The sequence below is a fragment of the Lethenteron reissneri genome, chromosome 2, assembly GCF_015708825.2.
Source record: "Lethenteron reissneri isolate LAM-NWPU_2019-01 chromosome 2, ASM1570882v1, whole genome shotgun sequence".
In the NCBI taxonomy this organism is placed as follows: Eukaryota; Metazoa; Chordata; class Hyperoartia; order Petromyzontiformes; family Petromyzontidae; genus Lethenteron; species Lethenteron reissneri.
Genome location: NC_083780.1, coordinates 7,698,979 through 7,771,067, shown reverse-complemented (window position 1 = coordinate 7,771,067; position 72,089 = coordinate 7,698,979). Strand labels below are relative to the sequence as shown.

At 47.6% G+C, this 72,089-nt stretch overlaps 1 protein-coding gene across 1 annotated transcript; it reads right to left on the bottom strand.

Annotated features, from left to right (window-relative positions):
* Window positions 1-44,027: 44,027 nt before the first annotated feature.
* On the bottom strand, window positions 44,028-70,394 carry CDC7 (cell division cycle 7). Its single transcript, XM_061551339.1, is given in 13 exon segments — window positions 44,028-48,331; window positions 51,181-51,267; window positions 54,176-54,325; window positions 55,226-55,308; window positions 58,078-58,180; window positions 58,183-58,234; window positions 60,232-60,457; window positions 61,132-61,274; window positions 62,228-62,321; window positions 63,714-63,852; window positions 64,782-64,862; window positions 67,372-67,485; window positions 70,316-70,394. Coding segments are annotated over 12 exon segments (1,536 nt in total). The 5' UTR covers window positions 67,430-67,485; window positions 70,316-70,394; the 3' UTR covers window positions 44,028-48,011.
* Window positions 70,395-72,089: the final 1,695 nt, after the last annotated feature.

Below are 72,089 nucleotides of genomic sequence, written 5' to 3'. Positions count from 1 at the left end.
GATGTTACCCGTAGGCTAACATTGGAATTGAACTAGGACCCGTATTCATAAAACATCTGGCAAATTCACCAGCATTGTTTGAAGCGTGCCGGGACTCTGCTGCATCAGACACTGAATGTCGACACCGGTGCAGAGTTCCCTTGGACTGTATTAAACCAACACTGTTGGGGAGAAAAAAATCACTCCCAGAAGGCCATGTGGTCGGTGAGATGTGTAAAAAAAAAATTTAAGTGGCGTTTCAGGTGTGGGAAGCACGAGCCAATTGTCCGTTGATTTACCTTCCTAGGAAAAACCTCCACAGCGACGCTAACCATGGTGTTCTAGTCATACGCATCTTCTCGCGACAACCAAACGTACGCTCCGGAGTCGCTTTGCGCAAATACCAAGAAACTTTCGTGACCGCAGGAATCCACATTCTTTGGTTCTTTCGGCAAAGTCACGTAGTGAGACATAAAATCAAATAATCTTCTTGGTTCTTTCGGTAAAGTCACGTAGAAGGGAAGTAATAAAATAATAAAAATAAAACATAATAAAATAATTCTCAACGCAAGCAGCCGTTGTGGCCGAAACGTCGTGAGAATTATTTTATTATGTTTTATTTTAATTATTTCATTACTTCCCTTCTACGTGACTTTACCGAAAGAACCAAGAAGATGAATCCCTGCAGTCACGAAAGCTTTAAATCGAAATAAAATCAAATAAATCACGACGTTTCGATTGCAACACAAGCGATCGTCATCATGTTAATCCATTCGTAGCAAAGTGCCAAAAAATATCTGCTGGCACTCGCCCTCATTCGTAAGCAAAGACAGAATCGCCGGACTGCCAGAGACACCGTGCCACCCCACACGTGAACGTGTCTGCAGGCTCGCAAAGAGGAGCTCGCACACCTGAACGTAGCCGCGTCAAGCAGCCGATACAACGGAGACCGCCTGCGCCCTCCGGCGAGGCTTTTGGGACGCACGAGGACGACGCGAGGGAACAAACCTCGACGGACGTGGATGTGGCAGCCACGCGCACAAAGACAAAGGTCCCCCATATAACCTTAACATACTGTTGGGGCAAGTGCTGTTAACGAGCACCTTTGAAGGCCGGCACGGCACACGAGGGGGGTGGGTGGTCAACACCACGCCCGGTCACCTTTGTCCCCATGTGGCGATGTTTGCACACCGCACTAAGTATTCATTTTGAGGCCGAGTCAACCTAGGGGAGGCCCAGGATAGGCTCGGATAATCGTCACTGGTGGTGTTGGCCGTGCGCGGGAATCGAACTCGGGTAGCCGGGTTTGTAGCGCAGCGCGCAAACCGCTGCACCACCGCACACATGTGTGCACAGACACATGCACAGACACGTGCACAGACACATGAACAGACACGTGCACAGACACATGAACAGACACGTGCACAGACACGTGCACAGACACATGCACAGACATGCACAGACACATGCACAGACACATGCACAGACACAAGCACAGACACATGCACAGACACATGCACAGACACAAGCACAGACACATGTACAGACACATGCACAGACACAAGCACAGACACAAGCACGCTCACAAAGCACAGACACAAGCACAGACACATGCACAGACACATGCACAGACACATGCACAGACACATGCACAGACACAAGCACAGAGACAAGCACGCTCACAAAGCACAGACACAAGCACAGACACATGCACAGACACATGCACAGACACATGCACAGACACAAGCACAGACACATGCACAGACACAAGGACAGACACAAGCACGCTCACAAAGCACAGACACAAGCACAGACACATGCAGAGACACATGCACAGACACATGCACAGACACATGCGTGCAGACACAAGCACGCTCACAAAGCAACACAATCCCCATTCACCGACGAAGAATCCGGTGGCGGACTTTGCCCGCTTCACATGGGCTTCAGTGTCACGCCCGCACGATAAGAATGTCCCAGTTCGCAGCCAATGGAGATGGCGTGTCTGTAAGCGTTTAGCGTGCGGACTAAAGCAATGAAGAACGTTAGGCTCCTCAGCCCTTTCCCGATGAGTAAAACCAGTGACCTCTCTCTCGGCCATACGTTTTGGGCACCCACGTTATATATATATTTTTTTTATCTGTTGGCATTTAAATACTGCACTTGATATAGTTCGAAGCGAGACAATGTGTGTGACCAGCCCTTCTAGAACACCACGAGAACGTACACGACTCTGTCATTCACAATGACCTGTGTGTGTGTTGGATACTGTGGGTATGCGACTCGGTGTCACGGCGCATGAACAAATTGCTCTTAGTTTTGCCGATAAAATGTTGGGACAGGGGCGGTCATGATGCACCCCGCCCCCCCACCGCTGCAATGCGAGGAATGCCCACGATTCAGCGAAGCGATTCGAGTCAAGAATCGGTGGCCTTTCGTCTTGTCTGTGAGTGTGTGTATTTACGTTGAACTTCCTTTCCCACCATACGTAGTCAACCGTGCTAATCGGAGGTGCGGGGGTGGGCGGGTAAGGACAATAAACTAAACACAAAAAGCAGTTCTAAAGAAGTTCGTTTTCAACGCAGATGACAGCTCCTAATATCGGGAAGGAAGAGCGTTCCAGACGGCCGCAGAAGCGCATCCAAAATTGCGAGACGCGGTGATCGCCGTCTTTGTCCGATGGCTTCAAGAGCCGCTGCTGCGAAGATGACCGGAGTTTCGCGTGATGATGGTGGTTTGTGCACTGCTGAAGGCCGCCCCACGCCGCGCCAGTCACGGGGTTGTTTGACCATACTTCACCACGCAGGCTATGGCAGGTGAGTGAAGGGGAAGCCCGGACCGGTTCACCTCTCACTCGCAACCGACGTGAGCCATGGCTGGGAATCGAACTCGGAACTCGTGTTCACAACCACCGTGCCGCCGCTCCACAAAGCTTCCTGCCTTATAAACTTAAACTACTTGGTGATGCTGCTGGTATTGGTGGTGCACACAAGCACGCGTGGCGAAAACAAAAACCAACTCGAAAACGTTCGTCAACAGCGGTGCCTTGAATCGAAGGGCCATTGCTCCGTGGGGGTGGCACGTGCCCCCCCCCCCCCCAATGATCCGATCGAAATCCCTAATTTCGATCAGATCATTGAGGTTCATTAGTAATAAATCGGCATTTTGCGACCCTCACTGCCACTGTGTAGCATATTATTCCGTGCCAGGGACTCTATGAGATGATAGGATAATAGTCTGAGTCAATAATTAGCAATAAGTAACGGCAAAGCGGTTATACGTGACTCACAGAATTGTGCGCAGTTGTGTCTACAGTCCACACGACTTCCCTGGAGGCATCAACACCTTCAGCGAGCGCGATGCCGATCACACAACGCGGTTCGAACTCGACCCTCGATCGACGGCTGAGCCATCGCCGCACACCCCTCGAAGAAAAAGCAAGGGACAAGTCCTTGCTTACTAACAACTCCTCTATCGTGTTTCATTGCTGGAGGGGTTGCCCCCACCCCTACCTGAAAATCCTGGCTCCGCCATTCCCTGCGACGTATTTTTTGTTCCTTTTCAGAATCAGAATCAATTTAATTACCACCGGAGGAATCCGATGAGCTAGAGAGCTCTTTTCTTGTCCACAGATGTCCAGTATTTCCCAGAAGGCCCGCGGTGCTCTCGACGACTGAATTTTCTGAGCGCTACTTAATTTGTTGCCGCTTCGAGCGGCTTAGGCGGAATCGTGGCTCATGGAATTTACAGCGATGACTAAACACACCGCCCAGCGCTCCGCCGTCTCGCTCGTCCGACGCGCGCGAGGTGGTGGGGGGGGGGGGCTCCGTGCGTCTCCAACCGCACGTTAACAATTCTAAGCCGTGCCTTACGGCTGACTTCTCCCCAGTCTCCAACCTTCAAGGATTCTGAGATAAAATGGGCGAGAATGGAGGGAAGGAGAGAAGGGGAGAGGGGGGGAAAAACCCAACGGCAGGCAATGAATCATGCTCCACGCATTTCATCCTCTTGTAGCGGACAACGGGGGGCGGAAGGGGGGTGGGCGCGTGGGAGGAGAGCGAGTGGGGGGGGAAGGCAAGAAAGGCAAGCGTCCGTAGCGAAGTCTACTTCATCATCGACATAAAAACACACGGCAGCATACAGGAGGAAATAAAGTGGCATTACTTCATTACAGAAACGTGTTTACAACGACGACGACTATTACTGCCGCTGCAGTGTTTAACACTGCCAATTGTTTACCCCCCATCCCCTCGCTGGGGAAAGATTCACTGAGCTGCGACTCTTTTTGTTATGTTTTTTTTCTTTCCCGGAGGGTCCTGCTCATTTGGGGACGTTTTAGCAAATGCCACTCGAGAGAAAGCTTGGCTTTGCGTGGTTGGCGGTCGAAATTAAAATAAAAACCTGGAGAAACCGAAGATAATCCACCACGCAAAACGACGGGGATGGAGGAGCGAGGGTTGACGATCCGCACCTCAGACTCGGCAGAGATCGATCCTGACATCTCCCAGCCTGAGATCTCCTAGCCTGAGATCTCCTGACATCTCCTAGCATGAAATCTCCTGACATCTCCCAGCCTGAGATCTCCTAGCCTGAGATCTCCTGACATCTCCTAGCATGAAATCTCCTGACATCTCCTAGCCTGAGATCTCCTAGCCTGAAATCTCGTGACATCTCCTAGCCTGAGATCATCTAGCCTGAGATCTCCTGACATCTCCTAGCCTGACATTCTTCTACCCCGACATCTCCTAGCCGCAACCGCAGCCGCCTTGCCAAGACAACAACCTTCCCTCGCTTCTCACCCACCCCAAGACCTCACCACTCTGGTGACTTGGATCACTGTTGAAAATAAGCATATTTTGGTCACTTGAGTTCTATGAAACTATAAACGATTTTCTTTCTACCAGCTAAGGCCGACTGAGCTATAGGAGCTCTTATTCAGAAGCGACCTACGCTGATCACAAACGACAGCTCAACCAAGTGGCTTATCATCGTGCGAGAATTTACAGCAGCGCAAATACTCTAAAGGCGTGGCGTTGATTCTTAACGTGGAGGGGAAAACCGGAGGACCCGGAGAAACGACCACGGGGAGAGAGAAAAAGACACGCAAACTCCAAATGCACAGCAGGCGTCAGCGTTGGGAACGAACCCACGACTTCCTGTATAGCAGGCGAGGTAGTAAACATCTCAACACCGTGGTGCCCCTGTTGCAAACATGGCTATCGTGGTCTGTTGAGTTCTCACTTGGTGAGAGAAAACACACTCACCCAAGTCCCCAGCTTGCACGACTCGTTGCAGCGGTTCTATTTTGTGGGGTGGTGGTGGTTGGGTGGTGGTTGGGAGGTGGCTGTTGAGTAGTGGTTGGGTGGTGGTTGGGTGGTGGTTGGGTGGTGGTTGGGTGGTGGTTGGGTGGTGGTTGGGTGGTGGTTGGGTGGTGGTTGGGTGGTGGTTGGGTGGTGGTTCTTGGGTGGTTGTAAAGGAACATTTTTGACTTTGGTTTGGTAAAACTTTAGAGAGTGGGCGTTCATATGGTAGTTGTAGAGCAAATATAAAAATGTCTACTTGACACAATATTTGAAAACAAAAATAATCACCCGTATCGATATCTCCACATTGGCGAAATTTGACAATGAACCGTGATACAAACCCTCCGATTATGATGTAACAACTGGATTATCTCCGCTTCAGGAAACCTGGCACAACAAATATAAAGGAAAAAAGAAAGCGGTGATCGTTTCATTTAACCGAGCGGAAAAGTAAACACTTTAATTTCTGTTTTTATATCTGCTCAGACAACAGTAAAAGTCACCGCCTCGCCGACAAACTCGCCACCACGCACCACTCTGCTGGGAATTCTTTAAAACGTCGCCGGGAAAACAACACGGGTAGATCGCGCGCGCTCAACCCGTGGGTGTCACCCACAAAGTAATACAAGAAAGTGATTTTGTAAAAAAAAATTGAAGTGAAGTGTGAACCGTTCCGAAACGCATACATTTCAGAGACACCTCTCGTCCGGTTTAGTCCCGATCACACCTCGCCCATTCCACCCACTGCGTAGCTTCCTCTGCGGACGGGGGCACACGTTTTGCACCCGCAGACACAACTCCCGAGGGCTCTGCCACATATCAAGGGCCATCTAGCAAGATTCTCTCCGCAAACTTGCGCCGGCGAAAAGCCAGAACGCAAAACCAGTTCCGTCTCATTCACGCGGCAAAGTTTCTTTTCTTTTGGCAATTTGCCTGCAGTCGTGGGTGGGGTGCCACTAAGCCACCTTGAGAATGAAAAACTAAGGCCAAGTTCAGGGCGAGGCCTGGGGCCTCCCGGCACCTCGCGGTGGGTGACATCGCCGCCTCAACGGATTTGGGGAATGCGCCACACGTGCGTACGTGCGTGTACGTGTTGCGTACGTTGAATTTCTTTCGCGCCGTACGTAGCCGACCGCGCTAAGCGGAACCCACGCGGCACGCCGGGGCGGCGGGGGGTCCCCACGCCAGCCGCCCCGCCCTGCCACCCGCGGCGCCGATGTGGAGTCCTGCGATTCCCTCCGCCAGAATCATCGCGGTTCACGAATCGCAGGGAGATTCTGCAAAACGCGGCTCACGAATCACAGAGAAATTCTGCAAAACGCGGCTCAGGAATTTCAGGGAGATTCTGCAAAACGCGGCTCAGGAAATGGCACGGATATTCTGCAAACTCTGTGGATCTGACCCCGAGGCTTGATCTAGCACAGGGGTCGGCAACCAAAGCAACGAGAGGAGCCATTATTTTTTGTTGTTTGAATTCGGTCGGCAAAAAAAAAAACAATCTTTCAAGAGACGCAATGGACGTGAGCGAATACGAGACGGCGGTCCGTAATAAACGGCATCACGAAACTGTCCTTAATGAGCCCGCGGGTTGCCGACCCGCTCGTTGCCCGAGCACCAAGCCCACGTTGTGACGCATTCCGGTGCACGTGAGGATCGAGACGCTGGCTCCCTGCAAGTGGAATGAAGGAAGGCCCCCCCCCCCCACACACCACACCCCCCCCCCACCGCCACCTCCCCTCTGTCAACAGCAGTCGGCGGAATGTGACCCGGATCAGTCGCACCGACACGACAGGGTGGACCGACAGCCAAAAGCACCCCGGTCATTGTGCCCCTTCACCCTCGGGTGGCATGCGCGTACCGCAAACCTTTGCATGTCCTCCACGTACGCGTGCCGAACTTGTTTCGCACCGCGCGGAGCCAACTGCGCACGGTCCGTGCCACGTCGCGTCTTCTGCCCCCGCTGCATTCGGCTGGCACAGCCGACCGCACGCAACAATTTTCGGCACCGAACTCTCCCGGGCAGGTGACGCGGGTAGCGCGTGGTGTGACGCGGGCAGCGTGTGGTGTGATGTGGGCAGCGTGTGGTGTGACGCGGGCAGCGTGTCACGCACGTCCTCCTGTTGCTCTCATCCAATACGGGGCCTTGTTTTGGCACGGCGGTCTTCAACCATCGGGCTCCGCGAGCGCCCGCGACCGCTGCCACCACCGCCGCGTACCCCAGAGGTCTATCAATACGCTCATCACTGTGATCACCAGGCTACCAATTACACGCATGCTCCCTCCTAGGTGGAAACTCTTGAACAGCAAAAAATGAAAGATTTCATTCTCTGTTTGGCGTTTTTTTTTTTGTTAAGACCAGTTCGCTCGCAGAAGACAATGGAATAAGTAATATATTTTTATTTTAACTTTTTTAAAACACGCTTTAATGAAATGTACTGGACTAGTAATGGAAGAACTCAACGACTCCAGGAAATGGCCCCGAGGCTTGCCATAACGTAAGGGGCCGTGGTGATTTACAGCCAACGTCAGTTGACCGTGGACAATTAAACCCAAGCCGAAACATAGCATATAAAAAATAATGCTTAAAAAATATATATTTTTAATTTTTAATGATAGAATATAGTATTGTCATCAGTATGACATAAGTATACCAAGTTTGCAGTCGATACCAAATTTGGGAAGTGGGTTAAAATTGAGTTACAAGATTTGAGGATACAACAGACAGAGTGAGTTAATAAAAAGCGTGTAAAATAAAATAAAAAAGGATGAGAGAGCCCTGGAATTACCGCAGAGTCAATTTGAGCGTCGCGAATTAAGAGCAAGCGCTCACGATCGCCAAAAGTGTGCCTTGGGCTCCGAGCCCCGTGAACTGAGGCTGAACAATTGTAATTATTACTGGAGAGTTGCATTATTTAAGGGCGCCAACTCACCGACTAAGCACACGCGTGGGCGTCGCGTGCAGATGTAGGCAAAGATCCCCCATATAGCCTTAACAGACTGTTGGGGCAAGTGCTGTTAGCGAGCACCTCCGAAGGCCGGCACGGCACACGAGGGGGTGGGTGGCGAACACCACGCCCGGCCGCCTTTGTCTCCCCAGTGGCGATGTTTACGCACCGCACCCGGTACTCATTTGAGGTTGAGTCGACTTAGGGGAAGGGCCAGGACCGGTTCAGGCAATCGTGACCGGTGGTTTGCCGTGAGAGGGAATCGAACTCAGGTCGCCGGGTTCGTGGAGCAGTTCGCTAACCGCTACCCCACCGCTCCCCACAATGCAGAAGCACGCGACATCCCACGCGACGTCACACGCGACGTCACACGCTACGTCCTGCGCGACGTCAACCGCCGATGCGTTTGGGCCGTGGCAGAGGCATGGGGGTCAGCGGATTGAGGGGGGCGGGGGGGGTCTCTGCGAGATGCCCGCAGGTCACCGGCTGTGACGGAGTTTCTCCAGGTCACAGGTCAAAGGTCACCTTGGTGGAGTCTCCCAGCGGCGCACTCCACCTCATGGACTCATTCCTCCGTTGCGATAACCTTGTTGTTGTTCTTGTTGTTTGCTCTGGTGCCGTTTCTTAATTTGTTTAGTCACTTTATATTTTTGCTTGGCAGTAGGCTTTTCATTTGCTCAGTGTGTGCGTGTGTGTGTGCGTGTGTGCGTGTGTGTATGTGTGTGTGTGTGTGCGTGTGCGTGTGTGCGTGTGTGTATGTGCGTGTGTGTGTGCGTGTGTGCGTGTGTGTGTGCGTGTGTGCGTGTGCGTGTGTGCATGTGCGTGTGTGCATGTGCGTGTGTGTGTGTGCGTGTGTATGTGTGTGTGTGCGTGGTGTATGTGCGTGTGTGTGTGGTGTGTGTATGTGCGTGGTGGTGTGTGCGTGTGTGTATGTGCGTGTGTGTGTATGTGCGTGTGTGTGTATGTGCGTGTGTGTGTGTGCGTGTGTTGTGTGCGTGTGTGTGTGCGTGTGTGTATGTGCGTGTGTGTATGTGCGTGTGTGTATGTGCGTGTGCGTGTGCGTATGTGCGTGTGTGTATGTGCGTGTGTGTATGTGCGTGTGTGTATGTGCGTGTGTGTGTATGTGCGTGTGCGTGTGCGTGTGTGTGTGTGCGTGTGTTGTGTGCGTGTGTGTATGTGCGTGTGTGTGTGTGCGTGTGTGTATGTGCGTGTGTGTGTGTGCGTGTGTGTATGTGCGTGTGTATGTGCGTGTGTGTATGTGCGTGTGCGCGTGGCTTTTTTGTGACGTGCGTAGCCAACGCGTGTACGTGGGATTTGGTCCTCATATATAATTAATGTACAGAATTGTGGGATGCTGTTGGCACGAATGACACTGCTATATAAAATATAAGTATTGTTATTGTATTACTATTATTATTATTTAGGGTCACTACATTGCGCGCTTTCAGATGCTGCTTCTGTGGCCGTCTGGAACGCTCTTCCTTCCGATATCAGGAAGCCACTGCGAGATGGCGCACTATGAAATCATCGAGGTTGTAAGCTCGCTTGAAATGTATGAACCGGCTCTGGACAATTCTCTCACCCTCACCGACACACACTGACCGGTGCGGTGAAGTATGGTCAAACCACCACTCGCAGTCCCCCCCCAATAACCCCCAATAACGGAGATGCCATGGGAAGGCTTTCATCCAGCAGTGGACAAACAAAGGCTTGTGAATTACCATTACTATTACTTATCAGTAATAATAATAATGATAAGGATCTATGTTCAACCAGGTGGAAGTACTGTAATGAGATTTTTGACCAATTAAATTAACTAGCAACAAGGATCTAGGATCGCGATTGAAGAGTATCTGGATTAGATCTAGAATGTCTTTCTCACCGCTTTTCGCGTTCAGTTTTTCGTCCTTCCCCCGCACGTACACGATTAGCACGGTTGGCTACGCACGGCGCAAAAGGAGTTCAGCGTCCGTGCGATACCCTGGACACATCTCTGCAAGTCCGATTTCTGTCAGGCTCACAAATACTTCAGCCGTGTTGTGATCAACGTACGGCGGCCGTGAGCGTGGAGTTGCGCATCCATAGCTCCCATCAGCGATGCTAAATGTGTTTTTTTTTTTGTTTACCAGCCAGTTAATTTCAGCATCTGCCCAGATCAGCTAATTATGGGGCAAAACGAGCTGCTGTCTTCCCAACGTGCCACGCAACATCCAATTATTTAGTTGATACCCCCCCACCCTCACCTCCATCCCAATCTGGCATTTTTTAATTCATCCCTCCCGCTAAAGCTCACCGCCATCGCCGCAATTCTCTCGACATCCTCAACTGAAAAAGCGGACGGCATCAATCGACGTGGCCCAAGTCCTCACGCGGGGCGAGCGCGATTTTGCACGGCGCAGCGACAGCGACGGTGACAACGGCGATAACAACGGGACTAGACAAATGAATCGCAGCATTTGTTTTGCGCCTTTCGCCCGAAGCGCCACGCTGACAGTGGCACATTGCGGACGCTCACAACAGCGACGCTCGAAGCTCGCGCCGGATTTACCTACAAGACTGCCGGCGCGCAACAAAACCGTCCCAAGTCATGTACAGCATCTATTATTTACCCTCTGCTGACAGGACCCCGTGGCTTTATTCAACACAGACCGTCACCGTCACCGCGCCGCCGACCCCCCCCAGAGGTCGCAAACGGGTTTTGATTCCTTACCCGTACCCGGCCGCACCAGGGTCGCAAACGGGTACCAGTACCCGTACCCGGCTGGGTACGGGTAGCCGGGTATCGGGTAGGGTACGGGTATCGGGTACCCGGTTCCCACCTCGGGGGGGCCGCCGCCTTGTCCAAAACGCGTCAACGCGACCCTCCCCAACGCGCGAGCTCGCGGCCGCTCGAGCGATCAGGATCGGGTCGTCTGCGGTCCGGGGGTTTGTCACACGTGGGCGACTCCGGCACCGTCGCACGCCCGCAGGTCAACCGGTGGCTCTGCACCGCCCAAAGGTCAACCGGTGGCTCTGCACCGCCGGCAGGTCAACCGGTGGCTCTGCACCGCCCAAAGGTCAACCGGTGGCTCTGCACCGCCCAAAGGTCAACCGGTGGCTCTGCACCGCCCAAAGGTCAACCGGTGGCTCTGCACCGCCCAAAGGTCAACCGGTGGCTCTGCACCGCCCAAAGGTCAACCGGTGGCTCTGCACCGCCCAAAGGTCAACCGGTGGCTCTGCACCGCCGGCGCCCGGGCGCTGCATGTTGCGCCGCCGTGTCCCTCTCTCGACCCTCGTCGAATCATACCCCAACTGTGTAAGCGCTGCCCAATTATTTAGTCGATACCCCTCCCCCCAACCCACCCTCGCCTCCATCCCAATCCGGCGTTTTTCAATTCGTCCCTCCCGCTAAAGCTCACCGCCATCGCCGCAATTCTCTCGACTTCCTCGACTGAGAAAGCGGACGGCATCAATTGACGTGGCCCAAGTCCTCACGCGTGGCGAGCGCAAATCACGCGGCGCAGTGACGGCGACAACGGCCATAACAACGTGAACAGACAAATGAATCGCACATCCGACCCTGGAGAGAGGGATGTTCGCAGTGGATGGGCCGCATCGCACTCTGGCGAGCGGTATTTGAACCGGGTCCCCTGGTTCTCTCCCCACACAACCCCCCCGACACCTTCAAACAATCGCCACGATGACCCGGCTTGTCGGGGCGGCCTTCACGTCAGCAGCGGATCGACAAAACGGGGGGCTGCGAGTTATTATTAGTCGTTGTACGCCCCGGCCACTGCAATCACGTGGTTCGCATTGACAGAGACGGAATGCCAACTGATATGTCTGTTCCCCCAGCGCCTATTTATACCCCGTATCGTTGCACCGACGCAATTATCTCTGACGAAAGCGGCATGCAGATTGCAATGTTGTTTGTAGATATTTCACGTCGGAGAAATGTCACCGCCGATGCCGCCCCCCCCCCCCCATCGCCGCCCCGCCCCGCCAGGCTGCAATGCGGCAGAACTCATTCCTGTCGGCCTTCCTCTTGTTCCCGAACCCTTCTCATTCGTAGGGTTGTCGAGCGAGGGTCCACAAATTCCCGACGCCGTTTAGATTCGCGGACGCCTCGGAGGGTCCACGGGCGGGAGCTGCCGTCGCGTTGTGCCGGAGGTCGCCAGGTGCAATTCCACGTTCCGGCACGGAAGTCGCGCGGCGGTGGGGTGAAGCGTGGGTAACGCTCGCCTCCGCTGGAGCATCCGGCCAGCGTCGCAGAGCGCACCAGATTCCCTCAAGGTCGCTCCAGTGGAGGCCCCACGATGACAAGGGCGAGCAATTTGCAGGGGCTGCAAACCGACCTTTGTGTCGTGCGCATCGGAGGCGGTGGCCCAGTGGTCGGGGCGCTGTGCCATGAACCTGGCCCAGAGGTTGCAAACGGGTTTTGATTCCCTACCCGTACCCGGCCGCACCAGAGTCACAAACGGCTACCCGTACCCGTACCCGGCCGGGTACGGGTACCCGTTCCCTAACCATACCCGTACCCGGCCGGGTACAAGTAGCCGGGTATCGGGTAGGGTACGGGTATCGGGTACCCGGTTGCGACCTCTGACCTGGCCACCACAGTTCGATGCCCGGCCACGGCTAACATCAGCGGCAAACGATATCCGAATCAGTAGAGGCCCACCCCACTTCGCCAACCCGCAACGTCCAGCGTGGCGACGAATGTGCAAACAACAACCCGTGACCGATGTCGAATTCCAGCAGTGGATTGTACAAAAGTCTGAGAATTATTAACGATTCACAATTTTTTTTTTTTACCAGGTAAGGCCCACTGAGCTGTTATAGCTCTTTTTCAGAAGCGAACCGGCCACAAGTGATAGCTCACCGAAGTGGCTTATCGTGTGGAAATTCATAGAAGCCAAATGCTCCAAACACCTGTTTCTAAATTTGGTGGCGAGATGTTAAGGTAGGTTCCCTCTCGACCCTGAGCTCTGTATATTTGGAGTTGGCATGATCTCACTGCGGTAGCGTGGATTTTTTCTCCGGGTCACGTAGAAGTGAAATAATTAAATAATAAAAAATTACATAATAGAATAAAATTCTCACGACGTTTCGGCCACAACGCAAGCAGCCGTCCTCAGGTGAAGAAACAGAGCTGTCGGGAAGACAGCGTCTTAATGAACACCGCCAAGCTTGGCAGCGCACTTGAAGCTGGGTGGGAGGAGGAGAGAGCCTTGACAAAGGAGTTTACATATCAACGTCGTGAGAATTAAATGTTCATCATCAGGTTTGAAATCCACAGCAAGAAAATGTTTTGCTTGTGTTGCAGTCGAAACGTCGTGAAAATTTTTATTGTTTTACATTTGTATTATTTTATTATTTCCCTTCTACGTGACTTTACCGAAAGAACCAAGAATATGAATCCCTGCAGTCACGAAAGCTTTAAATCGAAATAGTAGTAATAGTTGTGCTGTAAGCCATGACGAAGCTGCCGGAACAGCGTGGCAGTGCGAGACTTAAAACTATAACTGTGGGCCCCAGACTCTCCTGGAACTATCTCCCACGAGGTGTCAGGATCTCAGAGTCTGTGGCAATATTTCTAAAGCTCGTCTTAAATCTCATCTGTACACTTTAGAAACTTTTAAGCAACTGAGTAAGCGGCTTTAACCGTTTGTTAGTTTTTTTAGTTTCACGAGTTCTCGTCACGCCGATGATTGTCGCTGTGTTTTGTACGGCACTTTGAGATCCTTGACGAAATCTGCTTTATAAATATAATTATTATTTTTCGATTTAAAGCTTTCGTGACTGCAGGGATTCATCTTCTTGGTTCTTTGACAGACCTGCTCTCCACCTGAGGACGGCTGCTTGCGTTGTGGCCGAAACGTCGTGAGAATTATTTTATTATGTTTTATTTTTATTATTTTATTATTTCCATTCTACGTGACTTTACCGAAAGAACCAAGAAGAAGAATTATTATTATTATTAATGTGCACCCGCTCGACAACGTGGTTAGAAATTGTGTTTATAAAGCCAATTACAGTCATACCTCGGTATACGAGCGCTTTGGAATACGTAGAATTTGGTATACGTCGTGTTTTGACGGGAAAAAAATGTCTTGGGATACGACGTCTTGCTTGGGATACGACGCGCTTGCTAGAACTTGTGTGGGTGGGGATGAGTCGCCGCGTGCCCGCGTAGACCCCGTTCACGACTGAAAAAAAGCGCCGCTCCTCAGTCTGCCTGTAGAGTAGATCTCGTTCAGTGCACAAGCCTTGCTGGACAGGTTTTTTAGTAAAACTCAAACCTGGTGAGCCTGAATCAGGTCCAAGTCAAGAAAAAAAGACAGAAAAGAGAAAGAGAAAAAAAACCCTAGAATTTCAGCTTCGTGAAGTTTTAATGGAAGGGGAGTCTCCTTCCAAGAAATAGCATCTCCTCCCCCTCCCCTTCCTCACCACCATCCTCGTAGGCTATCAACTCCTCTCAGCAAGGTAAAGGGACGTTCAATTTTATTTTTATCTCAATTTATTTTTATTTATGTATGCATTTATTTTAATTTATGTATGCATTTTAGTCATAAGTAGTGTCTAAATTATTTTATACAGCCCCATTAATGTATAATATGCCGTATAAAATATAATTTCTAATACTCTGGAACGGATTCTTTCCTTTCCCTTTATTTATTACGGGAAAAATTCGTTTGGTGTTCGTCATTTTCGGTACAAGTCCTACCTCCTGGAACGAATTAACGACGTACACCGAGGTACCACTGTACCCGCTTCATCTGTGATCCTCCACCAACTACTGCTAAACGTGTAAGTTTAACGCGTACGTTGACGCGTAGGTTTGACTCGTGCGTTAGATGCGTGCGTTCGACGAGTATGTTCAACGCGTTCGTTGGACGTGTAAGTCCGACGCGCGTGTTGACGCGTACGTTCGACACGTGCGTTCACGCGTGCGTTCATGCGTGCGCTCGACGCGTACGTGGGACGCGTGCGTTCCTACGGCCGCGTGGTGTTCCGGCTCGAGCTGCGTGTCCAACGTTCCTTCTCCCGAAGCTTTCGCCGGGCACCGAGCGGCGGGGGACACGTTCACCGACGTCAGCCCGTGAGGAATCCCGCGTACGTCTGACGCGCACCTCCGATTGGCACGGCCGGCTCGGTACGGCGCGAAAGCGGTTCAACGTACGAACATCCCGCAGTCGTCGTGATACGTGGCAAAACGCTTGAGAGAAGACACACTCAACAAACAGCCCGACACCTGCGCTCCGCACGGCCGGCTACATACGGCGCGAAAGAGGTTCAACGTACGAACGTGCACACAGCCCAACGGGGGAAGCCACGCTTGGATCGCCTGCTTCATCGTCGCGGTGGTCGCGATGAAGGGAGCCATCGGTGCAACAACAAAATAGAAGGGCGGGGGGGTAAACACTCTCCCACCTCTCGAGTTACACGCTCTGTTTTCTGCCCCCCCCCCCCGCTCCTCCGTTCTTACGCAACGGCTCTGGTTAGAATTTTTCCCCACAAAGTCTGTGTGGCAACGAAACTTCCCCGCGCTCGTACGGCAGCGAAGCAACCGCACGCAAGAGCGCGGCGGGCACCCGCGTCACGCGAACGCTCGGGGCAGCGTGCGTACAGAGTTATCGGAGGGCACGCGGATTGATGCTCGCGCGCTCGCTCACACTCGAGTAGATGGGCAGAAGTGGTCCGCTCGAAATTGCATTTGCACGCGCGTACGCGTAATGCGCGCGCGCGCTAAAACGTACGGCGGCAACACAAACGTGCCGGCCTGAGTGGGCGCATCCGCGCGACAGCAGTGTGCGTGTGTTGTAGGTCACGTGGGCTCAAAAGGACAGCTAGCCTGGCACGAGCGCTGTGGTGGAGCGAATGGGGTCCATTGCTGTTGTTACAATTGAGTATTTGACGTAGCATGACGACGTATGCATGGGAGGGGCGTCGTTTGGCGTGCCGATGCAGTGCTCGGTGCAGACTTTGTCGGCTACTTTGATCTCCTTAAAATCCCGACACACAGACTCATGTCAAGAGGGCGTATCGGATGAGTGTTGCAAGGTCTGGGAAATATTCATCACGTGGAAATTCCCAGCAGCCAAAGACACGAAACGCGTGATGTCGATTCTAAATGTGGAGGGAAAAACGGCAGGGCCCGGAGATAAATCCACGCGACCACGGGGAGAGAGAGACACGCAAACTCCAAATGTACAGCAGCAGGCGTCAGGGTCGGGAACGAACCCACGACCTCCTGCCATACCGGGCGAGTTAGTTAACATCTCGCCATCGTGACGCAATAGCAGCATGGAAGTACAGTACGGAAATATATTTTGTATGCACTTACCACAATGTATCCTCCTGCCACATGACATCGAATTCCGAGCAAGAGTGGGTTGTTTCGAATTTGTTTACGTTATATAGTCATGGGCTCCCACGATCCAGGCTTCCACTGGAAGCCGCTACATTCATTACAATGGGTGGAGCAAAACATCTCTCGAAACGTGACCCTGCGTTGGGCTGACACCCACGACCTCCTGTATACCAGGAGAGGTAGTTAACATCTCCTAGCAACCGTGATGATGATGAGAGAGAGACACGCAAACTCCAAATATACAGCAGGCGTCGTCATGGTCGGGATCGCACCCACAACCTCCTGTATACCTGGCGAGGTAGTCAACATATCCTAGCCACCGTGATGATGATGAAAGAGAGACACGCAAACTCCAAATATACAGCAGCAGGCGTGATGGTCGGGATTGGACCCACAACCTCCTGTATACCTAGCGAGGTAGTTAACATCTCCTAGCCACCGTGGCAGCCCCCACACCTTCAGCTCCATACGCGGTTTCTGGGACGCGATTCCTTCTCTCGCACAGCTGCCCTCCGGAGCTACGGCACCTTCTGTCATCCGCCTCCTGGCACGACGCGCGGACCCTCGCTCAAATGACGACGCTCGTCAGCGTGCTGTGGAGGCCTCGGGGCTTCGTGCATATCAAATGCGACGACGACGGGTACAAGCAAGTTTCGCAGCCTCGTCTGCTGAGAAATGCACGCAGCTCCTTGCCTCTCTCTCTCTCTCTCTCACACGGCTGTCCTTTGTTTCTCGGGACAAGCTTACTTAATTGGTTGCGTCGGGTGGTGGAGGCTTTGAGGACACATGTGAAGTATTGGAATTGACGGCAGGAACTTCTTGACGGGTAACACACTTTTATTAAATCTTTACGTTCACAATACAACGTGTGGTCTCCTTTCTTCCGACTACACACTCCACTTAACTCGTGTAGACTCTATGGTTCTGACTACACCCAATACACTTGACTCGTGTAGACCCTATGCCTCTGGCTACACACAATACACTTGACTCGTGTAGACCCTATGCCTCTGGCTACACACAATACACTTGACTCGTGTAGACCCTATGCCTCTGGCTACACACAATACATTCGGCTCGTGTAGACTCTATGCCTCTGGCTACACACACTACACTCGCCTCTGGGTTACACAGAGTCCCGGTCCCGTTAGGACAGCGGGACTAGGTACCGCAGGGCTCTAGGTCTTCATCCCCGTCTTCATTCTTCGCTGGTTACATACTGCCCTTACGCCTGTGTGCATCCCCTTTTATAGCCCCTGCTCACGAGAGACGGAGCTGATCCGGACGTCGACGTGAGCATCGTTCCCTAGTGGACCAATCACGACGCACTCTCTCTACGATCCGTTTTCCCCAGCGCGTGTTAACACTCCTCTACCAATCACACCGCGCTGCCACCCGATCACTCCCTCTCAGCGCGTCACGGGCCCACAGCCAATCAGTACCCCGTAACCCACGACCCCGCGCTGACCCCTGATCCTCCACCGTCAGCGCGCGTCACCACCTACACAGCCAATCATTACGCGCTGGCATACGATCCCTAATCCCAGCGCGTATCACCTCTACATCACCCCCTCCCACATAGCTTGCAGCCGGCCCGGCTGTTAACCAACAACACAACCTAACGTCAACGCAGTAATAAAGAAACTCCACCTCCCAGTGTGCCCCGTAACGCAACAACAACAACACAACACAACACTTAAATATGAAGCAATATACAGCCCGACGAACAACACAATAAGAGCGAACACCCGAAAACGAACGCGCCACGTGTCTCTGTGACTAAACGCAGTGCCGAGGCGCTCCGTCTGCCACGACTCCTCACATGGTAGGTCACACAAAGTAGCGCGACCTAGCGCGAGTCCGTCTGGCCGGTCCGTCGTATGGGACGGGACGCTGGCATACGTCCGGTGGCTCCGGCAGCTCTAGACGGCGCGGATCGGGCCTGGAAGGACCGGCCCCGCCGCGAAGATCCGGCCGCCGGTGGTCGGCAGCTGTCAGTTCCGAGACACCTGGGAGCGGATCAGGCGGAGACATGTGAGGAGCAGGCAAAGACAATTCCCCCTTAGGGTCGTCGGTCACGTCACATGCTCGGCCCTCACGACACAAGGGGAGGCCATATGGAGGCGAGAACGGTTTCAGTTGGGAGGGGTGGACGTACCAACGGCGTTTTCCCCATTTTATCTGAACGCACTGGGGGCGTGCAACCCGCACGACCTCCACGGGTCCCCGCCATAGCTTCAACAATTTAGGCGACGTAGCCAAAGGTGCCTGAGGGCAATGCAGCCAGGCCCTGTCACCTGGTTCCCAGTTGTGCACGGACACCTTCCGTGCACGCAACCGCTCGTTTGCAATTTGGCGAGCCCGCGAATTAAGCCGTGCGGCCTCCCTTGCCTCTGTCAGCTTATGAATGTTAAATTTAATATGCTCTGCCAATTTCGAATTAGTCCGTGGTGCGGGCAGACCCAGCTGCGTTTCCATGGGCGGGTCGGCTTCCCGACCGTACATCAGATAAAACGGGGAAAATCCCGTAGCTGCATGGGGGGCCATTCTATACGCGGCGAGGACCCCAGGAACCTGCAGGTCCCAATCAACATGTGCCTCACACACCTGCTGGCACAGCATAGAAGTCAATGTCCTGTTGAGCCTCTCAACCATCCCGTCCGTCTGCGGGTGGTACGGGGAGGTACGCACCTTCTTAGTACCCAACAGGTCGCACACCTCTTGCAGTAATTTACTCGAAAAATTTTTCCCTTGGTCGGTCAGCAAGCGTTCGGGAGACCCCTTGTCCAGGACGTAGCCCTGGACAAAGGCGTCCGTCACAGCCGCTGCCGACTGGTTGGCGAGTGGCCACGCCATAGGCCACCGGGTAAAATAATCGACCCCCACCAACAGGTACTTATTACCCCTAGGCGTGACTGGAAAAGGCCCCAGAATATCGAGTGCAACGAGCTCGTTAGTGCGCGAGACCTGAATAGATTGCAGCGGTGGATTAGCTGCCACAGGCGGTGGTTTCCGTCTGGCGCACTCAACACAACCCTTCAGAATATTCACCACGTCACCCCCCATTCCCGGCCAATAATAGTCACGCTGAAGTAGGGCAAGCGTTTTGTTAACTCCCAAATGCAAGAGGCGTTCGTGTGCGGCCAAGACAACCTTCCCCCTCACAGCAGAAGGCACCACAATCGCGTGCCGCCGGGACAAACTGTCCCATCTCATTAACAGGCCCTGCTTAAGCACGTAGGAGCCAGTTCGTTCATGGTCCCCTTCGGAACCCCCCGTCTTGCGGCGCAATGCTAGCAGGGAGCTGTCCGCCATTTGGAGACGGCCCCACTCAATCAACGACAGTGAGAGCAGCGAGTCCTGACCCCCTGGGGTAGCGGGAACATCCCCAATTGGTGTGCCCGCGGTCGCAACCAACTCCTCCATACCTTCCGTAACTGGCGGCTTACAGCGCGCCGATCCCGACAAGCACGCACATTTGTGACAAGGCAACAACCGCGACAGGGCATCGGCATTTGTGTGTCGCGCGCACAGCGAATCGACCCCTTCGAGGTCCTCCTTCGGATTAACGTTTTGCGTGGGGCTCGGATCAGCCTGCGCAACCAGCCGCTCTTCCGCAGGGACCCGTGCCGCGTGAGCTAGCACGGTGCCCTGCTGAATGACGGCCGGCCGCGACCCAGCGTTTAAACCCATGACAAACGGATCCCTGTCAGCCCCAACCAAAGGGTGAGCCACCGACAAATCGAGACCTCCAACAGCCCTATTTGAAGGACCCAAAAGCGTGCCTTGATCCGAGGTCTCCCTCACCCATGGTTTCCGCAACCGGAGGGGAATTAACATTTGTGAACCCGGGGGCACGTGCACGGTCTGTGTTGCTAACGCTTGTATCGTAGCGCACGCCGTCCGAATTTCAGTAGGGTTCGTCAAAATTGAAATACGGCGACCCGATGGTAGTTCAATGCAACGCTGATCAATGAGAATTTTGATGGGCATTTTTGCCAAAAAATCAGTGCCCAATAGACAAGGAACCGCCAGGGAGGACGAAACGAAAACGGGTCCCGACAATTTGATATCACCAATGCAAATGGACGCCCTAATCTGACCGATAATGCCCAACGATCCCCCGTTAGCGGCGTAAAATGGCACATCCACCGGAAGAAGCGGACGACATTGTACAGGGAGAATGTTATAAATGAGGTCCGATATAATAGTCGCCGATGCCCCCGTGTCCACTAACACCCTGACCTCGACGCCATCAATAGATCCCGTAACGACGGATGAACCCGCTCTGGCAGCCACTATTCTGTGCCCCAACTCCGACCATTTAATGTCTCCCCGGACCCGGCCGAACCCCCCTCGCCGAACCGAATCCCCGAACCCTAACCGGCTCTCCTCCGCCGCAACGCGACGGACCATGCGTGTCGAGTATGCAGGCCGAGCATGTGAGGTGCCGCGACTCGCCGGGGTTTGTAGGGATGACTTGGGGCCTTGTTCGTCGTCCAGCCGAGGTCCCATGGCGCGCTGACGTGGGGCGCGGCAGCCGGACGCCACGTGGCCCCGGAGGCCGCAGTTATAACACGTGATGAGGGTCGTCGGAGATCTCGGTTGCTCCAGCTTGCGGGCCGATCGCAGAGGCGAACGACCCCCCGACTTCCAGTCCCCCAGTCGTCCCGCGATGAACGCCTCCTCTCGTGGGCTGACGACTTGGGGCACGGTGACTACCGGGCCCGGAGCTGAGGCCACGGCAGCGTTGCAGACGACCCCCTGTTTACGTTGGAGGACCTCGTGCGCTTGTATGCTCGTAGCGACCCGTAAGGAAGAAATATCGGTCTCGTCGGCCGTGTTGATGGGGACCCCCAGGTCATGCGCCAACTTGAGCAGTTGCTCCAAAACCATCGCATCTTGGCCCTCCTCGTCCATACGAGGGAACGCGGCGTCGGCGAGAGCAAGCAACGCCGTGCGGTAGGCGAGCACAGTCTCCGTGTCCGCCTTCCGTCTTGCATAAAAATGATGGCGGCACGCCGAGGGAGGACCATAGACCTTGGCCATGAGAGCCAGCGCGTCCTTGAGCGTGGAGCGGTCCGACCTGCGTGCGGACGTGAAGGCCGCGAGCGCGTTGTCGTCCAGCATGGCAGGCAGTGCCCGCAGTGCCGTAGCGTCGGACCAGGCGGACATCTCCTGATGCGCCAAAAACCTGCGCTGAAATTGGCTCCAATCCCCGCCTTCCGCCTTGAAGGCTGACAACGTGGGAAGGCGCTGTTGAAAGATGAAGTCGTCCTCCTCCTCGTGCTTCCTCTCCGCCGCCCCGTCGGTGTGTAAGATGGCGGCCCCAGTGGCGGGTGTCTGATGGCGGTCCGCAGCGCGCGTTGGTGACGTAAGCGGGCGCGCTTGGAGAACCGCTGCCACGTGGTGATGGCCGTTCCCGCCAAAAGTCGGCGCAGATGAAATGGCGGGAATCGCCAAATCGTTTTGGCGGGAATCTGCGGGGCGACCCTGTAGAACGTCCACCGCCGTCCCCGCTCCTCCCGACGAGCTGATCTCCGCCAGGATGGACGCGGCGGCGAGCAGCAGCTCCTTCAGGCAGGAGTGCGCCTCGCGGAGCACGGCGTCGGTCCCCCGTCGCTCATCCGGCGCCGTCGGCGGATCCTGCAGCGTGGGCAATTCCTCGTCCTCACCCCCCGATGCCAGCTGGCCCGAGTCGTCGAGGTTGTCCCCGCGGTCAATCCCGTGGGTCCGACGGGTCTTCCTTGTCTCCATGCTTGGAAGACCGTTTCACTTCTGACGCCAGTTGAAGTATTGGAATTGACGGCAGGAACTTCTTGACGGGTAACACACTTTTATTAAATCTTTACGTTCACAATACAACGTGTGGTCTCCTTTCTTCCGACTACACACTCCACTTAACTCGTGTAGACTCTATGGTTCTGACTACACCCAATACACTTGACTCGTGTAGACCCTATGCCTCTGGCTACACACAATACACTTGACTCGTGTAGACCCTATGCCTCTGGCTACACACAATACACTTGACTCGTGTAGACCCTATGCCTCTGGCTACACACAATACATTCGGCTCGTGTAGACTCTATGCCTCTGGCTACACACACTACACTCGCCTCTGGGTTACACAGAGTCCCGGTCCCGTTAGGACAGCGGGACTAGGTACCGCAGGGCCCTAGGTCTTCATCCCCGTCTTCATTCTTCGCTGGTTACATACTGCCCTTACGCCTGTGTGCATCCCCTTTTATAGCCCCTGCTCACGAGAGACGGAGCTGATCCGGACGTCGACGTGAGCATCGTTCCCTAGTGGACCAATCACGACGCACTCTCTCTACGATCCGTTTTCCCCAGCGCGTGTTAACACTCCTCTACCAATCACACCGCGCTGCCACCCGATCACTCCCTCTCAGCGCGTCACGGGCCCACAGCCAATCAGTACCCCGTAACCCACGACCCCGCGCTGACCCCTGATCCTCCACCGTCAGCGCGCGTCACCACCTACACAGCCAATCATTACGCGCTGGCATACGATCCCTAATCCCAGCGCGTATCACCTCTACACATGTATAGTAATAGGTTTTTACCCTTTCAACTGGTACAAAAACTGACACCTTTATACAAGGCATCATGTTTGCAATAACCATAACACAAGCAGTCAAAATGCAAACAAAAAGAAACAACTTTGATGATGATAATGATATGCACTGTCCTTGAAGTTGATTGGTCCACACCGGAGACAGCTTTTAATAGAGCCTAGTCTCCATTGGTGTTGGACCAGATGACGCCAAAAGGCGTACCAGTTGAAAGGGTAAAAACCTATTACTATATTTTGCCACTGGTAAAGGAGGTCTCATAGTGACACATGTATACTTACGCGATCTGTCCCGAAACAAAAAACTGCTTCATTACGGATGATATCGGTTGCAAAAGCCTACTATCGCCACCACTGCTACATGTTCAACGGAGAAATGAACAACGCTATTTCCTCGCCATGGTGTTGCTGACACCGGTGAAGGATTACAAAATTGAAGAACATTTCCGAGAACGAATATTTTTGTTTATGTAATGTGCACAAAGTTACTGGACCGCCGGCCTACTGCTTAAAAAGCCTCATTAGACTAACGATCGTTGACACAATTTTGTTTATAAATCAAGACGATGCCGGTGGAGCCATCGCCAGAATTACCGATTTGAACCGTTGCCCACGCATCTCACCCGTTGACGGAATCAGTCTCACAAGAAAGGTGACGCATTTTTTATTGTCTAAAGTCAGTGACAATTGAGCAATGATTAAATAGGAGGTGCGGAGCAGAAACCAATCAATACAACAATAACCGTTAGTTGGCTTCTCAAGAATTTGAGAACCATACAAAAAGCGTGGGGAAATTTTTAAAGGGTTAAAGAACAAAAAGGGGCGATATCGACCTCACGGGATTCCGTGCGAACACTTTAAAAGAGTCGGGAGCTGCCGATATGCGCGGACGAGATAGAGCTGGAGCGAGCGAATCCGCCGCGGGGAACAAATCTCCGCGGTGATAGCGGGGCCTCGGGCAGCGGCGATAGGAAGACCCCGACAGTGACGCAAAAGCGGCCGCAGTGAAACGGCCGCAGCTCTTTATGGCTACGCACGCACGCACGCACACACACACATGCACGCACGCAGAGAGACGCACACAGCCACCATTGGGCCCCAACCAAGGGTGGCACTAGTCGGGTTTTTTACAATCGGGTTTAATTGTCTTTTTATTCATAATCAACGTTTTTGGGTTTAGATCGCGTTATTTATAAATGTGTCGTAACCCTCCACCACCCGACACGCCCAATCAGTAAAAAAGTGTCACGTTGACAAAAGACAAATAGTTCACTGCTTTAGCCCACCGGTGTGTTGAAGCGTGAAACCACAACATTTACAATTTGATCATCTGAGATTGGGAGAAATCCGGTTTAATTGGTTCTAATTGCAGAACCGCACTTCTCAACGATGGGCTTCATCCATTCCAAGCTAAGGAACTCACTGGCGCCCACGATTGTGGAGGAGAAGCTCGTGTTCATCAAGACCAACCTGCCCGCCGCATTCTACGACTACCCCGTGCCCGACGGCCCCCCCGAGTACGATAGCAGCACCGACGAGGAAGCAGCCTAAGCCTTGGGTCAGAGTTTCGCCTTCATTAAACCAGGTTTTAATTCCCCGAAATCGAGTTTAATTGGATTAAAGAAAAACCCGATGCCTACCGCTGGAAAAATCGGGTTTTTTTCCACCCATGGCCCCAACGCCCTGCCTCTCAAAAGTGGTCGCGTGCACCGCCGATGGACTTTCTCCTCACCAAACAAGGCATTTGGGAATTTAAACAACACAAAAAAGATAAAGGTGCAGCCCTTCAATACTCTATGTGAGGAACGAAACAGGAGGAGGATTTCTCCACAAATCTGGCTGTCTGCCTGATGATGCCGGTTGTAATTACCGGCGAAACGTCGTACTCCGATTGTAAATGTTGCGGCTTGGCTCTCCAACACACCGGTTAGTGCTGTACGAGTGACGAATTGGCCACGTTCTGTTTACGTGACAAATCTTACTAGTTGGCTGTGTCGGGTGGTGGTGGGTTTAACGACGCGTTTACGTTCACGCGATCTCACCCAAAACAAACCTCTATCATGGCCTTCAATTGTCTGTTCGCCCCGTTGCTGGCAGACAGACGGCCCTCGCCTAGAGGGACATTTAAGAAAGGCCCTCAAGAAGGCGTTTGGTCTGCACCTCCATCTAGACGTCTTGGGACAACCAGAAATCTCTACATAGACAATGGAGGAGGAAATCCGATGAGCTACGAAGCGTTTTTTTTTTGCACAGTTCCCCAGTACCGGGTGGGTCAGAAATAAATTCAAGTCAGTAACAGAAGGACCCACGGCTTCGCCCCCTAACACGTACGACCTGCCGCTGATTGGGGCGAGCGCCGGGTCGAAGGTCGAATAACCGCGGCCCGCCGCTGTTTCGACCGTTCCCGTCTGGGGGGGGGTGGGGGGGCCGAACCGGCGAACGCGGGATCGAGAGCCCAGCGTGCCGCCAACCACCGCAACCTGCGGCAAAATCCACCGCAAGGCGCAATTCGGGGGCAAGGTGAGGCACCAGAATTGTGGGTGGCCGGCGGCGGGGAGGGCTATGAGGCGGGGAGGGTGAAGCCGGATGTACCGGCGTTTGAGGACAGCTCGTGGTCAGGTATTTGGATGGTGATGGCCTCAAATAGCCGGGTTAACCAAGGCGCAGGGCAGGCAAAGCTGTACCGAAAGACGGCTGGGTAATTGGAAAGCCGAAAGGGTGATGATGCCCCGAGATTGCAATGTACGCACGCGCGTTGAACTGCGTTCGCGCCATACGCGGCCAGACCGTGCAGATCGAGCCGCTTTGGCGTAGCAATAGACATCCGCAGCGGTACCAACGTACCAGCCCACAAATAAACCAAAAAATACTCTCAAGTTGAGTTCTGGCCGCTGCAGACACCGCTGCTGTCTTTAGGGAACGATGCGCGTGCCCATTTCCTCAAAGTCCCCGAAAGGTGAGCCACAAACGTCGCTCTTATCAATAAATAAATTCAAAACCACAAGACAAAGATCCCCCATATAGCCTGTAATAGACTGTCGGGCAAGTGCTGTTCGCGAGCACCTATGAAGGCCGGCACGGCACACGAGGGGGTGGGTGGCCAACACCACGTCCGGCCGTCTTTGCCTCTCTAGTGGCGGTTTACACATCGCACCAGGTACTCATTTGAGGCTGAGTCGACCTAGGGGAGGCCCAGGACCTGCTCAGATAATCGTCACACTGGTGTGGGCCGTGAGCGGGAATTGAACCCGGGTCGCCAGGTTCGTAGCGCAACGCGCTAACCACTACATTACCACTCCCCACTCAATAATAATTATCACTCTATATACACACACACACTCACATTTTTCCATCATCTTTCAAAAGCAGTATCGGTACCCAAGGGTATGATCTTCCACGAAGCTCATGGTCCACCCTAAACCACAACCGCTGAACAAACCATGGCAGTAGATGCGAATTACCAGATGCACAAATGTCAAATTAAAAACTCTACGGTAGTGGTGGTGCGATTGTGGCCATCCAGAAGACACCGTAGAGAACAACCTGTAACGACGCTATAATGCCCCGATCCACAAACACGAAGGAGACATCACATCGATGATGATGACGATGCACTCCGCTGGTTATCTGGGCTTGTCCACCTGAATGTGAAATTGTAGTTGCTGCTCTGCATCTACATCAGCCGCATGGAAGAAGAACATGGACTCAGCACTGCACCATAGACTCAGCACTGCCCATAGACTCAGCACTGAAGTCGATAGACTCAGCACTGCCCATAGACTCAGCACTGACGTCCATAGACTCAGCACTGCCCATAGACTCAGCACTGAAGTCGATAGACTCAGCACTGCCCATAGACTCAGCACTGCCCATAGACTCAGCACTGCCCACAGACTCAGCACTAAATCCAAAGACTCAACACTGCAGTCCATAGACTCAACACTGCCCATAGACAAACACGAAGTAGACATCGCAGCGATACACTCCGCTGCACCTGACGCGGTTATCTGAGGCAAGACCACCTTGAATGTGAAACTGTGGTCCGTTGCTCTGCATCCACGTCAGCGGCCGTGAGACGAGAAGAAGCAGCATCGGCAACCACAAGAAAGCCCGACAAGATTTACAATCCACTGAGCGTGGCATATAGCCACGCTCATGTTGACTGGCCGGGGTTCGAAGTATCCGACTGCAACAATTTCAACACCTTGACGGCAGCGCTACGTCCGCGTTAACAGGGCTGCCTGCTCGCCACCGTGAACTCCCCACGTACGGGGGCAAATCCATCTTGTAGATACATCGAACTCACGACCGTCCAGTTGCAGGCTGAGCGCTTCGCACGCGGCTCCACTCAAGCGTCGCATTGGCAGGAATCACGAAAGCCACACTCACTCACGGCCCGATGCACGAGCGTGTTTTCAGTCGTTTTAACACCGTTGCCACCTTACGCGTTCCTCAATCGCGTTGACGCAATCAACCATGCGAGATTGTTACCCCATTAAGCGAGATGTTAACGGACTCGCCTGGTATACGGGAAGTCGTGGGTTCAATCCCGACCCTGACGCCTGCTACTGTATATTTGGAGTTTGAATTGGTCTCCCCATCATCATCACGGTGGCTAGGCGATGTTAACTACCTCGCCTGGTATACAGGAAGTCGTAGGTTCGATTCCGACCCAGACGCCTGCTGCTGTATATTTGGAGTTTGAATTGGTCTCTCTATCATCACCACGGTGGCTAGATGTTAACTACCTCGCCTGGTATACAGGAGGTCGTAGGTTCAATCCCGACCCTGACGCCTGCTGCTGTATATTTGGAGTTTGAATTGGTCTCTCTATCATCGTCACGGTGGCTAGGAGATGTTAACTACCTCGCCTGGTATACAGGAGGTCGTAAGTTCGATCCCGACCCAGACGCCTGCTGCTGTATATTTTGAGTTTGCGTGTCTCTCTCTCTACCCGTGGTCACGTGGGATTTTTTTCGGGTCCTCCGGTTTTCATCCAACACATTTAGAATCAACGTCACGCGTTCAGAGCGCTTGGCTGCTATACGTTTCCACGTAATGATAGGCCACTTCACTGAGCAATCATTTGTGGCCAGGTCACTTCTGAAACAGAGAAATATAGAGCTCAGTGGGCGTTACCTGGTCAAATATTAAAAAAAAAAATTATGCTGCCCGTGGTGACGGATGACCGCGAAACACACACGGCGGAGGAAACACAATGGTGAAAACGGTCCCGGCAAGATGCACGCGCTCGAAATTCCTCGAAGAGACACGAAGCGAAACTCACGCGTGCGAGGACGAGCATGCGAACACGGCATCACGATAGCGTCACGCATCCACGCTCGCCTCGAAGCGGGCGTCAAACCCACTCGGCGATGGGCGCCCAATTTTTGCCTCCAAAAGTTACGGGCCCCTCGCAGCGGAACGACGGCTCAAAAGATGGTGCGCGATCCCGATGAATGAGGACCGATGAATGGGGCGCTTTATTCCGGTGCGCATGTGGCAGCAATATGGATTAGATCTGCACGGGGCTGCGGGGCTGTTCGGTTTATAGCGCAATCCCAGCCGTCGCGCCCGGGCAGTGGGCAAAAAGTGGCAGCTGACAACGATGGGTTTTCAGTTGCGACAGCGCAGACGACAATGACAGCCTTCAGGACAAGTCAGGCCCCGACTGTACCGCGCGGAGGCTCGGCCACTTTCACCGTCTGCGCCGAATTGCACAAGGCACCGAAGGGAGTGCTAATTTAATGCACGAGAATCGAACGCAAGGCAGACGGGTCAATGAACGCGCGCTTACAAACGCGCCCGAAACACACGAGGATGCCTTTACACACAGGCGACACTCTTTGCACGAGGTCAGTTGCAGTGGGTTTGTGCAATCCTTTGGTGGATGGTATCAACAATAACAAACAAAAAATCCCACAAATAAAAAACCTGATTCCTCCTTCAATTTATAACGTCCTTACCCATCCTAAAAGAAGCAGATGCTTCTAAAATGACGTACACCGCCACCCCCCTCTGCCAATATATCCTCCACCAACGTCACCAGACACCGCCCTGAAAACCTACCAAACGCCACTTACAACAATGGAGTGAATTATAAAACACAGAAAATAAATGCAACCCCCCCCCCCCCCCCCTATTATTCACACGGCGCTGTGGGGAGGGCTGCATCTCCATGCAGCCCTTTCTCCATCAGATGACATCCATGCATCATTGTCCAGGGCCGGCTGTCCATTAGCACCTGTCACCTCGACCACCCAACCAGCCACACGCCCAGTCACCCCACACTCGGCCACATCGCCACCCAGTCAACCAAATCACGCAGCCACATAACCACCCATCCAGCTGGAAACCCAGCCACCTAACCACACAGCCACATAACCACACAGCCAACCAAACCACCGAGCCACATGACCACCCATCCAGGCAAAAACCCAGCCGATCTAACCACCCACCCAGCCAACCAACCACCCATAAAAGCACACAACCACCCAGCCATCTGACCACCCAACTACCCACCCAGCCACCGAACCATTAAGACAACCAATCACCCACCAATCCACACAGCTACATAACCACCCTGTGACATAACCACCCAACGTACACACCCAGCCACGCATGCAAACAACGCACACACACTCACCCAGCCACCCACTCACCCAGCCACACACTCAGTCAACCACCCATCAGTCAACCACCCAGCCACCCACTCACCCAGCCACCCACTCAGTCAACCACCACTCACCCAGCCACCCACTCACCCAGCCACCCACCCAGCCACCCACTCACCCAGCCACCCACTCAGTCAACCACCCAGCCACCCACTCAGTCAACCACCCAGCCACCCACTCACCCAGCCACCCACTCACCCAGCTACCCACTCACCCAGCCACCCACCACTCACCCAACCACCCACTCACCCAGCCACCCACTCACCCAGCCACCCACTCACCCAGCCACCCACTCAGTCAACCACCACTCACCCAGCCACCCACTCAGCCAGCCACCCACTCACCTAACCACCCCCTCAGTCAACCACCCACTCAGTCAACCACCCACTCAGTCAACCACCCACTCAGTCAACCACCCACTCAGTCAACCACCCACTCAGTCAACCACTCACCCAGCCACCCACTCACTCACCCACCCACTCACCCAGCCACTCACTCACTCACTCACCCAATCACCCACTCAGCCACCCGCTCACCCAGCCACCCACTCAGTCAACCACCCACTCAGTCAACCACCCACTCACCCACCCACTCACCCAGCCACCAATCACCCACTCACCCACCCACTCACCCAGCGACTGACCCACTCACTCACTCACCCAGCCACCCACTCACCCAGCCACCCACTCACCCAGCCACCCACTCACCCAGCCACCCACTCACCCAGCCATCCAGCCACCCACTCACCCAGCCACCCACTCACCCACTCACCCAGCCACTCACCCAGCCACCCACCACTCACCCAGCCACCCACTCAGCCACCCACCACTCACCCAGCCACCCACTCACCCAGCCACCCACTCACCCAGCCACCCACTCAGTCAACCACCACTCACCCAGCCACCCACTCACCCACCCACCCACTCACCCAGCCACCCACCACTCACCTAACCACCCAGCCAAGCCCCCAACCTCCCCAATCGTTCATCCAACAACCCAACCCGGTGGTCTGACACACAGCGCCGGCTGATGATGAGAGCGTTAAGAGCAACACACATGAACCCACCCAGTGTCCAGATGAGATGGTGAGGATGACAATGCCGATTAACCGATCATGATAATTGTCACGATAATGATATCTACATTAAATTAAAGCATGTAAAAAATATGTTAAAAAATCCACCCACTCACCAAACCACCAGTGAGTGTAACAACACGGGGCTGAACGATGCTGAAGATGACGACGACGACCATGAGACCGATGACAAGAATGAAACGACGATGCTGATGCTGATATTGATCACGAATATTACAGATTGACAATTTTTATGTAAAAAAAAACATAGATCCTGACCACCCACACCCACCCACCCACCCCACTCACCGTCACACGCTGTGCCCCATGCTGCTGCTGCAAAGACGACGCCGTTAACGACCACGCAGCCACCAGCACCACCACCGCCTCCACCTCCACCTCGCTCACGGCACGGCGGCTCTCGGCGAAGGAGCGAAGGGGCGGCTCTCTTGCTCACTCGCCAATGGCCGTGGTCGTGATGCGTCCGCTCGCCGCCGCTCCGCTCAGGTAGCCGCCGCCGCCTCCTCCTCCATTCGCGCGCTCACCACCAAGCTCAAAATCGCAGCGCGGATAAGCGCCGGGTTTGTAAATCGCAGCGCGGATAAGCGCCGGGTTTGTAAATCGCAGCGCGGATAAGCGCCGGGTTTGTAAATCGCAGCGCGGATAAGCGCCGGGTTTGTAAATCGCAGCGCGGATAGGAGCATAGTTTGTAAATCGCAGCGCGGATAAGGGTATTGTTTGTAAATCGCAGCGCGGATAAGTGTATTGTTTGTAAATCGCAGCGCGGATAAGTGCACGGTTTGTAAATCGCAGCGCGGATAAGCGTTGGGTTTGTAAATCGCAGCGCGGATAAGCTTTAGGTTTACAAATCGCAGCGCGGATAAGCGCCGAGTTTGTAAATCGCGGGGCGGATAAGCGCCGGGTTTATAAATCGCAGAGCTGATAAGCTCCAGGTTTATAAATCGCAGCGCGGATAAGCGCCGGGTTTATAAATCGCAGAGCTGATAAGCTCCAGGTTTATAAATCGCAGCGCGGATAAGCGCCGGGTTTATAAATCGCAGAGCTGATAAGCTCCAGGTTTATAAATCGCAGCGCGGATAAGCGCCGGGTTTTGTTGATCACCGAACGGATAAGCACCGGGTTTGTAAATCCCAGGGCGGATAAACGTGCTGTTTGTAAATCACAGCGCGAATAAGTGCTGGCTTTGTAAATCCCAGCGCGGATAAGCGGGGGTTATTTATAAACCATAGCTTGAAATTTCGATTTAAAGCTTTCGTGACTGCAGGGATTCATATTCTTGGTTATTTCGGTAAAGTCACGTAGAAGGGAAATAATAAAATAATGCAAACATAAAACAATAAAAATTCTCACGACGTTTCGACTGCAACGCAAGCAAAACATTTTCGTGCTGTGGATTTCACACCTGATGATGAATTTTTATTGTTTCATATTTCTATTATTTTATTATTTCCTTTCTACGCGACTTTACCGAAAGAACCAAGAATATAAACCATAGCTTATATAAGAATGACTAAATCGCGCCACGAATAAGTATTTGTAAATCCCAGTGCGGATAGGCGCGGGGTTTGTTATTCCTAACGCGGATAAGATGGATGTTTGTAAATCCCAACATTGATGAGCTCAGCGTGGATCATCGATGGCTTTGTGAATCGTAACGCGGATAAGCAGGAGCGCGGCCCTGATTGGCTGAGGCGGAGGCCGAGTGGGCGTGGCCGCGCGGGGACCAGCCAATAGCGTTGGACGCTGCGCGATCATTATAATTTATGTAAATCGTATGCAAATATATGCATAGTTACATTCGATTCACATTTTAAACTGCAGCGATATCCATTGTTGTACTATCATCTCTCCTGACCTCTGTGCTCCAGTTTCTGCAGTTCGTGTCCATCCTGATCATCAAGTAGTCCTAATCGCATATCTGCATTTGCCATAAATATGCAATTTTTTTCTTGATATGCAAATTATTTTGTCAAGGCGCTCTTCCCCCCTCCATCCCAGCTTAAATAGACGCTCCAAGCCTGGGGTGTGTCATTCAGACGCTGTCTCTGCGACAGACCTGTTCTTCACCTGAGGACGGCTGCTTGCGTTGTGGCCGAAACGTCGTGAGAATTATTTTATTATGTTTTATTTTTATTATTTTATTATTTCCATTCTACGTGACTTTACCGAAAGAACCAAGAAGATGAAGACTGATCATTTTTGTTTATCGATCTGTATCTTATCTCTTCCCTTTCTTGGTCCTTTTCTCGTTCCATTCGTTGCGTCCTTGTACGTATGTACGTTGAACTTCTTTCGCGCCGTACGTAGCCAACCGCGCTGACCGCAGAGGTGCCGGGGAAGGACAGCAAACTAAGGGGCCGTCCATAAATGACGTCACGCGATTTTGGAGGATTTTTGACCCCCCCCCCCCTCGTCACACGGCGTCACAAAGCTCTGCCCCCCCCCCCAAAAAAAATATATACTTCAAATCGCTTTAAACTATTGTCATTGTAGTGCGTATTTACTGTGGCGCTGCACTCAGATGTTGTAGGAGAAAACATTAAAAAGTCTATTTAATTAAGTAGAATGTGTTGTCTATATTTATTTAAAGTTGCGCATTTTGATGTGACGTCACATTTCTCAACCCCCCCCCCCCCCCCCAGTCACACATCGTCACAAATATCTGACCCCCCCATAGGTGCGTGACGTCATTTATGGACGGCCCCTAAACACGAAACGCAGTTCTAAACAAATGACTTATCAATGTAGATTATTTAAAAGTGCACAACTCCAGTGGCTTACTAATATCGGAAGAGCATTCCACATGGCCGCGGAAACGCATCTGAAAGCACGCGACGCAGTGGCCATCTTTGTTCGGTGGCTCGCCAAAAGCTGCTGCTAAAGAAATGAGTTTTCAATCTAGATCCAATCTAGATGCAATCTAGATCCTTTTCAATCTAGATTCTAGACCCTTGACCCTTCAACCCTTCCTTCGGTGCGCCACGGGTCCCACAGTTGCTAGTTAAATGAATTGGTCAAACATCCCATTGCAGGACCTCCACCCAGAGCCGGCCCAGCCACTAAGCGACCCTTGCAATTGCAAAGGGCCCCGTGGCCAGCAGAGGGCCCCCTAGAGTCACTGCTAGCGAGTGGGTGAAAAAAATCATACATCAAAGGGGCCTCCAACCAAATTTTGCTTAGGGCCCCCAAAGGTCTAGGGCCGGCTCTGCCTCCACCTGAAAATTACTCAGTAAGGATTTCCTGGTTGAATATCGAGCCTTATTATTCCCACTGATAAGTAATAGTAACGGTAATTCACAAGCCTTTGTCCGTCCACTGTTGGATGAAAGCCTCCCCATGGCGTCTCCGTCGTGGGGGGAGGGGGGGGATGGTTGTTTGACCATACTTCACCGCGCCGGTCAGTGCGCGAGGGTGAGAGAGTGGTCCAGGACCGGTCCGTATTTCACTCGCCGCTGACGTTAGCCGTGGTCAAGAATCGAACTCGGATCGCCGCGATTGACTTTCACACACACAGCCGTGAGACCCCCTACTACTCAAACCCCTCGTTCTCATATTACGCTAATTCCGCTCATGGGCATTCACCGCGCATTAAGGTCACGGCCACATATTTCATCTTGGGAAGGGCACTGCTCAGGGGGTATGAGAACGCATAGTTGGTTCGGTGTGATAGCCGCTCCATGCAGCGCTGGCGTTATCCATATGTGAGATGATTGGAGGGTTTAGTAGGTCAGGGCGATGCGTCATCCAGTACCCAAGTGCCGTCTTCATGGAATGGTCCCAGTAGCAGCAGCAACGACGACAACAAAAACACAAACAGGCAGAGTTTTTATATCACATTTCTGGCACATTCACTGACATCACTGGCGATCACAACACGGTTTCTCAGATTTGTTTTAATACCGCTTGCCTTGTGTGTTTGTTCTTGTGCACCACTGCCGATGTGGTACGATGACCAAATAATTTGCCTGTGTTTTGCCTTCTGGTTCCAATTCATCAGCATCAGCAGCAGCAGCAACAGTGATCAATCCACTGCTGGATGAAGACCTCTCAACCCCACAAAAGCCATCGCCATTCCTCACGATGTCGCGAGATACAACAGCCCACTCAATTTGGGACATTTTTATTGGCATCGCGTTTGGTGAGAGTTCTCAAGGAGGGCGTGTGACCCGGGAAGGCAGTTTATTAGATCGTAGCGAAGCCCAAATATCGCGAAGAGTGAAGTCGCTTCCTCGCTTAAGGTCACGAACACTAGCCGATGAGTCGAGCGACAAAGAGCAATTTTCTCCAGAGACAAAAATCCATTTTTTGCCACACGGTGGGTGTGCGTCACGGTGGTTCGGAGTTTGCCTGATTCAAAGAATGCTGCTGGAAAAAAAAACATTGGCCAACAATGACCGCAGGCTGATGGACCTAATTGGGATTTTTAAAAAATCTATCTAATAAATATACTATTCAAAATAAACGGCGCACACACAAATGCACAATATATTTTGTAGTGCTACGATGCGTTTTTTTAAATCGGGTTGCACCATAATGTCCAACGTTTGTTACCTAAGTTACTGCGGTGAAGAGATGTTAACTACGTCGCCTGGTATGCAGGAGGTCGTGTATATTTGGAGTTTGCTTGTCTCTCTCCCCGTGGGGGTCACGTAGATTTTTCTCCAGGTTTTTCCTTCCACATTTAGAATCAACACGCGTTGAGCGTATGTGGCTGGCTATAAATGTCCACATGATAGGTCACTTTGTCAAGCTGTCATTTGTGGCCAACTCGCTTCTGAAATAGAGCTATACAGCGCAGTAGGCCCTTACCTGGTAACAAATAAAAAAAATTAAATCATCTTAGTTTAAACGCTGCACTTGCCAATGCTTTTTTTCCACGTGGGACGTGCCGAACAACGCACGGTACGAGCCCAAAGACACCGCAGGGGAGCTGTGCAGCGCGGCTGTCTCAATGTTGAAACTTTCTCCGCGTGCGCGCGTGCGTTTCGGAGGCGTTTGTATTTAGCTGGAAAAGACTCAAGTTTCGTCGCGAGCCATGCTGACTGTCAACCTGTGAAGATGCATTTGCAATCGTTAAGCTGTTTTGCATTCAGTGTGTCGCACATTATCCACAGTGGATCTGTCGGCGCTGCATTTCAGTTGAACAAATCCCACGATCTAATCCTGACAATGATAACAATGGTTGCACGTAAATAATAACAGTGAAACGAAATATTATTTTCACGTAGACTCTCGCGACCAATATTATTCACAATAAAGATTTTTTTGGGGGGTTAGATTGAATACTAAATGTTATCAGTTTGACAAGCAAGCTGACTTATGAGTATTTAAAATAATCGATGATTGCGTCGCAGACGCTCACGCGTGGCATGTACAAAGTGAAGTCCCCAGCGTGCGTCGAAGGGAGGCCAAATTGAAGTGAATTCGTAAGCACTGCGGCTGTGGGACTTTGAAAGCGCCGGAGCCAAATCAGCCGCACACACAGCGCAGGCGTTATCAGAGGTCAGGGGCACAGCGACCTTTTTCAATGGGGGGGGTATGCAAGTTATGACTGTGCCCCCCCCCCCCCAAACTCGTTTCTCCCGACTCGCCACAGTGGCTAGATGTTAACTACCTCGCCCGGAATGATGCAAGGAGGTCGTGGGTTCGATCCCAACGCTGACGCTTGCTGTATATTTGGAGTCTGCGTGTCTCTCTCTCTCTCTCTCACCGTGGTCGTGTGGATTTTTCTCCGGGTCCCCCGGTTTATTTCCCTCCACATTAGGGAACACACCCGTTGCGAGAATTTGGCTGCTATACATGATCACATCATAAGCCACTAACTTGAGCTATCATTTGTGGCGAGGTCGCTTCTGAAAAAGAGCTATATGGCTCAGTGGACCTTCTCTAGTAAAAAAAAATGTTATAGGACTAGAATAGCTGTGGATCTTTCGGTAAGGTCATGTAGAATGGAAATAATAAAATAATAACAATAAAACATAATAAAATAATTCTCACGACGTTTCGGCCACAACGCAAGCAGCCGTCCTCAGGTGAAGAACAGGTATGTCAGAAAGACAGCATCTGAATAAACACCACCAGGCTTGGCAACGTATATTTAAGCTGGGTTGGAGGGGGAAGAGCGCCTTGACAAAGGAATTTGCATATCAAGAGGAATTTTGCATATTTATGGGAAATGCAGGTATGTGATTAGTACTACTCATGCCCGTGAATTATGCAGGATTAGCAGCATCAAAAGGAGGGGATATGGGAAATGCAGGTATGTGATTAGTACTACTTATGCCCGTGCATTATGCAGGACTAAAATAGCTGTGGATCTTTTTAAGCCATATAAAATAATACGTCGGCTATAACTATATATTATTTTAGTTGCACCCGTGTATTGGCTTTGGAAGAAGACAGTCTCACAGTGACAGTGTTAATAAAAAAAAGATCTAAAGACACAATACGGTACAAACAATGCAGCTATAGTGCGTCTCGCTTTGCAAGCGCATGTGAGTGAGCAAAAACAGCCTGGCGTTCAACAACAATCACCAGCACCAGTAGCGCTACCATATTTTACGCCGTGTGCATTTTTTAGGAAATGTTACTTTTGTCATTTGTAACAATGTTTATTTTTCTGGCATTTATGGTTAATTATTGGAATTTTTGTTATTGTTTCATGTTTTTTCTCGAATTTTTTTGTTCATTTTGTGTGCGTTTGATTTTCCTCTGTAGCCAGCAGCGGCATTTCCCCACTCGGGCATTGATCCATGATGTATCGTTGCCCGGTTCAATTCACAACCCCGCACATGACAGGCAGATCTTCCGGGTCTATTCTTAGCCACTAAGTGCTTTTTTTGTGATAATTCCCGGCCGCTATGCTTCTTACGATGACACGACTCGACACACCTGCAATGTCTACTTGACGGACCTGTTCTCCACCTGAGGACGGCTGCTTGCGTTGTGGCCGAAACGTCGTGAGAATAATTTTATTATGTTTTATTTTTATTATTTTATTACTTCCCTTCTACGTGACTTTACCGAAAGAACCAAGAAAATGTAATTTTAGTTCGGGATGGGGGTAGGGTTGGGAGGCAAGGCTTCGGTGGTACGGCCGTGTGATGCGAAGTGCAATAGTCATCAGTGGTCAAGACTGCCATGCGTATTGAGCCAGAGGGCCGCCGTCCACGCGGACGTCCGAAGAAGCAATGGATGGATCGAATCAAGGAAGACATGAAGATGGTCAACGCATCCCCCGAAGATGCCCTGGACCGAGCCAAATGGAGAAGACAATGCCGAAAAGCGGACCCTGTGCCATAGCGGGAACAACGCGAGGAAGAAGATGGAGGTAGGGTTGGGTGGTCGTGGTGCGTAATGATAAATGACGACGATTTTCGATGAAGCGCCCCTCCTTTCCACCGTGGCATCTCAGATCGCTTGACTAACGTCACATCTCATCTCGAGATATTTTGGAAAGCCAACCGCCCCACTCCCACCCAGTGGCAGCTGTCCCTGTGTGGCCCAAGGTGACTCAGCACTTGGCCCTCAAACGGGCATGTCGGAGGTATCTGATATCTTTCGATTTAAAGCGTTCGTGACTGCAGGGATTCATCTTCTTGGTTCTTTCGGTAAAGTCACGTAGAAGGAAAATAATAAAATACGTTTTTTTATTATAATATTATTTTATTGTGTTTTATTTTATTATTTTATTATTTCCCTTCTACGTGACTTTACCGAAAGAACCAAGAAGATGTATCTGATATCTGTGAAATCATATTTTTGTAGCTCATCGGATTCCTACAGTATCAATATATATTCTGATAAAAACATTTGCTATGTAATCCCACTCGAGTAATTTGGGGGTATTTTTTCGAATTCGGCGAATTTGGAATTGGATTCGCGAGTGAAAAAATAACAGTGTGATTGATTTATCCATTAAAGCCGTATAGACTACCAAGACTGTCAAGAAGGTCCTGTGCTGGGATGTTGCAATTCCATTTGTAAGCATGTTGTGGGAAGTGATAACCCATGCATACAAGAGCATAACATCTAAAAGTATTCATAGGCTTTTTCGGTAAAGTCACGTAGGTAAAACATTTCAATAAAAATTAATACAAGTAAAATAAAAGTACACACAGACGGGTTCGTGAACCCACCTGCAGAACTGTAAAATCCCTGGTCACTTTGCAGCTCAGCGGGATTGGGAATCACAAATCTGGATATGATCCACCCCAACCCTTGCCCCCAAAGCAGGTGTATCCCGGGCGTGCACATTCAGGGTCGTGAATCCAGCTTCATGTTCATTCTATGGAGCAGTGTTCTTCTTTGCAAGGCCCGCGGGCCACTTGCGGCCCCTGGTGGCCCCTGACAAAACACAAAAAGTGACAACACCACCCCCCCGTCGTCATCATCATTATCATTGTCGTCGTGTTGCTGTAAACCTCAACAATGGTTTCAAACGTGTGGTGGCCCTCACACTGATGATGTCTTATCAGCGAAAGTGGCACTGAAAATTAGTGAAGAACACTGCACTGTATTATACACGATACATTACGCTCCACACTACACTACACTATACACTACGCTTGACACTACACTATACACTACGCTTGACACTACACTATACACTACACTATACACTACGCTTGACACTACACTATACACTACACTATACACTACGCTTGACACTACACTATACACTACACTATACACTACGCTTGACACTACACTATACACTACACTATACACTACGCTTGACACTATACACTACGCTTGACACTACACTATACACTACACTATACACTACGCTTGACACTACACTAGACACTACGCTTGACACTACACTAGACACTACGCTTGACACTACACTATACACTACGCTTGGCACTACACTATACACTACGCTTGACACTACACTATACACTACGCTTGACACTACACTATACACTACGCTTGACACTACACTATACACTACGCTTGACACTACACTATACACTACGCTTAACACTACACTATACACTACGCTTGACACTACACTATACACTACGCTTGACACTACACTATACACTACGCTTGACACTACACTATACACTACGCTGCACACTAAACTAGTGTTCTTCATTGCAAGGCCCATGCAAACAAAAAACACAACTCTGATATATTATCAGAGTTATGTTTTTTGTTTATAACTCTGATATATTATCAGAGTTATGTTTTTTGTTTATAACTCTGATATATTATCAGAGTTATGTTTTTTGTTTGCATTATGGCTGCAGGTATTGTGGTCTATGCAAACATGACTCCTTGTAAAAAAGGTGTCAGTTTTGTTGCCAGATAGAAGGGTAAAAATCCAATTATCACCCCCCCCCCCCCCCCCATCATCTTCATCGTGCTACTGTCAAACCCCCAATGGTTTCAAATGTGTGGCGGCCCTCACACTGATGATGTCTTATCGACGAAAGTGCCCCCCCCCCCCCTCTGAAAATTACTGAAGAACACTGATATATCTTCTTGGTTCTTTCGGTAAAGTCACGTAGAAGGGAAGTAATAAAATAATAAAAATAAAACATAATAAATTAATTCTCACGACGTTTCGGCCACAACGCAAGCAGCCGTCCTCAGGTGCGCTGTGGCCGAAACGTCGTGAGAATTATTTCGTCGTGAGAATTATTTTATTATGTTTTATTTTTCTTATTTTGTTACTTCCCTTCTACGTGACTTTACCGAAAGAACCAAGAAGATGAATCCCTGCAGTCACGAAAGCTTTAAATCGAAACACTGATATAGTGGTCCGTTCATTCGATGGTAGAAACCCATTTACAATTCTCTAAATATCACATTACAGCACACATTATTATCATAATACATATTTCTTACGTTGTCATTCATTTAAATCGAATCTCAGGGCACCTGGTTCTTATCTGTCAAAAAAAAAAACGGAAACATGTCATGTTTCATTAGGGTGTACATGCGCAAGGAAGTGGCTTATCGATTTTTTTTATTACCCGTGGTCAGATAAATGGCGGGGAAGTGCTTGCGACAACCATCCTAAGAATTTTTATGAATTATAAGCGGTTGCGGTTTGGAGTGCCCTTAACAGGTGCAACATCATTATGATGATCATCCCTTCACCCGGGAATGAATGCAGCTCACCGACTATAGAATTGACCGACAGTTGCAATCGCGAAACAATCACGCGCGCGATCTCTCTCGCAAGCTTTGCGCGTTTTCGGCTCGCGACTCATTGACTGAGTATTCCGATGAACGTGCCAAATTTCGGAGGTTTTTTTTCTTAAATTACTGGGACCCTTAATAATTTGACTCCCTTTTCAAGGGTCGGGCTCACGGTTCGAGAGATGTTTTGCTCCACCCATTGTAATTAATTTAGCGGAATCCAGTGGAAGCAGTGATCGTGGGAGCCCATGACATACTTACAACGCAAATAAATTCAAAACAACCCACTCTTGCTCGGAATTCAATGCCGTGTATGATGAATGTAGCGGGGGGGATACATTGTGGTAAGTGGATACACAATATATTTCCGTACTGTACTTCTATGCTGATATCTCGCCCCGGTGGCGAGATGTTAACTACCTCGCTCGGTATACAGGAGGTCGTGGGTTCGTCCCCGACCCTGACGCCTGCTGCTGTATATTTGGCGTTCGCATGTTTCTCCCCGTGGTCGCGTAGATATTTTTTTGGGTCCTCCGGTTTTTCCCTCCACATTTAGAATCAACATCACGTGTTCAGAGCGTTTGGCTGCTATACATTTGTAGCGAGTTCGACTGAGTCGCAGACATAGCCTTGGAGGCAACACAATTATTTAACTTCAACACACGGGGTAACTGCCCCTTAACAGAATAACAACTTATGGTGGTGACCACCAGGCTAACTACACTAATTACAACGTAATTAGCTACTACGGACCGTGGCCACAGCTTGGGTCCAGATCCACGTGTTGGAGACTCGGAGAATGTAGAACATAGAGCGGAGAAGGTTTCTTCCAGGATGAACAACAACGCCGGTGCCCTCTGGGGAACCCGGCTTATATCCTCTGCGGCGTGGCTGGCTCTGCCCTTGGCCACGCCCACCTTCCAGAATCCTCGGAAAGGATCTGGATGCTAACCATGTGACCACCCCTAGCCCCCACGTAGACTTAACTGGTCACGTGTCCCCTCGGGTCAACCAGAGTGCCATGGCCTCGAGTAACCTCATTCCTACGGCCGGCACTCCCACACCCTGTCCTGTAGGGTTAGCACTGCACGCCAAGCGTGGTGGCATCTCGCGCTATCCATCAGCGCTCACCAGGCCCCTCTGGGGCCGGTACTACACCCACACCGCTGTGGTACCCGCGATGTCGCTACACCGCACGCCGTGCCTCTCTCTGACTGGCACTGCACAGTGACATCCCGTAATGTCACTACACATTTCCACATGATAATCCACTTCGTTGAGCTATCATTTGTGGCCATGCCGATATTGAAAAATAACTCTATAGCTGACCATTAGCAACCCGCACTGATCAGTGTGAAGTATGATAATTTAACCCCCCTACAACCCGCGCAGCTAAAAAGGGCCGTTCGTGTCCGTGGCGAACACTAGAATCCTCATCAATCGATGAATCGATGATGCATCGTCGTCACGTCTCCACGTGTAACACCGCCTCGTCCGACAAAAGCGCTGCATTTGCACAGAGCGAGTGCAGTCATACCACGTGGGCACAAAGTCACACCACGTGGGCAGTCACACCACGTGCGTGCACCTCACGGCGGTTGTCACCTTTGCACCCGGAGCGTTAAATCTTAACTTCTGGCTGTATGTATTGAAGAATCCCCCCCCCCACCTCCTCGATTTAAGACAGAAATAGGAGGCCTTTCTTCACGTGTCTGGCAATCGCCTGAAATTTTGGGGAAGGAAATTGCCAAAGAGAATGTATGGCAATGTTAATGACGGACCGATTTTAATGACGATGGAGAGTGATGACTATTTTGGATGGTGATAACTGTTGGGGATGATGCCTACGAGTTCAGGTTTATTTATTTTAACAAAGTGAGAAGTCAGAGTCCAGGACGAGTCTCATTTGCAAAAAGGTGACCCGGGACGCGTCTGCTCCTTCTACTCCCAACCGAGTAATTTTGTGGGTTACAGTCTTTTGTAATTTGACATTTTTTTTGACTCTCGAGAGGGTGGCACACAATGGCCTGCTCTTGCGAATGATGGCAGGGGATCTTTTAACGTCCCAACTGTTAAGTAGACGGCACGGATTGTGACGATTGTATCCCACGGTGCAATAAGCGGCGAATGCGCTCCTGCCAAGTCATGTCACTGCTCGTATATAGAAGAAGAAAAAAAAATGGTCGTTGTTGGTGGATGATGAGAATTGCCCAACATTTAACCCACTTCCGTTGCACTTTTGAGAATTGTGAAAGTTTCCATTTTACACTCATCAGAGACATGTTAGCATGAGTACTATGGGAGAATGGTAGTACAAGGGTTAGTGCACTGTGCTGCAAACTTGGTACTGGTAGGAACCTCCTGGTTACACCAGCCCACAGGGGATTACTGTGTACCTCCGTCGTGCAGGGAGGGGCTGGGTGGGGAGGGGCTGGTCACCACGTGGTGCCCTTATAAAACTCAACGTTTAACCTACTCATGCCGGCTTGTGCCCGCCCTCACAGTCGGGCATATTTGCGGAATACACCACGCCGCCGTTGACCCTGGCCATTGACCGAGCAACCCAACGTTCCTACCAGCTCCCTCCGCGGGAATGTTTAATGGCTGATTGGCAAGTGATATCTCAACTGGGCCTGGGTTTCCCCCTTCACCAACCTATACTAACCAGCATGGTGATGAATGGTCAAACAGCCTCCATCATAACTAACACAGCATGGGTATGTACAGTTAAACAACCTCCATTATAACATGGCATGGTGATGTACAGCCAAACGACCTCCGTAATAACTAACGCAGCATGGGCATGTCTTCATCTCAGCTGTGGATTACAAAAGGGCTATAGGTTATTATATTTATTCTAAGTCATTACACGGACAACATAAAAAAAGACTCGTTTGGAGAAAGTAAATGTTGCTGTACATCCGAATTCGAGAAATCTTCCAAGGCACGCAATTCAAGGAGTACTCTTTCAAATTTAAAACCGTAATGCCATCACATGGTTTGAATATTGACCAAAAAAAGCCATTTGTAAGCACAGAAGCTGCATCCCACAGAGCAATAACTTCAATACAACCACATTACATTGACCATTACGTTTCTCATCCATCACCGAGCCTATCTGTGAATCCCCAGATATCCGCGGATGAAAACAGGAAGAATCAAACGTAGACTGCATCCCTTGGACGATGTGCGGCCTTGCAGATAAGAGTGATGATGGATAAGAGTGATGATGTATGAGAGTTGCGGTTCACAAGTCACAAGCATCAGAACATCGGAGGTCCAATTTCTGATTAAATTTGGACCTCTCAAATGATCCGATGATAACCGGCCAAGCAGTTTGAGAGATGTCGGATACAAAATAAAGTCCTAATCACCTTCGACTTTATTCATTCAAGTAATGCACACGCATGTAACGCACAGTAAACAAGAAAATAGGCATACAGAAAGCAATGCAATGCACTTAAAATTGGAACATTTAACACATAAACAGGACAATATTTGGTGATCCCTGTACAACAGATGATATGATTACATACTCTTTATTTTACCCGGTAAAGCCAACTGAGCTATACAGCTATTTTTCTGAAGCGACCTAGCCACAAATGATAGCCCAAACAAGTGGCTCATCATGTGAAAATGTATAGTAGCTAAGTACTCGAAACGCATGTTGATTGTAAATGTGGAGGGAAAACCCGGAGGACCAGGAGAAAATACCACACGACCACGGGGAGAGACATGCAAACGCTAAATATGCAGGGGGCGTCAGGGTCAAGATTGAACCCACGACCTCCTGCATACCAGGCGAGGTAGTTAACATCTCGCCACCACCGCGCCCCTACACGCCAGGCAGCTCAGATTTTGAACAAGTAAACCCGTAAAAACAAAGTTTTTCACTCTAAATCCTTTATATGCGTGGCGGCTAGAGTTCTCTCGTCCTCTGGCTTGAGATGGCTGCAATCTATGGGTCAGATGATTGTCTGCCAGTATTAAGCAATTGGTAATTAAATATTTAATTTGTTTTCCCTAAACAGTGTAAAATTTTGGGAAAAAAAATTCACGAAAATTAATTGTCACGCACAACGAGTCTGTGTGGAAAATGTCAGCTCGAATGGATCACGGGAAGTGGGTTAAAAAACGAGCGAAAGATTTGCACGGTCCTAAGCAAGCAAGCGAACTTAATATAAAGGATTTAAAAATGGCAAACCTCACCCTGGGCTTTCCAATGTGTAAAATGCATGTGGCATCTGAAGAGAACCCATCTACCCTAGGACCGGTGCCTTAAACACCATCTCCCACGTCCAGTCGTGGATGAAACCACTTTCCTGTGGTACCTGAAATTGGAAACCAGCAATTGGAAACCCAAGGTGGAGCTGTTGCGATACTATGACCTCCCCCCCCCCCCCCAGCTAAAACACAGTCGTTTGTACAGCTTAAGTGCAACAGACTTTTTGGAAATGGACACCACGCGCACCAGTGTACACGAAAACATTACAATTCAAATGCATGTGTGAAAAACGTTAAAAAAATACTTTGCAATATGCATTCCTTATAAAACTTACGTTGAAGCATTTCCTGAACAAAATGTACAACATCTAGTGGGTGCACGCTGTCAGTCCGCATGTGGAATGAGTACTGTATCGCTACGTCCCGAGCTCACAGAATTAAGAGGGTGGTATGGCCATGTGACCATTGCACTCGGCTATATTATACATTCAGTAGAGGGCATTTTTTTTAATGCCTAGGCATTTCCTCTTGCACAACTGTACAATAGTGGGTACAACAGAAGGCGCGTGTGGGTGTGGAATGCGTGCAAGCAATGTCCCAGGCTGAGTGTGTGTTTAAGATGGGTGGCCTGGCTCGTGGAAACCACGATACACATTAAATATTATTCCATCATTTTTAAGGGACATTCCAAGTGTTGTAACTAACGTCTGGATAACACTTACCCACACCGCACTCAAATTGTAGGTCTTTGTGTTGACTGTGCCGTGGTAAAGTGCGTTGGGGAAAAGTACGGAAAAAATATTTTTCCCCGGTAAAGAGAGAACGGATGCTTTGTAAACAAGGTGGAAAAAAAAAGGACACTTGTGGATTACTATAATCGAGAGTATTTCACCGTGTAAATCCCCAGGCACAAGGCTTTTAAAGGGCAACATATCTTCCTGCTGAATCTAACACTGTGCGATGCTCATTCTTGTGCCGAGTCAGTGGTGGAAATGTCCTTATCCTGTGGTGAGGGCCAGTCTATTCAATGTATATAACAATTCAGGCTAAACAGATAAAAACAAACACTCAGGCATGGGCAGTATCGTCGTGGCTAAACAACAGATATCAGAACAAATGTACAGCACAGTGGCTTTTGCTGTACTGCCCTCTGGTGTCAAGCACACATCACAGCCCCTTGTAGCCGCTTATGAATAACCTATTCGATGCACCGTGGTTCACCAATCGGAAGCACTATCCAGGCTCAACACTGCTGAGCTTCCAAGATCTGGCGATATTTAACGCACCAATGACAGACTATAATGGCGCTTATAACCTCTTGAGTCTGCAGAATGAATTTGTGGCAAAGACAATCGTGGGACGCGATTCCCCAGCGGTCGACTGCAGCCTGCAACCAAGGACAAGTCGGGTAGAGCCGGTATAATCGTAACACTAATATCCAGAAAATGTGCGCAATATATTTCGTGTAATTGTGAAAATTAGCACCACCAGCTTTTCCGAAGCCCGATTTCACGTCACAGCATTTTAAGGCCAAGGTTCAACGTGCCTGCAGGATACGGCAGCACGTAATTTTGCATCTTTTGTACGAATGCGGAGGAATGTTCTCGTTTAGCTGTACAGCTCTCCCGATGTTTTGTGGGTTGTACCGCACGGTGGAAGAGGAAAGTTTGGACATTTACGCAGAAGACGTAGGGGAGGACGACACATTTTTTTGTAATTGCAGTGTTTTTATCTTCTAGTTAATGCTGCAGCACTGGAGAGAGAATGGCTACATTTTGGTCACAAATATGGACATGAATTGTGCGTAGTATTTTCCTTGTAGCCTTGCATAGAAGCAAAATGTATTTGATTCGTGGAAAAATCTATGTTTAACTGAACACATTTTTTTAATAAACCAATGTAAATTGTTTACAAGCTATCGGCATTAATATCCGAAACAGTAAACAGAGATGATGTGCATATCATAAAAAATAAACATGAGTGACATTTCAGCATGGCAAAATATCCCATTTGCAAGGTCATGAATTCAAATGCATATCAGGGGTTAACAAAGTCCATTATATCTGAGGGGTTGTTTAAAAAATATATGAAACACTTTGCAGGAAACCAGCAGGAATGATCTTACGGGGAAAAAAATGACCATGACAAAAAAAATCGGCCTCGGAACTTCCAATTACACTGGTCAAAAAAAAAAAACATTTTTTCTGGCCTGGACTTTTGCAGCTGATTTAGACTAATTTCAGGGTGCTGATTCCAAATCTGATTTGCTCTATCACATCTCATTTTATGCTATCGGCATACCCCATTTTCATTGATTTTACCCGAAATTAACTCTGTCACTTATGATTGCAAGTTGTTGCGAGTCAGTGACTGCTTTAGTGTTAAAATATGGTGCTGTATTTTTAGGAAAGTGTTTATAATATCATTTTATGTAGATATACACATTTATTTAATACTTTTCTTCTGCAGTTGTTATTGAAAATGCAATATTTGATATCTCAAAAACCTGATGTGATAGACAAAAATTGATGCCAGATTTTGATTCAGCACTCCAAAATTACCTTAAAACCGTTGGAATACCTTATGCCAGAAAAAGTGTGTTGACCAGTGTTATTAACCACGAACTCGGGACCACCAAGGGAGGTGAGGTCAGAACAACTTAAGTGTGAGGACGCCGTTGACTTTTGTTACCGAACAAAGAACTGATGGCGTAGGGCATCCACAGCGTTTATCCGCGTGTGTGGGTTCGGGTCTAAGAGTTTGTAGAGCAGATCAAACGCCAAGACATCGTTGCAGCGCCAATCCCTCCCGGGGGCAGCTTCTGGCCCACCTCGACCCGAAGACGCGTCTCTTGCGTCGGAAGGCGGCGTGCGACGAGCGGGACATCGACTGGCGTCAATGCCGCCGTCTGTGCCGTCAGTCCCAGCAGTGGGAGAAGTTTCCACGTGGGCGTCTGTTTTTCTTCGTTTTTCCGCAGGGGTCTTTGCTTGGTCTGCATCAGGCACAGCTAGACAAAACAACAAAGACAAAAGTGACAAAACACGCGCGCGCGCACACACAGTCGAAATAATCGGCGAAGTTTAGTCGTTCAGACTCTTCCACCACTTTTAACTCCTGCTGGCGCTAACACACATTTTGGGACCCAAACACCTTTTTTTAAATTTCGATTTAAAGCTTTCGTGGCTGCAGGGATTCATCTTTTTGGTTCTTTCGGTAAAGTCACGTAGAAGGGAAATAATAAAAATAAAACATTATAATTATGTTTTATTTTTATTATTTTATTATGTTTTATTTTTATTATTTTATTCTTTCCCTTCTACGTGACTTTACCGAAAGAACCAAGAAGATAACCTTTTTTTAGCTTCGTTGCAAGAATACCACAAGCAGCAATGGTATAATAGAAAAAAAACTCTCCTTCGGTGGCTATGGCAACAACCACCGACATGCACACGGGAGCAGCAAGTGTGTGACCTACACTTTCTAACATTTATGATTACAAAAAAGTGCAACTGGTAATGCACTACCAACCAACATTACTGCCATTGTATGTACACGTTGAACTTCTTTGGCACCGTACGTGCCCTACCCTAGATTTGAAGCTTTTGTGACTGCAAGGATTCATATTCTTGGGTTTTTTCGGTAAAGTCACGTAGGTGAAAAAATTTAATTAAAATTAATAAAAGTCAAATAAAAATAAAATAAAAATCACGACGTTTCGGAGGCAACACAAGCTTCCGTCTTCAGGTGGAACCGTCACAGCACGATAGCTGTATCAAGTAAAAAAAAAAAAAGCTTGTGTTGCCTCCGAAACGTCGTGATTTTTATTTTATTTTTATTTTACTTTAATTAATTTTTATTTACATTTTTTACCTACGTGACTTTACCGAAAAAACCCAAGAATATGTGCCCTACCCTGCTAATCGGAAGTGCGGGTAACCAGAATGTGGTTTGTCGTCAGTTATATTATCACAAGTGGAAATTATAATTGCAAATCAAGTGATGCATTTCAACTGCAGAATCACTACCAATCATAAAAACATGCAACCATTATATATGCGAACAGATATATCGAATAATATATTAATTGTTAATCTCACAACGTGAATACAATTTCACGTGTCATAATTGATGCTTTGCACTACTTAAACGCTGCATGTAAATGGGTTTGTATGACCCATTCAAGCTAGAAGAGGCGATACCATTGACTGCCATTGAAAAACAAGAATCAATACTGCGAAATGAATAGCAACTGTGAAACGCGATATTTCATTGGATCAAAGGGAGTGAGGGGAGGGAGGGGAGGGAAGGAGGGAGGGGAGGGAGGGAGGGGAGGGGAGGGGAGGGAGAAGAGGGGAGGGGAGGGGAGGGAGGTCAGGCAGGTGCCTTCGCCGCTATGGTGCTGGTAGCGCAGCAGCAGGGGATCTGGTGATGGGTTTTTGAGGGCGATTTGTTTTCTTGTTGGTGTCTATGAACGCAGTAACACACAATGGGACTAATGTTACACGGGAAACCCGCGTTATATCTTTGATTAAAAAAGGGAGCCCATAAGCAAACAAAAAAATACAAAAAAAACGACATGATGAACGAAGTAAAGTGCCGAAAGACCGAGCATCTTTCTCGTCTGATCGTTATAAAAAAATAAATTTTAAAAAAAGGAGGGAGGGAGGGAGGGAGGGAGGGGAGGGTGGCGTGAATCCTTTACACTGCTAGTAATCATCATACACACAAATCCTATTATCTCCACAGCCTGGGGGGGATTTGCAATGATGTCCGTTGCCGTGCGGGGCATGGTGGGGACCTTAATGCAGCTCTTTAGACGCGACTTGGATGGATCAGACAGAGTTAGTCATGCGTAAGGAACAATCAACCTTCTGGCTTACGAAGTGGCCTGTAGATGTGTGTACAGCGCTTTTTGTCATTGCCTTGCAGGATTAGAGGCCTTCCCAAGCTGTGTGGTGTGGGTCATGGAGGTTATTTTACTGGCCTGTAGTTTGTAGGAAAATACATTCTGGATTGCTGTTATATATCAAGATTTTAGTGTTACCCCGCCTCCCCCCCCCCCCCCCCCGAACGTACACAGGTTTTGTCTGCGTCCTCAATATTTTCCAACATAAAACTAATAACAAAGCGGCTGAACATAGCAATTGCATGTTCCTGCTGTAAAGATCTTGAGACTAAGAGACGTTTGACCGGAGTAGAATGTGCTTTATCTGGGTCAATGTCAACCAATGCCAGTCTAACGAGCATGCTGATTCACGTTTCGTCAGGTTTGCTTCAAGGAGTATTGCCGCGCCGTTCCCGCACTGCACACAAGTGCTTTTGCTGCACTTTCATCGTGTCATCAACTCATCCCATTGTCTCCCCAGTGTCAAAAATTGGGGCCCAACGGTGGCAAGATGTTAACTACCTTGCCTGGTATACAGGAAGTCATGAGTTCGATCCTGACCCTGACACCTGCTGTATATTTGTAGTTTGCGTGTTATTCCCGTGGTCACCTGGATTTTTCTCCGGCTACTCCAGTTTTTCCATCGACATATAGAATCAACATGCGTTTAGAGTATTTGGCTACTATAAATGTCAACATGATAAGCCACTTGATTGGGCTATCATTTGTGGCTCGGTCGCTTCTGAAAAAGACTTTTAAAAAATCGGACCACGTTTTGACAACAGTGCTTGCCATCAGAATGTGGAATTTCCACAACATTGAGGGCCACCAATTTAAAAAAAAGTGTCACACCACTGCTTTAAAAAAAATGAAATTATTACTCGAGATAACTGGAATTTTCACTCGTTTCAGAGATGTGAAAGGTACGTGTGTAATTCGTATAACGTGCAATTCTAGGCTAATGTACATACCTTTTACAGAGGCGTCACCTCTCAGGCATTCACAAAGCTCTTTTAAATCAGTACTTCTGCAGTGACGACTACAGATCATCATCTTTCCTGTAATAAATAAATATTTGTGAATGTTATAATATATCAGACAACAGTCTCTTACATTTGAAACTGATACATAGAATCATTCATATATATAAAACAAAAATGCACGGTAATTTTCCCCATTAGATTAACATCACATGCTGTCTCGTGTGCAAGACAGTATGGTGGAATAATTGACCTTATCACAGGGAAGGGTATCGAAATAATGTTGCACGTAATTTAAATGTAATTACTCAAGATTTCAGAATAAAATCACAATCAAGTTATCATGAGACCAATAATTGCCATTGCTTCATTCCCTCTGCCACATTTAGAAATTTCCATCTCCTCTGGACTACCCTTACGATATCCGACCACCTGCCCCTACGTCCCAGGTCTCTGGGTGCCCATGACAATGCCTGTTGAGATAATCTTCCATCGTCCATTTCGGCACAAGGACCCCAATGAATCACAATCTACTCTTCCTGATTTAAGCCTACAAATGCCTTTCTGCCACTTTGTTTTCAAAATGACCATGCTACTTAAATCGTCATGCCATCAAAGTCTTCGCATCTTCCATATGCACCTACGATCAAGAGGCCGGATGATGTTACTCCTCGTTGATTGTTAAAGTCCATTGTTCTCAACCCCTATAATAAATATAGCACGGATGTTCCTGCTGCCTTAAGCACTCATTTTTTTCAACAACACAAATGACCTTACATTTCTTGCAAAGTGTTTTATGCATTACATTAAAAACACATTTTTGAAATGTAACTTTTCATCCTCCAGAATTATGCACGTGACTGTATAAAACAAAAAAAAACATTGTCCCCTTCCTCCTGAAAACTGACAAACGCTTCAGATGCTCATCCCCGACTGCTGACATGAGGTTTTGTGGAAAATGTACCTGAAGGCACTACACATTGCTGCTATCCAATTCACGGCTGCGAAACAAACCACCAAGCGATCACAATCTGTGTGTAATAGACGTGCACTCGCTCGTAACAATCTTGTTACAATACCACTCCTCATTTCGTCGCTCGCCTCTGTGGTCCGTCATACCCGAATAAAGTTGGAATATAAACATTGCTCAAGGCTGTGGAAACTTAACATCCAACGCAATAAACATTTCTACAGTTACAATTATTTATGTAATGGAATGTGTAATTGCTTCATGCAATTGCTCCTGCATCCTGGAACACTTGTGTGTGCATAGGTACATAAGGGTGGACTGGTCACTGAACAGCGAGTAACATTTGCATCTTGATGCGACCGACTCATCGATAATCAACTATATCATCTTCTTTTTGTCGTACGGCTGATGCAGAGCAACAACTGTAATGTCACATGCAGGTGGGTCAAGCCAGACAACCGCGTCAGGAGCACCGGAGCGTATCATCGCTGTAATGTCTCCTTAATATTTGTGGATCAGGCACTGCGTCGTCGCTATATGTTGTAGGGTCTGTTCTTTCTGAGATACTTATATGTGAACAATGGTTGTAAAGTAAACACACATGAAGATAAGCTCCAATAGGATTGTGTACATTTCATAAAAAATTCAGTTGAAAAAATTAAAAAAATCAGCAGCTTCTGATTTTTTTAATTGTTCGGTTGCTTGTTTGATTGATGTTAAGCGTTCATAAATTCAAAAATACCCGAGTGCCATATTATTGTTCGCCTTTCGGCGTTCTCTGGTCTGACAATGGTGAGACTAGGCCCTAAAGAAGGCTGTCTCTGGTGTAGGCCAATCAGTTTCAAAGACAATGCCCATATATTATAAGAACATGCTTGTTTGCATGTTCACCACAAGTAGCGTGTGGTTAATGCAGACTTGATTCCTTGCAAAAGGTTTCTATTTGGTGTTTGAACATCTTAACACCTCCTGTTTTATCGCCAGAAAGGTTCAAACCTATTTTTTCTCACACATTTATTTTTTGTATAATGCGTGGGTTACCATATGTGCGTGGGTTACCATATGTACATGCCCCATTTGTCAATCCAGCATGACGGATGTTATGTGAATCACACATCCACACTTTTCAGCGCGGGTTTGTGAAGGCAGGGAATACAGACACGGGAGCAAAGAAGTACATAAACCAACCCAAATATTTGCAAATGCAGTGTCAAGTCATCATGTGCTGCTTATTTCAATAAGACATTTATAAAATGTGCATTTAAAGAAACATCCACTAGCAATATTTATTGTGACCTTTTTTTTTAATGGGCAACAAGGCTGCCTGCAGCACACAAGTTACCCACCCAACAATCCGTTTGTCCATCTCGAGGAGAAAAATAAATATCTGTGGCAAGATAAGTGTTCATGTCTTCAACATGGGCACTTATCCTGTTGGAAATTCCGCATTCCTATAGTCGTGCCATACCTAATGATTGCTCATTTCCCATAAATAAGGGCTATGGCGATGCTGGTGCAGGGCAGAAGGAGTAGAGGGAGACTGAGGGTAAGATGAAAGGATGAGGTGGAATGAGACATGAGAATTGTGGATGAGACTCGAAACGATGGACACAATTTGAAGTACATGGAGAAATAAAATAAAAGGAGTTGAACCTCAGGCAGAAATGGGATATTGTGCTTAAATATCTTGCCGCGGTGGTCAGATGTTAATTCTCTCGCCTGGTATATACAGGAGGTCGTGAGTTCAATCCCAACCCTGACACCTGCATATTTGGAGTTTGCATGTTCTTCCCATGATCACGTGGATTTTTCTCCGGGTCCTCCAGTTTCTCCCTCACACATTTAGTAATCAACATGCGTTTAGAGTAATTGCCTGCTGTACATTTCCACGTGATAAAGCCACTTCGTTGAGCTATCATTTGCGTGGCGTAGGTCGCTTCTAAAAAAAGAGCTATATAGCTCAGTGTGGCCTGACCTGATAAAAATAAAAAAATGTCAATAGTTTGTATTACTAACCGCAAGCTTTAGCAGCAGCAGCCACCTCTGCGCTTCCACGCAACGCGATGATTTGAGCCAGCGCAGTGAGGTCGTCGCTGGTCTTGAAGAAGGGGTAGCGGCCACTCAGGAGGCAGAGGAATATAATGCCCGTCGACCAAATGTCAATGGCTGCGATCTCACACACGACAGTGTTTAAGGTCACAAACACACTGGGGAGGAGAAAAAAAGCAACTCTTGCTCGGTATCAGTCCCGAGGGGTTTACCCTTGGCTTGACATTGCATATAAAGTACGACGACTATCGGGGGAGCCACTTCAAATATCAAGTGGCAGTAGCGTGGCCCCAGCCAAGTGATAGCAGAATAAAGGCGGCGGCGAACACCGCCGTGAATATGAGCACAGAATCAAAAATAATTTGACCAAAGCTTAGATATTGACATAGCCGTTATAAGTGCTGGTAATATTCTTACGTTGTTGATAATATGGAGACACTCCAATAGCACATACAATAGTGCAATTTTATATTTGCCACAGATAATGAACAATAATGCGGCAATATGTGGAACCATTGTTTGGTCCTGTTGAATAAACAAACGTATGGTATGTACATGTTATTCTGACAAATAACCATGTGCAGGTTAACATTAACTTGACATTGTAACAGTTTTGAATACTGGAAGAACGTGTATATAGTGTGATCTTGTATTTGCATATCAACAGTTTACATGCTCAATAATATTTTATACAGATGCGAGTTATGCTGGGATACCGCCACTGGAGGGCAGTATGAGCTATTGCTGCTGGCATCTGATATCCAAAGGTCATAAGAAAAATAAAATTGTTCTACAAGGGCTGGAAAGGTGACATTTGGCACATTTACAGAGAGAAAACAAATGAAAACCAACATTTGTTTTGGAACCCTCGAAAATTGAGAGCTAAGAATCATAACTTTTACACCTTTGTTGAATTTCTCTTATGTGGCAGAACAGTAGTCAAAAATATAATTCACGCATCACCTGCAATAAATACCGAGCATTAACCGATTGATGCTATGGTCAAATATGTGGCACCTGTGGTTTGATAGGGCCACTTTAGTAGAACCTCTGGGGCTCGGAACCCAGGCGTACCAGCCCGCGGAGATGGCTGTGGGATTCTGAAAACAAAACATACATCCTATCAGGGTGGCTCGCAATAACCGAACATTTTTGAGTGGGTTAAAATTAGCACGTTCAACATCTAATGAAAGAGGCATCACTAGAACGAAGATGGACCATACATAGGTTGAACATAAAACTAACTAAATTATTTGTATTTTACCATGTAAGGGCAAATGAGCTATATGGCTCTTTTTCAGAAGCTACCTGGCCAATAATCATAGCCCACTGAAGCAGCTTATCACGTGGAAATGTATTACATCCAAATACTCGAAACGCACGTTGATTCTAAATGCGGAGGGAAAAACCGGATGACCCAGAGAAAAATAAACGTGACCACGGGGAGAACATGAAAACTCCAAATATACAGCAGACGTCAAGGTCGGGATCGAACCCACGACCTCCTCCATACCAGGCGAGGTAGTTAACATCTCGCCACCGTGGAAGCTCCCAGCCAAAAATAACAACATTAAGTCATTCAACATTTTCCCAGTGATTCACATTAATTTGTATACTTTATCACCGTGCACTTAGAACTAGCCATAGAATGGCAGTGGCTTACGTTGACAAACCCTATGATAGGTATCTCCAATTGTTTGTCGATCCTGTTGTGCATGACCATTGTTTTGCTCATATTTATCCCGAGCCCAACTTAACGGCCTTGTTACGTTCTTCGAAATGTCAAAGAAAACCTCAGTTCCCCCTTTGCAGTCCATTCCCCACGGGAAGTAAAAATGACAAATATTAGATGCATCTTCTTGGTTCTTTCGGTAAAGTCACGTAGAAGGAAAATAATAAAATAATAAAAAAACATAATAAAATACAATGAGGACGGCTGCTTGCGTTGTGGCCGAAATGTCGTGAGAATTGTATTTTGTTTTATTTTTATTATTTCCCTTCTACGTGACTTTACCGAAAGAACCAAAAAGATGAATCCCTGCAGTCACGAAAGCTTTAAATCGAAAATATTAGATGGTTGTAGTTTTCTCCATTAATCTCTGCCTCCGTTTCTACAATGTAACATTTCAGAAAATATATTCTGTTGCTGTGAATAACCTTGGTTAAAGAATATAAACAATGGGTTTTTTATCGATTCAATTAATATTGATAAATCAAAAAGGACGAGTGTTATTTCCCACCGATATGTCTGGAAAAAAAATCTAAATCGCCACTATTTTCTTCCAGAAGGGTGCTTCCTGTCAACACATGAATCCTGCGTTTGAATTCTGAAATGGGCTCTCATCTGACTTCAAGTAAACCTTAACGCCTTTTTACTAATTTCCCTCGTTTAATTGTAACACGGCGCAGTGATAAAACATAGTACGGACTAAATCTTGACTTAAAGCTTTCGTGACTGCAGGAATTCATATTCTTTGGGTCTTTCGGTAAAGCCACGTAGATAGAAAAAATAATACAAATATCACGACGTTTCGATCGCAACACAAGCAATCGTCATCAGGTGAAAAAATAGCGAGAGAGCTGCTGAGGCAAGATGTTATAAAGTTTTGAGATGGGTGTAGCCCAAGGGTCATAAGCAAAGTGGGTGGGGAGAGCGAAGAAATTTGCATATAAATGTAAGATCGGAGTGCTGAGCTACCTCCACTACGACGAAGCTGTCGGAGGTGGCCATTGTATTGTGAGAGATTAGCATGTCAATGTAAGATCGTAGATCCACTGCCACATCAAGGAAAACGAGCAACGGTGGCTGTTTCGATTTAAAGCTTTCGTGACTGCAGGGATTCATCTTCTTGGTTCTTTCGGTAAAGTCACGTAGAGTGGAAATAATAAAATAATAAAAATAAAACATAATAAAACAATTCTCACGACGTTTCGGCCACAACGCAAGCAGCCGTCCTCAGCTGAAGAACAGGTCTGAAACGTCGCGAGAATTAGTTTATTATTTAATGTTTTATTTTAATTATTTTATTATTTCCATTCTACGTGACTTTACCGAAAGAACCAAGAAGATGAACGGTGGCTGTGTTAGTGAGACATTTAACCTGTTAATTTAAAGACATTTAACCAGTTAATGTAACACCAGAGAGTCGAAATAACTACTAAACATCACAGCCAGTTATGACTTAACCTAGTTAAGAACCTCCTTCCAATGATTGCTCAGTTTGTTCCCATCTTCTCGGTTGAAATTGTGTCCGTGTTTATATATCTGGATGGCTTCATGAACGAAATTGAGCAATCATTGGAAGGACGTTATTAACCAGGTTAAGGCATAACTGGCTGTGATGTTTGGTAGTTATTTTCGATTCTCTGGTGTTACATTAACCGTTGCTCGTTTTCCTTGATGTGGTGGTGGATCTACGATCTTACATTGACATGCTAATCTCTCACAATACAATGGCCACCTCCGACAGCTTCGTCGTAGTGGAGGTAGCTCAGCATTCCGATCTTACATTTATATGCAAATTTCTTCACTCTCCCCACCCACTTTGCTTATGACCCTTGGGCTACACCCATCTCAAAACTTTATAACATCTTGCCTCAGCAGCTCTCTAGCTATTTTTTCACCTGATGACGATTGCCTGTGTTGCGATCGAAACGTCGTGATATTTGTATTATTTTTTTCTATCTACGTGTCAATACAAATGACGAAAATTATTTTGGACAAATTATTGATTCTCACCGGGGACTGAAATAACTTAAGATTAAGATAATATAATAGACTGCTGTACTAGGCAGCCAGAGACTGGAATATGGGTACCATTCTGGAAACTCCACAGCACACACACACGCACAATAATCGAAGAGCATACCTGGCCAAGCAGAGCTTGCAGACCTGATCATACCCGAAACAGGAGCAAGTCTTTTCTTGCAACGCAAATCGAGGCATGGCAATGGGGAGAGCCACAGCCTTTTGGCCGTCATCGCAGCTACGTGTGGAGCGCCATTCGTTAACTTACTTGCTTTGCACTAAACAAGCATGCAAAAAAATATGAAAGCAATTATTCACCTATCAGACAAATTAATGTGGCTCATTGTTAATAAAGATTGCAACCTTTTTCTATCCAGACCATGTAGGTATGTATGTTGAACTTCTTTCGCACCGTACGTAGCCAACCGTGCTAATCGGAGGTGCGGGGGAAAGGACAACAAACTAAACACAAAAAGCATTTCTAAAGAAATGACTTCTCAATCTAGATTTACAAGTGTATAGCTCCAGTGGCTTCCTAATATAGGAAGCAAAAGCATTCCAGATGGCCGCAAAAGTGCATCTGAAAACGCGCGATGCAGTGACCGTCTTTGTTCAATGCCTAGCCAAACGCTGCTGCAGGAATGACCGGAGTTCACATGATGGTTTATGCTCCTTGTCGAGATCAGCAAGGTATTGTGGTTCAATACCATAGCGCCAAAGCAAAGCAATTGTGCTTTTGGCATCATGTCATGAGATGAAAAATCCATTGGTTTAATCACAAACGCCCAAATACAATTCCAGGATCTCAGAGGGGCTAACTCGGTGCCCTGACCTCCGACCCACCCAGCCACCTCAACAGACACCTTATTATCGCCTGTGTTGAGGAGTAGAGTGATGACGGGATGTCACACTCGCCTCAGGAGGAGTGACGTCATGTCCCCTCGGGGTATTTGAGGGGGGACCGGTGACGTAGACGGGGTCTTCGTCGGGAGCCAGGGGAGCGAGTGGTAGGGGAGTAGGGACCCCGGGTAAAAGGGGAATTAGCGCCAGGCTAGAGGGCTACTTTACCCGGCTGGCTGAGTTGGCTGAACCCTCGGCCAGTGCTGAGGGAAGAGCCCGATAGCCTGGTAGGGTGTAGGGAACTCCCAGTACCCTTCCCTTGGGGAGATTAGTTAGTACCAAGTTGTGTTAACCCTTTCCCATGAGTTAGGCGTGAGCCCCTAATAAACAGTTCGGCGTTAGCCCCTATACAACTCGCTTACGCGTCGTTCTTACTACACAACACCTGTATTGAAAAATGAACTCTTGCAAGATTGCAGTACTTGCAAGCCCCAAAAATGTGGCATCAATTACTTTAAAACTGGGGATTCAGACAATACACGTTCATGTTGATGTATGGTAATTAATAGTTTTTCATTGTAATGTTGCTGTTGTTCATGAAAACCACATTTAACAATGGAACAGTAGTCAGTGCACCACGTTACAAAAGCCTATATATTATGCATTCAAGTCTCAGCCATAGATAACACCAGTGGTTCGTGGTCGCCATACCAATTGTGGGTCTCCCATAGGTTGGCCCAGGCTTAAATGAGTACCTGGTGCATTGTGTAAACATCATCACTTTGAAGACCAAGGAAAACCATGCATGGTGGTGGCCCCACAAACCTCCCAAGGTGTGCTGTGCGGGCCTTAATGAATACCCGCTCGTTGTATTTATCCCTACAGTATATAAAGAAGCTACAGGGAGGATATTTCTATGTTTATAACGTGTGTCTAACAACATGCGTGGGGTAGGGTATGTCCCGTGGCTACTATAGATAGTACATGTTTTGATTTGCTGTGCTCTGTGACACAAGTGCAGTACCTGTCAACCCATACGGTTTACCCGATATTCTTGTACAGGAAAACTGAGTAAGAAAATCATTTTTTTTGTGTTTCTCCCTTGTGATGGGACTTTGTAGAATGAACATTGATATTTATAAGGGCATGGAGTGACCAATAAGGTCTGAATTTGTCTGTGATAAGGTAGGCAGCACTGATAAGGGGTTGACAGGTATGCAAGTGCAACATTGAGACAGAGACGAAAAGGCTTCCCTGAAATGAATGTACTCCTGCATCTTCCCTTAATACTTACCTCTCCCCGTCGGCAAATGGCTCACTTTTCCCAATGGACTGTTGTCACATGGCTGTAAATAAACTTGGGCACTCGTTGAAAGTAAACCTCTCAGCTGGAGTTGACGGTCGGAACCTCCCATCTACGCGTAGTTATGCTAACCTCCTCGTTGTAGTTCACCGATGACTTCATCAGCTGAGCACTCTTGCCCTGCTTCTGCATGGTGGTGGTGGTGGTGATGTTGATGTTGTTGGCTTTAGCGAGCCGTGCGCCGGCCCTCTTCTGGTAAATGCTTCCGCTCAGACCAACGGTCTCCTGCAGCCTCCGCAGCAACGGGATGCAAGTATCCGGCGTTCCTTGCGCCAGTCCAAAGTCGACTAGCGCATACCTAAGGTAGCCAAACAATCATACCAATGATCAAACAACAAGCTGAAGTAGGCTAGCTCTGTATACTTTTTAACGGTCTTAAGTTTTTTTGACTAGCTTCGACTCTTCATTCAGACTGACAGAGATGAGATATTGCCACTCGAAATGTATTTCTACAGAACGATACTGCACCTAAGTCGGACACAAAGAGTGACCAATATAGAAGTAAGAAAAAGATTGCACATAGAAGAAGGCCTGATGCAGGTAGTGACGAGAAGGAAACCTGGCACTAAGTTGAACACATATGTAGAATGGACAACAACACCAAAATTAAAAGTGTGTTCTTCGGGAAAAATGGTAGGAACTGGAAAGAGAGTAAGACCCAACAGAGAATGGCTTGATGACGACATTAGAGATTGGTGCCAGAAGAAAGATGTTGCATGACTTGAGCATATTGGCACAAGACAGAGGAAAGTGAAAACAAATGTTCTAGATTTGAAGCTTTCGTGACTGTAAGGATTCATACTCTTTGTTTTTTTCGGTAAAGTCACGTAGGTAAAGCAATTAATAAAATAAAATAAATGAAACAACTAAATTAAATCACGACGTTTCGGAGGCAACACAAGCCTCCCTCATAGCTACAGTTATTTTGCTGTGCCTTTTTACACCTGAAAGAAGTGAAATTTGGCCACATACCGTTGTTGTTTTCTGCAGTACAGGAAGTTGCTGGGCTTGACATCGCGATGAATAATGCCAAGCTTGTGTATGCGCACCAGTGAGACCAGGAGGTTTCTCATGTACTCCCGCACCTCCATCACATCCATCACAGAAACGACCTCCTGTGGAAATGGGAGAGGGACGTTAACAAAGGAGAGTAGTGAGAAAACTTGGGCAATAAACAATTAAGAACACCCATTGAGATCTGGCCAGGTCGTGGATCAGTAGCGGGCGATTCAATCTCAACCCTGACTGAGGTCAATTTTGACGATCATTCCTCCAGGGATGACAGTACGAGTGGCACTTTTGGTATTCTCCTTATCAAACTGATGATGATAATCCGCCACTTCGTTGAGGGAAAGGATGCCGGGACGGAAGTCTCCAAGAGTGAACGAAGAGGGCACGGCTCAAGATGAGCAGCAGGGAGAAGAAAGAAGGAGCGCTGCATAGGAGGGGAGAAATTATTTTTACAATTTATTTCATCAGGTACCCGTTTGCGACCCTGGTGCGGCCGGGTACAGGTACGGGTAGCCGCACGTGACTCACCCCAACCAATGAGTGAGAAGGCCGTGAGTCACTGGTGAATAACCGTTTGTCACTCATTTCCCAACGTCTTGTCTCTTCTCACAATTCAAGTTCCTAGAATAAACCCACCCGCGACTGCAACATGGCTCCATCCCAGAGGTCGCAATCGGGTACCCGATATCCGTACCCTACCCGATACCCGGCTACCCGTACCCGGCCGGGTATCGGGTACGGGTAAGGAATCAAAACCCGTTTGCGACCTCTGGTAGCAAGTAGTAAAATTGTGGTAAACACTGAAAATGGAAACGATGACAATAATGGCAGTGGAAGATGGCAGTCTTTGCGCACACTCTGTTAAGCGAGAAATCACGACTAATGCCATTGACGCGGCATCTGAACATCAATCACCGATCTCCCGGTCTTCAGAGCAACAACACAAGCCACGCCAACGGTCCTGTTCAGGGCCAAACAACGCGGCAGTAAGCAAGAAACATGACATTTGAACAACATCTCTGAAGCCGAACATGAGCAACAAACAGGTTTAACTTACCGAGAACACCTCGTGTTCCAGGTAGGGCATTATGATCACCACATGGTCCTTGTTTCTGAGACACTGCAGCACTTCCATCACATTGTCAACACCTCTGCAAAAAAAAAGGTAAGCGTCATGAAAAATATCATTTCGTATATATTTACTGCCTCGTGTCACCGTCACCATTACCGCAGATCCGTCGGTCGGTTAAAAAAATCCGTACTACTTTGTGAAAAATAAGAGTCGGCAGATTGATCATGCCATGGGAATGACATTTCCACCAGTGAAAATTGCATATTGGCAGTTTTGTTTTATGATAATGCAGACGACCAGATCCGTTACTCAATAACAAAGGAAGATTTTTTTAAAGATAAAATGCTCACTTTATTACCTCCATTCCCAGTCACGAGGTGGGCCTGACTCATACGTCTCTCGCAAGGCCCTGCTTTCTTACAATGATGGGTGTGATGTCAGCTCCTTCAGTCACTCAGCACTATTATAAATTTGACCTCATCTAATGTGTATGCATGTTGAACTTCTGTCGCACCGTACGTAGCCAACCGTGCTAATCAGAAGTGCGAAGGAAGATAGACAAACTAAATACTGCTTTTTGTGTTTAGTTTGTTGTCCTTCCCCCGCACCTCTAATTAGCACAGTTGGCTACGTACGATGTCGAAAGAAGTTTAACATACAGACATAGATTTATGAAAGTATTAATCCTTGAAAATCCCTTTCGACGAAACATCTTACTTGCAAAGGTGTCCAGGGTATCATCTGGCACATACGTAACACGTCACGTCACATATACAATACAATTTGGTGCTCGGGGATGGGGAAGTTTGTTTGGCGCAGAGTTTCGCGGTTTAAAGCAACACTGCTAGAATGACTCCCCAGAAATCTCACTGGCTGATGGTTATAGATGTTACTTGACTGGTGGTAAAACAAACCCTTGGCTACTTTTTTTTATCATTTATTTATTACCCACATTCCACTACGACAGCACGTGTTTTTTGCAATGTTATCAAAATCTTATTCTTGGTTCTTTCGGTAAAAGTCACGTAGAAGGGAAATAATAAAATAATAAAAATAAAACAATACAATTCTCACCTTTCAATTGCAACACAAGCAATCATCATCAGGTGTGAAAACCACAGCAAGAAATTTTGAAAAAAGTGGCTGTTGTTTTCACACCTGATGATGATTGTGTTCTAATCAAAACGTCTTGAAAATGTTATTGTTTCATTTCATTTATTTTATTATTTACCTTTTACGTGACTTTACCAAACGAACCAAGAATATGAATCCCTGCAGTCACGAAAGCTTTAAATCGAAATTTATCAAAATCTGGTAAACAATAAATTAATATGATCGTGCAAATACTAAAATGCAATGAAAATTCTACGAACTATTCCAAGTCACTTTTAAACTGCACTCACATTAATAAGCACTGGAACGTCTCAGCTATGTTGAATTGTATTACTTGAATCGAGAAAGATGCTCGTACCCTGCTTCCATGAGACACTGAACCTCAGCGGCGATGCGGAGTGGATGGCTGGTGGGAATGAGGTATTTAACAGCCAGAATTTCTTCTTCACCAGATCTTGGCACCTTCCCTTTGGCCATGTAGACACTACTGAATGTGCCTGCGATCAAAGAAAATTATAGAAAGTGAAACGCCTCTTAGCCACACTGACATGAGAGGTGGAGAAGCAGGGGTAAACGCCCAACAATCTGATTAATTTTCCACAAACATCCAGGTGTGTGATGCTGACTCCCGAGAGGATGTAAAGCGTCGCTGACGGTCGAGCATCGTGATTGTCACTTCATTCGTTCATCACGCAGGGTCAGCGAAGGTCTGTTGTGCCAACGTGTGACCTCTTGCGACAGAATTCATATAAGCTGCTCTTGCTGCCATACACCGGTGTCTCGAGTGATTTTTTTGATGCACGTATCACAGGGCGACTACGGGTGCAGTGCCATTCCTTTGATTGTCACTAACTTCGGCCAATTAGGAATACAAAGAAAACTGGGAACATTGGGAGCACTCGAAAATCGGGACTACGAGAGGGCTCACCAGGACTACTGGGAACACAGCTTGTAAACCCAGAACCGCTGGGACCACTATAGGGACCAACACTGAGACCACCATGACCACCACCAAGACTATGAAGACCACTAACGAGAAGCTGTGTGCACAATCAGCGCCTTTCAAGCACGTATATCATGATTCATTTTCTGCCACTTAAAAGTTACTTCTCTCATCTGCAAGTAATATAATCACTCAGATAATAGGAAAACCCACCGATTAATTTGGGGGATGGAATATTAGGGAGAGTTGATAATAGGAGGCTGGATTGACAGAATGTTACTGAATTGTATGAGTATTTCAAAAGACATTCAATACTAGAAACCAAGGTTATTCAATGCTTTCAAACGGTTTATTTTAGCTATTTAACAGTTAACTAGAATGCCATTTAAAATATATATATTATTTCATAAAACATTCAACGCACTGAATATGATGATTATTTTTGTTTTCTATAAATATTTTTTAGCAGAAAGATGCACCAACCTTCTCCAATTTTTCTAATAATGTTGAAGCTTCTGAGCAAAGGGATTGCTTCATACAGTTGTTCAATTTCTGTGTTAACATCTGAAAAACAAAAGAAATCCAAACATTAATTTATTTAAAACATTGTTTTACATTGAAGTATTTCGATTCTAATCTGTCTCAAACAAAACGCATTGGTATGCTGTGCGGCAAGTTGCGTAACAATTGGTTTAGGGTTTTTTTTAGTTTTCACACCAACAAATGAAGCATCCAGCGGGCAGACAGACACGATATTTTCTCAGCAATAAGTTGTCTGCTAACTCTTAAACAACACAGCAGAAGCGTATATTTTTACACGCTTTTATTTAACTCACTGTCTGTTATTGTCGTTGTTGTTGTTGTCGTATCCTCAAATATTGTAACTCAATTTTAACCCACTTCCCAATGTGGTATTGACTGCAAACTTGGTATACGTATGTCACACTAATGACAATATTATATTCTATAAAAAAATTAAACTTTTTTTTTTAAACATTCATTTTTATATGTTATGTTTCGGCTTGGGTCTAATTGTCCACGCTCAACTGACGTTGGCTGTAAATCACCACGGCCCCTTACGTTATGGCAAGCTTCGGGGCCACTTCCTGGAGTCGTGGAGTTCTGCCATTACGAGTAGGGTACATTTCATTAAAGCGTGTTTTTAAAAAAGTATTTTTAAATATTACTTATTCTGGCCACTGTCAGCACTTTGCATGTCTGCACACATCCTTTGTGTGTATTGGACAACGTTCAATTTGTGTTGTGGTCAGAGAGTTTGACAAGTCACTAAGAGAAAGCTATTAATTTAACAAAAATTAGGGACCGTAAAATATAATCCTCCTCTTACACATTTCCTCTTTATGACAGTTTACAAGACTCTTGACAATGCTTCGGTATTTCAGATTGGTTTATCTATGTGTCTGCAATGTGTTCGATTCCTTCTGTACCGTGGTTGCTTTTTGCACAGAATTATATTTGCTGTATTTTTTTTTCTCCTTGCATCATTGTAGTAACCGAGGTCACCTGGTGAAACAAAGCAAACTTGAACTTGACTTTATGTCTACTTCAGCCAGGAGGCACTGTGGTTTTAGCACTCAACTTACGAATGTCGAGCGCTTCAAGGGTTAATGTAGCAAAATATCCCCTCATCGGTTGAAAAAATTAGTAATAGTTTGTGGCAAAGCCAGCCGTTCTTGTTCCGCCGCTGAAAATGATTCGCCCACTGAAATGTACAATTTGCTTCACTGCCCCAGGGCTGGCGACAGAGATAAGAACTATTTACACCCTATGATGTTCCCATGTTGAATGTTTAAAAAAAAAACTGACTGCGTTGTGTACACAAGTGCACGTGGACGAGTCATGTGCAACTATTGAGCAATGTCGAAAGCATACAGTGGACTTTTTTCAACGTTGTTTTGAGTGTCGGACTAGGTCAGAGTTTGATGTCCGTTTATGCTTCTGGGAGACAAGCAAAACAACTTTTTTTCCCGTCTTTAATATTTCACAGAAATTGTGCAGAAAACATTTCCGAGCCAGTTTTGTCCATTGCATTGCAGCTAGGAATGATGTATTTTAAACTTAACGTGCAGTTTTTAAAATCATGACTTCTGAGCACAGTCCTAAAGGCCTGAAAACCCCAAGCAGCCAGTAACAAACAGTACAGCTGAAAGTGTTACAGATAACAGTTTACGTGTGCTTTTTTACGAGAACAAGGTTATAAGAACTTAGGGAAACAGACAATGGGAGGAATCCCATAGTTGAATAGAGATGCAGAATAATAATGTGTATGTATCAGCAAGTTTTAAACCTCGTCAAACACACAGTAGTCTCTCGGTTAACATCGGTTAACGGTTTTTCGGTTAACGTTTCGCCTCCCATAGGACCCCATGGTTCCGACGAACATTAACATTTTGACTAACGGTAGGTTCACGTTATATGCACGCGGGGGGGCCAATTTTGGCCAATCCGAGGGCTCGTAAGCGGGGCTGAGTCACGCCCTCAGCCAATCAGCGACGCCCATTTATGAGCGTTTAGACCTCGACTGGCTTTGTTTACATTATGTTTTCTTTCGGTAAAGTCACGTGACTTTACCGGAATAAAATAATTTTACGTGACTTTACCGAAAGAACCAAAGAGTACGCATTCCTGCAGTCACGAAAGCTTCAAAGCAAGATTACGTTTTCTGTTTTGGCAGTGGAAGCCGTCTGTTTCTCTTGTGCAGACTCAGTGAATTCATAGTGAGTGGAATGGCCCCTCAAGTTAATTCGCATAAGGAAAAGGGTAGGAAAGCAATTCGCCTTAAAATAACGCATTATTTTACATGTTCTTACGTGTATTTATTAAGTGTTTAAACGTTATAAGCTATGTTTTTAGGGTCCAAAAGGTCAACTTCTAATCGTCTTCGAACGGTTAAATGCTTTTAACATGTAATTCCTATATTCGATTAAAAGTTACTACGATGAACAGTAGTCAACCGAGGGACTCCTGTACTGTGACAGACTTTACCATGCTGGTGATCTTGGTGTGAACACACATGCGAGCGCCTCAGCACCACCGCAAGAAATGCAAGCACCTGAGAAGCTGGCTGTGTGCTTTTTTCTCTTGCTTTCCGCCGCAGTCTCCGGGTTCATTTTCCAAGGTGACTTGTGCGCTGTTCATTCAATGCCTCCAGAGTCCAGTGTGCATCCTGCAATCAAAATAAGTAATATTTAGAAAAAGCTTTTTAAAAAACACGCTTTTATGAAATGTACTAGTAATGGAAGAACTCCACGACTTCAGGAAGTGGCCCTGAAGCTTGCCATAACGTAAGGGACCGTGGCCAATTACAGCCAATGTTAGTTGACCGTGGACAATTAGACCCAAGCCGAAACAAAACATAAAAAAGATTGTTTAAAAATATATTTAAAAAATGATAGAATATAGCATTGTCATCAGTATGACATAAGTATATCAAGTTTGCAGTCGATACCACATTGGGAAGTGGGTTCAAATTGAGTTACAAGATTTGAGGATACAACAACGACAACAGAGTGAGTTAAACAAAAGCGTGTAAAAAAATGCATGCACCAAACTGTTATATAGTACTTTTCACTATTCAACCAAATAGCAAAATACCTTGGATACTTTGCGAACCTGAGTTTTAAACTGAATAGCATTTTTATATGGCATTTCAATAAACTGGCAAATGTCTCTGTATTGCTGTCTATCTTTTTCTCCGTCTCTGTATCTCATCTCTCTGTTTCATTGTCTTTCGTTATCCCTGTCTCTCTTTCTCAAAATGCAGCAGTAACACTTCCTCCGCTCTGCAGCTCAGTGTATGTCGAACTTCTTTCGCACCGTACGTATCGAACCCTGCTACTCGGAGGCGCGTGGGAAGGACAACAAACTAAACACAAAAAGCAGTTCTAAATAAATTAGTTTTCAATCGACATTTATTGGAGCACGAGTGGTGGGCCCTTAAAGACGTGACCCAAACAAGCAGTTCTTAACTTATTCTATGGGTCTTTCCGTAAAGCCACGTAGATAGAAAAATAATCAAAAAAATACATTAAAATATCACGACGTTTCGATCGCAACACAAGCAATCATCTTCAGGTGACATCCGATGACGTATCCTCTCACCTGAAGACGATTGCTTGTGTTGCGATCGAAACGTCGTGATTTTATTTGTATTTTTTATTCATTTTCTATTTACGTGGCTTTACGAATATGTATTCCTGCAGTCACGAAAGCTTTTAAGTAAAGTTCTTAACTTGTAGATACCGAAGCTGTGTGCGCGTGTCCCAGTTTGACTGAACAGAGTTGGAACCTTCGTCAGTGAGAACGCAGGCAAAGTGTTAAGGTCATTATGAAACTTTATAGTCACATCACTCCCATATGCTTCAACATACTTTAGCTCCTTAGTATTAGTTAAGACTTGTACCTTTAGTATAGTTAGACTTGTAAACCACTTATTTAAGATTCCTAAATGTTGAATGTATGCACCTTCCGGCCAAAGTAAATTCCTTGTCTGTGCGAACTTTCATGGCGAAAAACCCTTTCTGATTCGGATTCTAAATGTGTCAGGATGGACATTGAATTTAAAGTTTTTTTCTTCCCCAAAATGAATCTTCACGTTGGACAGACGAGGGATACGCAGCGTGCTGACATCTACAATGTGTTTGGGTTGTGGCTTCCTCTAAGAGTGTTTGTTAATCCCTCTGTCAAATCTACATAGATGTCAACCTCATTATACTGGTAGGAACGAAGTGAACCAGCCTACAATAGATTATATCGTCCGTCCGTCCGTGTAGCAACATCGCCCCCTACTGCAAACACTTGGCAGGACCCTACAAAAACCTTTAGACTCTGTGAGGCTTTCCTGGCTAAACAAGTGTAACATTCCCTTATAATTCCCTGAGATAGCTTTTTAATGAAAAAACTTTAGACTCAGTGACGCTTTCCTGGCTAAACAAGTGTAACATTCCCTTATAATTCCCTGAGATAGCTTTTAATGAAAACATTTAAATTAAAAATTAACTCAGAGCGGCTTAACGCCTACAGCTAGGCCTAAAACCTAGAACTAGGCCTCAAACTCTCCCTTCGTATCGTACCCCCGCGTGTGTGAAAAGAAGTTGATGTTTAACAATGTTACATTCCCTGATGTTTTTTAATAGAAACATTTACATTTAAAGCTTTTACATAAATAATTAAAACATTTAAAAATTAACTCACAGCGGCCTAAAGCCTACAGCTAGGCCTAAAGCCTAGAACTAGGCCTCAAACTCTCCCTTAGTATCGTCCGATTCGGTGTAGCAACATCGCCCCCTACTGCAAACACTTGGCAGGACCCTACAAAAACCTTTAGACTCAGTGAGGCTTTCCTGGCTAAACAAGTGTAATAATACATTATGTTTATATTCTTTGGTTATTCGTTCCTACCAGCCCACCCGCGGGGTCCTGTTCAGTGCCCTACCTGGCAAATTCACACCTCATTAATCCCAATGTTCATCCTACAAACTCACAATCACACAACATCGTATTGAAACGGTTGTGCACCGTATGGACCTGAAATCTTAATTTCCCCGTACAAGAATAGTGGGTAAACCCTATGGGTTGACAGGTATGAATTATACTTGATAAGTTATAGTTCATTTATAGAAAACTCGCGCGGTGAGGTGTTATTAACGCCGTAAAGAGTTGCTTCCCGCTCACGCGAACACACAACAGGCGTTTAAGCAACTCAACTCAACAATAAACATTAAACTTTTTTTTTATTTAAAGCTTTCGTGACTGCACGGATTCATATTCTTGGTTCTTTCGGTAAAGTAACGAAGAAGGGAAATAATAAATAATAAAAATATAAACCAATTTTTTTAATTATTTCCCTTCTACGTGACTTTACCGAAAGAACCAAGAATATAAACATTAAACTATTCACACTTTAGAAAGTCAGTTCCGCCGCCCCACTAATAGCGCGTTGTGTATTTAGTTTATTATCTTTATAATTAGCGAATTAATGTTAAAGTCCGCGTTACCCTGGCGACTTCCCGCCAAAACTCCGACTCGAACGCGCCGCCACCCGGAATTGAATGACGTAGCCTGCCCACCATTCGATTCGATTATTTGCAACGATTTCATTTTAAACCGATTCCTGTCGTTTATCGATTCTATGTATTCCTTTGTGTGTGGGGTGGGGAGGCGGCGAGCTTTGTAGTAGAATCGACCAAGTGATTTGTTGACACAATCAGAATCGGAATCTCGATTTGTACGGGAGAAATCCGAAAAGCTGTGAAGCTCTTTTCTTTATTTGCGCAGATATCCATGAGGGGCGTTTTAGAAAATTACAACAACAAACAATAAAAAAACGATAGGAGTGCAAAGCACTATATATAAATGGTAAGCAAATCACAACATTTTTTTTATTTGACCAGGCAAAGGGGCCGTCCATAAATGACGTCACGCACCTAGGGGGGGGGGGGTCAGACATTTGTAACGAGGGGGGGGGGGTGAGAAATGTGACGTCACATCAAAATGCACAACTTTAAATTAATTTCGACAATTAATTAAATATACTTTTTAATAAATGTTTTCTCCTACAACATCATTAAATACGCACTACAATGACAATAGTTTAAAGCGATTTGAAGCATGTTTTATTTCTTATGGGGGGGGCAGAGCTTTGTGACGTCATATTTGAGGGGAGGGGGTCTGACTTTTTGTGACGTCGTGTGACGAAGGGGGGGGGGGGGTCAAAAATCGTCCAAAATCGCGTGACGTCATTTATGGACGGCCCCAAAGCCCACTGAGCTACAGTATTAGTATATTTTTCAAAAGCGACCTGGCCACAAATGATAGCTCAACGAAGTAACACGATGACGAACAAGACGATGACAAACATGATGATTTATGATGACTCTAATAAACATGGTTGATGATAAACATAAAACGAAACTATAAACTATCTTTATTTGACCGGGTAAGGTCCACAACCGGGGAGAAAAGTCCACGCGGGCACAAAGAGAGAGAGAGAGACACGCAAACTCCAAATATACAGGCATCAGGCTCGGGATCGAACCCACGACCTCATGTATAACAGGCGAGGGAGTTAACATCTCTACTCTTTGGTTCTTTCGGTAAAGTCACGTAGGTAAAAAATAAAATAAAAATAAATTACTGTATCACTTGATACAATAATTTTGCTGTGACGGTGCCACCTGTTGCCTCCGAAACGTCGTGATTTAATTTATTTTAATTTTATATTTTACCTACGTGACTTTACCGAAAAAACCAAAGCGTATGGACCCTTGCAGTCACGAAAACTTCAAATCTAGAGTTAACATCTCGCCATCATTCCCATGAAGATGGAGATGATAACGACGGTGATAATAAAAGTGGTGGTTATAATTGATGGTCGTGGCACACATGATTAAAATAAATATCACGGTAAAAATCGTGATTATAAATCTAGAGGGCAAAACAGGTTGACGTTTTACAATTGTGAGGATGAAGGAGATGATTTTGAACCCACAGCTCATCTTGCAGGACTTCTTGAAAGCTATATTCTTGGTTCTTTCGGTAAAGTCACGTAGAAGGGAAATAATAAAATAATAAAAATACAATTCTCACAACGTTTCGATTGCAATACAGGCAATCATCATCAGGTGCGAAAACCACCTAATTATGATTGTTTGTGTTGCAATCGAAACAAGCAATCATCATCAGCAATCATCATCAGGTGGTTTTCACACCTGATGGTTTTCACACCTGATGATGATTGCTTGTGTTGCAATCGAAACGTCGTGAGAATTT